This window comes from Oncorhynchus tshawytscha, linkage group LG14 (genome assembly GCF_018296145.1).
Source record: "Oncorhynchus tshawytscha isolate Ot180627B linkage group LG14, Otsh_v2.0, whole genome shotgun sequence".
NCBI classification, from domain to species: Eukaryota; Metazoa; Chordata; class Actinopteri; order Salmoniformes; family Salmonidae; genus Oncorhynchus; species Oncorhynchus tshawytscha.
The window spans coordinates 15125031-15197119 of NC_056442.1; the positions used below are offsets into that span (position 1 = coordinate 15125031).

At 42.3% G+C, this 72089-nt stretch overlaps 1 pseudogene; it reads right to left on the minus strand.

The window, feature by feature from the left end:
• Positions 1-4734: 4734 nt before the first annotated feature.
• LOC112255169 lies at positions 4735-36652 on the minus strand (annotated as a pseudogene).
• Positions 36653-72089: the final 35437 nt, after the last annotated feature.

The following is a 72089-nucleotide window of genomic DNA, read 5'->3' on the forward strand; positions in this document are numbered from 1 at the left end:
GTGTTATCAACGTCCTGAAAATAAGTATTTACAAAATCCGTAAAATGTTCATTGGCTGTAAAATAGATATTTGACCTTTCATTCAGCACCTAAAAAGCACCTGACGTCAATGTCTGGAAACATGGTGCTTACTGGAATAGGCCCATTTCATTCATATAAAAAGGAGAATGCTTGAAAATAGTTGCTTTACACAATTTGCTGGTTCACTGAAGTATGCAGTAGCCTAGGGTTGTGTCCCAAGCATCACCCTATTCCCTTTAGTGCACTACTTTTGAGCAGGGCCTACTGTATGAGTAGAATAGGGTGTCATGTGGTATGCAGCAGGACACAGTGTTAACAAGGATGATCCCACCACCTGCCTGGTGCCTTTATGTTATGCCTTCATGTTCTGGTTATGGTGTGTAAGCCCAACACTGGATGCAATAACATTACCAGTCTTTTTGGTTGTTAACCAACCCACATAAAACATAATGGCTATATGACACGCAGACTTGAGGCATTTGCTGATGTCGATTGATGTGTCAATCAACATCAGTACCGTCAGTTGACTCATTTCCCTTTAACTTTTAACCCACTCTTTAATTTGAATCTCACACTTCACTTATTTTTTTTTATCTCCTATCAACCCAGTCTCTCATTATGTACTATATGTACAAATTAGCAATTTTTTTTGTACTAATAGCACAAACTCTTTGCGCATCGAACTCCATCAATGCCACGCCCCTTCTAAATCTCCCATCATTATTGTGGCAGTCTGCTACCCAGACCTACAATTCCCACAATGCACGGCAACAGGAACCAGGAAAAACATCTAGTTAGCTACACGTGTGCCTCTTCATCAGATTCAAACAAACATATCATACCATAAGCTTCAGGTAAATGTAACTTGCAGCTATGTAATCTAACATTGTCAGTCAGTGTAGTTGAATTTGGCATGTAAATGCATTACATCGTGAAATTCATTCTCGTAAGCCTAGCTAACTAACGAGTCATTCAGCTCATCTTCAAATCAGTCTACACCGACAAATACCGCGTTTAAAATAAGTGTGAAATCTAAGAATGGGCCAAGCTGGGATAGGCTCCTATTGGTGAAATATCTGTCAATAATCAAATGTATTTATAAAGCACTTCTTACATCAGCTGATGTCACAAAGTGCTGTACAGTAACCCAGCTTAAAACTGCAAACAGCAAGCAATGCAAGATTAGAAGCACGGTGGCTAGGGAAAAAAAACTCTAGAAAGGCTGGAACCTAGTAAGAAACCTAGAGAGGAACCAGGCTATGAGGGTTGGCCAGTCCTCTTCTGGCTGTGCCGGGTGGAGATTATAACAGAACATGGCCAAGATGTTCAAATGTTCATAGATGACCAGCAGGGTCAAATAGTAATCATCAAAATGGTTGCAGAGGGTGCAAAAGGTCAGCAACTCAGGAGTAAATGTCAGTCAGCTTTTCATAGCCGATCATTCAGAGTATCTCCACAGCTCCTGCTCTGTCTCGAGAGTTGAAAACAGCAGGTCTGGGACTGGTAGCACGTCCGGTTAACAGGTCAGGGTTCCATAGCCGCAGGCAGAACAGTTGAAACTGGAGCAGCAGCACGACCAGATGGACTGGGGAAAGCAAGGAGTCATCAGGCCAGGTAGTCCTGAGGCATGGTCCTAGGTCTCAGGTCCTTCGAGAGAGAGCGAGAAAAGGAGAGAGAATACTTAAATTCACACAGGATACCGGATAGGACAGGAGAAATACTCCAGATATGACAGACTGACCCTAGCCCCCCGACACAAACTATTGCAGCATAAATACTGGAGGCTGAGACAGGAGGATTTGGGAGACACTGTGGCCCTGTCCGACAATACCCCAGACAGGGCCAAACAGGCAGAATATAACCCCACTCACTTTGCAAAGCACAGGCCACACCACTAGAGGGATATCTTCAACCACCAATTTACTATCCTGAGTATAGCCCACAAAGATCTCCCCCACGGCACAACCCAAGGGGGGGGCGCCAACCCAGACAGGATGACCACATCAGTGAATCAACCCACTCAGGGGTGTTAACCTGGACAGGAAGATCCCTTCAGTGACTCAACACACAAGTGACGCACCCCTCCTAGGGACAGCATGGAAGAGAACCAGTAAGCCAGTGACTCAGGGTTTGAGGCAGAGAATCCCAGGGGAGAGCGTGGAACCGGCCAGGCAGAGACAGCAAGGGCAGTTCTTTGCTCCAGTGCCTTTCCGTTCACCTTCATGCTCCTGGGCCAGACTACACTCAATCATAGGACCTACTGAAGAGATGAGTCTTCAATAAAGACTTAAAAGGTTGAGACCGAGTCTGCGTCTCTCACATGGATAGGCAGATCATTCCATAAAAATTTAGCTCTATAGGAGAAAGCCCTAACTCCAGCTGTTTGCTTAGAAATTCTAGGAACAGTAAGGAGGTCTGCGTCTTGTGACCATAGCGTACGTGTAGGTATGTACGGCAGGACCAAATCAGAAAGATAGGTAGGAGCAAGCCCATGTAATGCTTTGTAGGTTAGTAGTAAAACCTTGAAATCAGCCCTTGCCTTAACAGGAAGCCAGTGTAGAGAGGCTAGCACTGGAGTAATATTATCAAATTATGATCATGATTTTGATCAAGATTCTAGCAGCCGTGTTTAGCAATAACTGAAGTTTATTTAGTGCTTTATCCGGGTAGCCGGAATGTAGACCATTGCAGTACTCTAACCTAGAAGTGACAAAAGCATGGATTAATTTTTCTGCATAGTTTTTGGACAGAAAGTTGAAATTTGCTATCGTAAATGTTAGCAACACCTCCGCCTTTGTGGGATGCGCGGGGGATATGGTCACTAGTGTAACCAGGAGGTGAGGCCTCATTTAACACAGTAAATTCATCAGGCTTAAGCCATGTTTCAGTCAGGCCAATCACATCAATAATATGATCAGTGACTAGTTAATTGACTATAACTGCCTTGGAAGTGAGGGATCTAACATTAAGTAGCCCTATTTTGAGATGTGACAGATCACAATCTCTTGCAATAATGACAAGAATGGAGGAGGTCTTTATTCCAGTGAGATTGCTAAAGCGAACATTGCCATGTTTAGTTTTGCCCAATCTAGATCGAGGCACAGACACGGTCTCAATGGGGAGAGCTAAGCTGACTACACTGACTGTGCTAGTAGACTCCACTAAACTGGCAGGCCTGACCTGCACCCTCTCTCATTGTGGAGCTAGGGGAGTAAGAGCCCTATCTATGTTCGTAGATAAGATGAGAGAACCCATCCAGCTAGGATGTAGTCCGTCACTCCTCAGCAGGCCATGCTTGGTCCGGTTTGTGGGCGAGTCCCAGAAAGAGGGACAATTATCTACAAATTCTATATTTTGGGAGGGGCAGAAAACAGTTTTCAACCAGCTATTGAGTTGTGAGACTCTGGCTGTAGAGCTCATCACTCCCCCTAACTGGGAGCGGGCCAGAGACAAATACTCGATGCCAACACATCTTTCTAGATGATTTACACGCTGAAGCTGTGTTGCACTTGGTGACCTCTGACTGTTTCATCCTAACATTGTTGGTGCCAACGTGAATAACAATATCCCTATACTCGCCAGTTTTAGCTTTAGCCAGCACCATCTTCAGATTAGCCTTAACGTCAGTAGCTCTGCCCCCTGGTAAACAGTGTATGATCGCTGGATGATTTGTTTTAAGTCTACATGTTGCCAATGACTAGGGTTTTCAATTTGACCGAGCTAATGGTGGGAGGCTTCGGCGTCTCAGACCCCGTAACGGGGGGAGTAGAGATCAGAGAAGGCTCGGCCTCTGACCCGTTGCTTAATGGGGAGGACCGGTTGAAAGTTTGTCGGCTGAATGAGCGACACCGGTTGAGCATTCCTACGGCATTTCCTTCCAGAAGCCATGAGAAAATTGTCTGGCTGCGGGGACTGTGCGGGGGGGATTCATACTACTATCTGTACTTATTGGTGGCACAGACGCTGTTTCATCCTTTCCTACACTTAATTTACCCTTGCCTAACGATTGCGTCTGAAGCTGAGCTTGCAGCACAGCTATCCTCCCCTTAAGGTGATCGTACTCCTGTATGAGTACAGCAACTGCAATTAGAAGGCATAATGTTACTAATGTTACTTAGCTTCGGCTGATGGAGGTCCTGGCGAACAACGTCCAGATAAAGCGTCCGGAGTGGAAAAAGTTGAATGAAAAAAGTTGAGCGAAGGGAGAAAAATAAAACGATAACGTTAATTAAAAAGTAAAAACCGTCAAGTTGGCAGGTAGCAAAGTAAGGTTAGCAACAAACCGCACAGCAGCACGTAAGCAAGTCTACAAGTTGTCTGATTGTTCTAATTTTGGAATAGAGCTTGCCAGCTTGTAGTTCTAATTACTTCTGGTCTCTTCACCCCTAAGCGAAAAGATTTATTACATTGTTGCATGTTTATATTTTTGTTCAGTGTAGCTACTTAAATAGGTTTATGCATCACAACATCGTGCCTAGCAGTTTATTAAAGTGAAAGTTGTTTATGAGTATATAATGGTCATCATAAATGGCACCCAGAAAATAGACTCTTAGCCTAATCCTTTTGTTTTTCCACACTTTTACATGGCTGCAGGCATTTCGTGCAGTTAAAACACTGCTTGTTAAAATTGTGAAAATACTGTCATGAATGTTTAACAGCTTCATGAAATTTTACACACTTCTGTTGAACCCAGTCATTGGTTGTGTTCCCTAAAAAACATTTTTGCCTATGGCCAGTCGTCTCAGAATTATGGCCACCCAAGGTGCTGTTTGGGTTCATTTAGTGCAGTTGTTATTTATTCCTATGACCATCAAATAACCCCTTGACCTCAACCAGTTGTCTGAAATCTCAGAGTTCCAGCAGTTATCAACCTTTGGATGACAGACATTTACCTAATAGTGCTGTGTGTGTCCATCTCTGTACAGCTTCTAGTCAGGCAAAATGAATGGACCATCGAAGATGGCTTCATGACGTGGAGCACGTCACTGTCCCTTGCCTGACATCCTGTGTGTGTCAGTGGGCCAGATGTCCTTTCCCACCCCGTTGTACTCCCATGCGGGACTTTCACTGATGTGTATGAGCCAGCCCAGGATTCCTTCCCTTTGATAGATGCCATTGACCAGGATGCTGACAAGACTTAAGATAATTAGGTGAGCAGCTTGTTACAATACCTGGGTTGTATTCATTAGTGCTTACATAGCAAAATGTTTTGAAACAAAACTAGTGTTTCTTATTGGACAAGTTCAGGTAGTCCCTCCCCATTTTGTATCTAGCGAAAATGACCCTTGGTTGTGTTCATTAGGCACCAAATGGAAGAAAACAGATTGAAAGGGAAGGTACTGCCTGGACTGGTCCAATAAGAAGTTTTGCTTTCTGTTGCATGCCCTAATGAACACCACCCTGATACCTGTTACTAGTCAACAATAGTTACTGACCTTTGACAGTCTTCTCCAGCCCCTCTGTGTGTCAAGAGCTGGGCAGTGGCTCTGGGGTGGTGTCTGCCTTTCTGGCATCCATGATGGGAGCTGTAGCTCTATACCTGTGAGTAGGAGGGTGTGTGAGAGACTGCCTGTCTGTATTTGTTTGTTTCGGATGTGCTTTAGAAACATGCCTATATCTGTGTTTAGGATATTTGGTAAAAATAATTTTGTCTAGAGGGCTTGTATGTGTGTTTTAAGTGATGTGTTTGACTTGTGTGTGCACTAATGCACTTTGGAGACCTCTCGCTATAACGGCGTTAGTCTGCAGCCCATCATCACTGACTTGAAACACACACTAGGGTGCATCTTTCTCTTTCAAGATGATTTGATACGTAGCTAGATACATCGGATACAATACAGGAATGATACATTTGTTTGACACAATTCGGTTCGATGCTATTCGCCCTAACAATGGGAGTCTTTGTCCACAAAGTGGCACGACGGGCTGTCAAGCTCCCGCCTATCCTTTCTTTGGATTGGTGGATACATCTCATTATTGTAATCCGTTTTTGAATATTCGATGAGGGTTGCTTAAGTCAAGCACCTGTATTCAGTGGAGAGCGATGCTATGAATTCATGTCATGAATAACCATTTTGAGACAACTCCGATATAAAGTGTTTTTTGCAAAACTTCTATTCGATCAAATAAGCCATACATTTTTGGTTGACCAAATTCGACACTTATTGACCTCCATACAAAAACTCCTTGCATAGTGGGGAAAACAATGAAAAAACACCATGGAGTTGGACCTCTCTCATGTCGGTGCCTGAGCTGAGCTATAAGGGAAACTGGACATCTTCCACCATCTTCAACTGCTAGAGAATGCAAGAGAATGCAGCTACTAGTCAGACTCAATCTCACAGGCACAAACATGACTCTAGTCACGTAACCACGGTAACCTCAGTCCTTAAAGGGGCAGGTGTAAATTTGACTCATCTGTGAGATTTTGGTTTAAAGACTCAGGTCACAAAACTGCAATGAAATTAAACAATATACCACATTACTTCTTACAAGTAAAACATTTGTTTTAGATACAAAGCATGCTCATCAGTTTTGGGGGGGAAAAACGATTATTTTGGCTGGTAACAAAATCTGAGTGGCTGAGTGGCGCCTCTGCAGGCTGACTTCGTTGTTGGTTGAACGGTGTTTCCTCTGAAACATTGGTGCGGCTGACTTCCGGCTTAAGCAGGCGAGTGTTAAGAAGCGCGGTTTGGCGAGGTCATGTTTCGGGGAACGCATTACTCGATCTTCGCCTCCCAAGCCAGTTGGGGAGTTTGAAGAGATGAGATCGAAAAAGGGGGTACATTTTTTATATACATTTATACAGTACCAGTCAAAAGTTGACACCTGCTCATTCAACGTTTTTTTGTCTCTTTTCTACATTGTAGAATAGTGAAGACAACTATGAAATTACATGATTCCATATGTGTTATCAAAATAGGGATTCTTCAAAGTAAGCCACCCTTTGACTTGACAGCTTTGCACTCTTGGCATTCTCTCAACCAGCTTCATGAGTTAGTCACCTGGAATGCATTAAAATGAACAGGTATGCTTTGTTAAAAGTTAAATGTGTGGAATTTCTTTCCTTCATGCATTTGAGCCAAATGTGTTGTGACAAGGTAGGGGTGCTATGCAGAAGATGGCCCTATATGGCAAAGACAGTCCATCATTACTTTAAAACAAACGTCAGTTAATCCGGAAAATATCAAGAACTTTGAAAGTTTCTTCAAGTGCAGTCACAAAAAACATCAAGCGTTACGATGAAACTGGCTCTCATGAGGGCCGCCACAAAAAAAGAAGACCCAGAGTTACCTCTGCTGCAGGTGACATGTTCATTAGTGCAAACTGCACCACAAATTGCAGTCCAAATAAATGCTTCACAGAGTCCAACTAACAGACATCTCTACAACTGTTCAGAGGAGACTGTGTGAATCAGAGCTTCATGGTCAAATTGCTGCAAAGAAACCACTACTAAAGGACACCAATAAGAATAAGAGACTTGCTTGGGCCAAGAAACACAAGCAATGGATATTAGACCGGTGGAAATCTGTCCTTTGGACTGATGAGTCAAAATTTTAGATTTTTGGTTCCAACCGCTGTTTTTGTGAGACGTAGCGTAGGTGAACAAATCTCTGCATGTGTGGTTCCCACCGTGAAGCATGGAGGTGGTGTGATGGTGTCCGGGTGATTTTACTGGTGACAGTCAGTTATTTATTTAGAGGCACACTTAACTATCATGGCTACCATAGCGTTCTGCAGCGTTTCACCTTTCTTGAATTGACATTTCTTTGTTGTTTTCTAGGGCTTTGTCAGTTATTTCTTGATGTGCATCACTTCTAGCATGTTTGGTTTTTATACAGCAGGTAGGGTCTAAACTTGAATGCTGATTGGTTCAAAAAGTATCAATCCGGTGTCTATTCCACCGGCTAAATCTGATGTTAAAATGCCTATTTACTCTGTTCCATTTGACTGTGCAATCCACTGTCTCATCAGCCCAGCCAGGCAACTCATAAACTTGATCTCCACTATAAAAAGCATCTAGACATGATCTCACATTTCTTTGACTAACATTTAGTTTAACAGCGGAGATTTGTATAAAACTTGCTGTCTGTCTCTGACCTTTGCAACATTATTTCAATATTCAAATTCGATCTCCTGCTGTCCCATAGTAATGAACGTGTTGGGAGTCGTGACGAGACTGGCAAAAAACCCGGTCTGTCTAAATCATTTAATCACCTGGCATCGTTTTTATGGATATTTGCAACTAAAAAATGTAAATTGAAAAGAGGTCAAAAGAAACAAAGCTAATTTGCAGTCTCTCCAGCTTCAGTTTGAAGTGATTGTTACATTAGCTGTGTTGTTGGCTAGCTCCTCTGAACAATAGTGTCCTGACGAGTGAGCACATTTTCTATCCCAAGCGAAATTGCGGCTCATTAGCTCATTGTTATGGATGTATCCAACTAAAATGTCACTAGAAAACAGCTTAAACAAATGTAAATGCAGCTACTTTGCTGTTATTCTGGCTGCACTTTTTGTTGTGACTAAGTTAGCCGTAGTTGGATAGCTAGCAAGCGAGGGATAAGAACATTGCCAGCCAGTATGGCAATGGAACATTTAGAACAAACGACTGGGATACAGAACAACTGGGTCGCGTCCATAGATACAGAACAAAAAGAAAATCCCGACACAGTCGTTCAATATCTTGTGGAAGGATGAAATAGTATGAATAAATTATTCATAAAAACATTTAATGAAAATGTCAATCATTATTTGAATATGTTGGTAACCCGTTGTATAAGAGTGACAAAGTCTCGGGCCTAACAACACCAATATATTCTAACACCGGTTTCGAGGGCATTATCACATAACTAGAAACCGGGTGGTATATCAGACCATATACCACGGGTATGAACACTATATTTTTTTTACTGTTCTAATTACATTGGTAACCAGTTTATAATAGCAATTAAGGCACCCCGGGAGTTTGTGGTATATGTCTAATATACCACGGCTAGCGGCTGTATCCAGGCACTAGCATTGCATCATGCTTACGGACAGCCCTTAGCCGTCGTATATTGGCAATATACCATACCCCCATAATCATTGCAGACAAACAAGTTAAATCGACATCCACAGATTTAAAAAGATCTGGTGAATTTAATTATTTTCTTTTGTGACATTCAAATGTTTTTATTATGTCATGTCATAGTTTGGAAGAATTATTCTTTTGATGAATGTTATTTCTAAATGTCCTTACAAGTTACAACGCTATGCCTTTCTTAATTGGATTGATGACATGTGGCAATGTGGCAACTCCTCTCTTACTGTGAAAACAATTTTGACTAGTTTTCAGGCCTTTTGGTCTGGTTAACTTCTTTGGGATAGGGGGCAGCATTTTCACTTTTGGATAAATTGCGTGCCCAGAGTAACTGCCTCCTACTCAGTCCCAGATGCTAATATATGCATTTTATGAGTAGTATTGGATAGAAAACACTCTGAAGTTTCTACAACTGTTTGAATGAGGTCTTTGAGTATAACAGAACTCATATGGCAGGCAAAAACCTGAGAAAAAATCCATACAGGAAGTGGGAAATCTGAGGTTTGTAGTCTTTGAACTCAGCCCTATCGAATACACAGCGGGATATGGGTCAAGATGCGCTTCCTAAGGCTTCCACTAGATGTCAACCGTCTGTAGAAACTTGAATGAGGCTTTTACTGTGAAGTGGGACCAGATGAGAGCTCTTTGAGTCAGTGGTCTGGCAGAGTGTCACAGCCTCATGACCCGCGGTCATGAGAGAGTTAGCTCTCGTTCCATGGCCGTTCTACATACAATGGAATTCTCCGGTTGGTACATTATTGAACTTTTATGATAAAACATCCTAAAGATTGATTCTATACTTAGTTTGACAAGTTTCTTCGACCTGTAATATATTCATTTTTGAACGTTTTGTCCGACTGGGCCAGATCGCGCTTTTTTTAACCAAACGCCCTAACAAAGAAGCTATTGGACATAAATGGACATTATCGAACAAAACAAGCATTTATAGTGGAACTGCGATTCCTGGGAGTGCATTCTGATGAAGATCAAAAGTAAGTGAATATTTATAATGCATTTTATGAATAATGTTGACTACCCAAAATGGCAGATTTCTCTGGCTGGTTTGGGCTCTAAGCGCCGTTCTCAGATTATGCTTTTTCCGTAGTTATTATTATTAAGTTATTATTAAGTTATTTTTGAAATCTGACCCAGCGGTTGCATTAAGGAGAAGTGTATCTAAAGTTCCATGCATAACACTAGAAATTTCATCAACATTTATAATGAGTATTTCTGTGAATTCATGTGGCTCTCTGCACAACCACTGCATGTTTTAGAACTACTGAACGTAACGCGCCAATGTAAAATGAGATTTTTGTTGATATAAATATGCACTTTATCGAACAAAACATTCATGTATTGTGTAACATGAGTGTCATCTGATGAAGATTATCAAGGGTTAGTGATTCATTTTCTCTCCATTTGTGCTTTTGTGACTCCTCTTTGGCTGGGTTTTTCTGTGAGTTGGTGGTGACCTAACAATCATTTGTGGAGCTTTCGCTGTAAAGCATTTTTTAAATCAGACACTGTGGCTGTATTAACGAGAATTCTATCTTTAAAATGGTGCCTAATACTTGTATGTTTGAGATTTCTGTTGATTTGTATTTGGCGCCCTGCAATTTCATTGGCTGTTGGCGAGGGGTTCCGCTGGCGGAACTGGGTGCAGTGCGGGTAGAAAACTATTTACCCTCCTTATACAGGGTAAACTTGAAAATGTCATATCTCAAAATGACCATATACAGTGCATTCAGACCCATTTTCTTTCGTTACAGCCTTATTCCATGACAGTTCTAAATTGATCATTTGTTTTCCCCCTCAATCTACACACAATACACCGTAATGACAAAGCAAAAACTGAACTTCAATTTTTTGTACATTTACAAAAATAAATAGTGCAAGGCTGTCAAGGCAAAAAGGTGGCTCCTTAAACAAAATTAAAAGAATCTCAAATATGAAATATTTACACTTGATCATTCGTAAAAAAAACAGAATAACTTCACAGATCTTCATTGTAATTGGTATAAACACTGTTTCACATGCTTGTTCAATGAACCATAAACAATTAATGTTCATGCACCTGTGGAACGGTCATTAAGGCACTAGCAGCTTACAGACTGTAAACAACTAAGGTCACAGTTATGAAAACTTAAGACACTAAAGAGGCCTTTCTACTAACTCTGCAAAAACACCAAAAGAAAGATACCCATGGTCCCTGCTCATCTGCGTGAACGTGCCTTAGGAATGCTGCAAGGAGGCATGAGGACTGCAGATGTGGCCAGGGCAATAAATTGCAATGTCCGTACTGTGAAACGCCAAAGACAGCGCTACAGGGAGACAGGGCGGACAGCTGATCATCCTCGCATTGGCAGACCACGTATAACACCTGCACAGGATCAGTACATCCTAACATCACACCTGCGGGACAGGTACAGGATGGCAACAACTGCCTGAGTTACACCAGAAACGCACAATCCCTCCATCAGTGCTCAGACTGTCCGCAATAGGCCAAGAGAGGCAGGACTGAGGACTTGTAGGCATGTTGTAAGGTAGGTCCTCACCAGACATCACCGGCAACAACGTCGCCTTAGGGCACAAACCCACCGTCGCTGGACCAGACATGACTGGCAAAAAGTGCACTTCACTGACGAGTCGCGGTTTTGTCTTATCTGGGGTGATGGTCAGATTTGCATTTATCGTTGAAGGAATGAGCATTACACCGAGGCCTGCACTCTGGAGCGGGATCGATTTGGATGTGGAGGGTCCGTCATGGTCTGGGGCGGTGTGTCACAGCATCATCGGACTGAGCTTGTTGTCATTGAAGGCAATCTCAACGCTGTGCATTACAGGGAAGACATCCTCCTCCCTCATGTGGTACCCTTCCTGCGGGCTCATCCTGACATGACCCTCCAGCATGACAATGCCACCAGCCATACTGCTCGTTCTGTGCATGATTTCCTGCAAGACAGGAATGTCAAGTGTTCTGCCATAGCCAATGAAGAGCCCGGATCTCAATCCCATTGAGCACGTCTGGGAACTGTTGGATCGGAGGATGAGGGCTAGAGCCATTCCCCCCAGAAATGTCCGGGCACTTGCAGGTGCCTTGGTGGAAGAGTGGGGTAACATCTCACAGCAAGAACTGGCAAATCTGGTGCAGTCCATGAGGAGATGCACTGCAGTACTTAATGCAGCTGGTGGCCACACCAGATACTGTTACTCCCCCCCCCCCCTTTGTTCAGGGACACATTCCATTTCTGTTTGTCACACCTATGGAACTTGTTGAATCTTATGTTCTTACAAATATTTACACATGTTTAGTTTGCTGAAAATAAACACAGTTGTCAGTGAGAGTGTAGAGTATAGGAAAACTGCTTAACTTCTTGCGTCGAGCAATCCCGAATCCGGGAGCGTAATCATAGCCTCAAGCTCATTACCATAACGCAACGTTAACTATTCATGAAAATTGCAAATTAAATGAAAGAAATATATTCACTCACAAGCTTAGCCTTTTGTTAACAACACTGTCATCTCAGATTTTCAAAATATGCTTTTCAACCATAGCTACACAAGCATTTGTGTAAGAATATTGATAGCCAGCATAGCATTAAGCCTAGCATTCAGCAGGCAACATTTTCACAAAAACAAGAAAAGCATTCAAATAAAATAATTTACCTTTGAAGAACTTCAGATGTTTTCAATGAGGAGACTCAGTTAGATAGCAAATGTTCAGTTTTTCCAAAAATATTATTTGTGTAGGAGAAATCGCTCCGTTTTGTTCATCACGTTTGCCTAAGAAAAAAATCTGAAAATTCAGTCATTACAACGCCGAACTTGTTTCCAAATTAACTCCATAATATCGACAGAAACATGGCAAACGTTGTTTAGAATCAATCCTCAAGGTGTTTTTCACATATCTATTCGATGATAAGTCATTCGTGGCAGTTTGGTTTCTCCTCTGAAGCAAATGGTAAAATGCACGCAGCTGGAGATTGCGCAATAATTGCAACGGAGGACACCAAGAGGGGCACCTGGTAAATGTAGTCTCTTATGGTCAATCTTCCAATGATATGCCTACAAATACGCCACAATGCTGCAGACAACTTGGGGAAACGACAGAAAGGGCAGGCTCATTCCTGGCGCACTCACAGCCAATATAAGGAGACAATGGAAAACAGAGCCTCAAAAATTCTGCTCATTTCCTGTTTGAAGTTTCATCTTGGTTTCGCCTGTAGCATGAGTTCTGTGGCACTCACAGATAATATCTTTGCAGTTTTGGAAATGTCAGAGTGTTTTCTTTCCAAAGCTGTCAATTATATGCATAGTCGAGCATCTTTTCGTGACAAAATATTGCGCTTAAAACGGGCACGTTTTTTTATCCATAAATTAAAAGAGCGCCCCCTATATCCAAGAAGTTAACAATGGACTACAGCAGGGGTCCCCAACAGGTCAATCGAGAGCCACCAGTAGCTCGCAGCCCAGGAGTAGGTCGCCAAACAATTCTTAAAGTAGATGCAATTTTCACGTTCCACCGCAAACAACTCAGACACAGCAAGCTCACAGCTACTATCTAATGAACGCAACATTGACATTATCCCACCCCTGGTTTGCCACTATTGGCTTAAAAAGCCAAACACAGCATATGCAAATTATTTGCATCGGTCTGTGTGGATTCGTGCATTTGTTTATCGCTCCATGTGCTCCAAGTTTACGTGATAACTGTCTTGTGGGTTGACAGAAATACTTTCCCCAAAACCTTCTCAATTAACTGCAAAGTAGGCCTACCTGGCAGAAGTATATCATGAGTAAATATATAATTTGTATCTTATTTGCAAACTGTCATGACATGAACAGCACAGAACCGTCGCTAAACTGGCACATTCCTCACTTGCTAAATGTGTAATAAAAAGAGGCCAGATGCGCAATTTAAAAAGGGGAAATAGGTTTTTGTATTTTTTTATTTAAGCATCGACATGGACTCAGAATATCGAACTGCGTTTTTCTCCATGAACAATTGTAATTTTAAGAGTGATTAATGAAGTGAGAAAATAATTTGGGAAAATAGAATAAAAAAAATTGTGGGTGGGGGGGGTCTGGGATTTTATAGGGCCCCCCTTAGAGTTGTTTATTAACCATTATTTTACCAGGTATATTGACAGAAAACATTGCATTACTTTCTCTTGTACACCAAGGACCCAGGGAAGAGTTGCAGGGGGGAGGAGAGAAAGTGCCCATTTAAACCACACCTCCCAAAAACGTAGCTTAGGACAGATTTAAAAGTAGCCGTCATGCTCTAAAAAAGTTGGAAACCCTTTGGTAAGCAAGCCAGTGTAGATTTGGCCTTGTGTTTTAGGTTATTGTTCTGCTGAAAGGTGATTTTATCTTTCAGTGTCTGGTGGAAAGCAGACCACCAGGTTTTCCTCTAGGATTTTGCCTGTGCTTAGATCCATTCCATTTCTTTTTATCCTGAAAAACTCCCCAGTCCTTAACAATTACAAGCATACCCATAACATGGGTACCAATATGCTTGAAAATATGGGAGAGTGGTACTCCGTGTGTTGTATTGATTGTCCAAACATAGCAATTTGTATTCAGGAGAAACATTTTTTGCAGTACTTTAGTGCCTTTGGAATATTTTTATTCCGTACATGCTTCCTTATTTGCACTTTGTCAATTAGGTTAGTATTGTGGAGTAACTACAATGTTGATCCCTCCTCAGTTCTCCCATCACAGCCATTCAATTCTAACCATTTTTAAGTCACCATTGGCCTCTTGCTGAAATCCCTGAGCAGTTTTCGTTCCTCTCCGTCAACTGAGTTTGGAAGGACGCCACTATCTTTATAGTGAATTGGCGTATTGATACACAATCCAAAGTGAAATTAATAACTTCACCATGCTCAAAAGGTATATTTCAATGTCTGCTTTTTTTTCATCTTTGCGAGGAAAACCTCACTGGTCTGTGTGGTTAAATCGGTGTTTGAAATTCACTGCTCGACTGAGGGACCTTACAGATGTATGTACAGTGCATTTCGGGAGAGTATTCAGGGATCCTCCGGCCTGATGAAACCGAGATTGAACTCAGTTTCATTGTCACATCTGGAGGAAACCTGGCACCATCCCTACGGTGAAGCATGGTGGTGGCAGAATCATGCTGTGGGAATGTTTTTCAGTGGCAGGGACTGGGAGACCAGTCAGGATTGAGGCAAAGATGAACGGCGCAAAGTAGAGAGAGATCCTTGATGAAAACCGACTCCAGAGCGCTGAGCACCTCAGACTGGGGTGAAGGTTCACCTTCCAACAGGACAACGACCCTAAGCACACAGCCAAGACAACGCAGGAGTGGCTTCGGGACAAGTCTCCAAATGTCCTTGGGTGGCCCAGCTAGAGCCTACGACTTGAACCCGATCGAACATCTCTGGAGAAACCTGAAAATAGCTGTGCAGCAATGCTCCCCATCCAATCTGACTTAGCTTGTGAGGATCTGCAGAGAGAAATGTCCCCAAATACAGGTGTACCAAGCTTGTAATGTCAAACCCAAGAAGACTCGAGGCTGTAATCGCTGACCTGAGTAAAGGGTCTGAATAGTTATGTAAATGTGATTTCAGTTTTTTTTAGTAGCAAGCATATCTAAAAACTAGTTTTTGCTTTGTCATTATGGGGTAGTGTGTGTAGATTGAGGGGGAAAACGATTTAATCCATATTAGAATAAGGCTGTAACGTAACAAAATGTGGAAAAAGTCAAGGGGCCTGAATACTTTGAATGCGCTGTGTGTGGGTTATTGAGAAGTTGTTCATTTTAAAAAATCATGTTAAACACTATTGCTTATTCAGGCTTTCCATTAGAAAAGGGGTTGATCACTTGACTCGAAACATTTCAGCTTTTCATTTTTTATTAATTTGAGATAGATATATCCATCTCAAATTACACTGACATGAGGTATTATTGTGTGTAGCCAATGACAAAATATAAACTTAATCCATTTTAAAAATTCAGGCGGTAACAACAAAATGTGGAAAATGTCAAGGAGCGTGAATACTTTCTGAAGGCACTGTACTTGAGCATAGCTCTAGCCATCAGTCTTGTGTTTTTATGTTCATCACTCACAGCGAAGTTTGTCAAGATCACAAGCACGGTTGCCATTAGACTACTTTGTGAAAATGTATTGGACACGGGTTGCGAGTTTTTGGGCTACTTCTAAACTGTCCCGCGGTCACCATGGTATTTCCTGTCATGACGGGTGGATTAACAAAAGGCTAAACTGTGTTTTCCTATATTGCACTTGTGATTTCATGAATATAAATATTTGTAGTATAATATTTATTGAATGTAGCGCTAGGCTATTCAGCGGTTGTTGATGACACTTATCCCGATAGGGGGATTGCAGCCATAACAAGAAAACAGAACTCATATGGCAGGCAAAAACCTGAGAAGAAATCCAAACAGGAAGTGAGAAATCTGAGGTTGGTCGATTTTCAACCCAGCCCCTATTGAATACACAGTGGGATATTGGTTATGTTGCACTTCCTAAGGCTTCCACTATATGTCAACCGTCTTTAGAAACTTGTTTGAGGATTCTACTGTGAAGTGGGACCGAATGAGAGAGGAATGAGTCAGGTCTGCCATGAGCTGACCATGCGCGTTCACATGAGAGGGAGCTCTGTTCCATCGCACTTCTGAAGACCACGGAATTCTCTGGTTGGAACATTGACGTTTTATGTTAAAAACATCCTAAAGATTGATTCCATACATGTTTCTACAGACAGGAACGGAACTTGTTGACATTTCGTCTGCAACTAGGGAACGCGCTTCATGAATTTGGATTTGTTTGCCAAACGTGCTAACAAAAGTAGCTCTTTGGAATTAAATGATGGACGTTATCGAACTAAATCAAACATTTAATGTGGAACTGGGATTCCTGGAAGTGCATTCTGATGAAGATCAAAGGTAAGGGAATATCTATAATGTTATTTCTGTTGACACCAACATGGCGGATAATTTGTTTTTTTTCTGATCGCCGTCTCAGATTATTGCATGGTCTGCTTTTTCCGTAAAGTTTTTTTTAAATCTGACACAGCGGTTGCATCAAGGAGAGGTATATCTATATTTCCATGTCTAACAATTGTATTTTCATCAACATTTATAATGAGTATTTCTGTAAAATGATGTGGCTCTCTGCAATATCACCGGATGTTTTTGGAATGAGTGAACAATGTATACTGAGATTTTTTTTTACATAAATATGAACTTTATCAAACAAAACATACATGTATTAAGTAACATGAAGTCGTATGAGTGTCATCTGATGAAGATCAAAGGTTAGTGATTAATTTGATCTCTTTCTGCTTTTTGTGACTCATCTCTTTGGCTGGAAAAATGGCTGAATTTTTCAGTGAGTTGGTGGTGACCTAACAATCGTTTGTGGTGCTTTCGCTGTAAAGCCTATTTGAAATTGGACACTGTGGTGGGATTAACAACAAGATTACCTTTAAAACGGTATAAAATTCATGTATGTTTGAGGAATTTTGAATTTTGGATGAGTCCAAATTTGAGATTTGGCTCCAACAGCTGTGTCTTTGTGACACAGTAGGTGAAGGGATGATCTCTGCATGTGTGGTTCCCACCGTGAAGCATGGAGGAGGTGTGATGGTACTTTGCTGGTGACACGGTCTGTGATTTATTTAGAATTCAAAGCACACTTCACCAGCATGGCTACCACAGCATTCTGCAGCGCTACACCATCCCATCTGGTTTGCGCTTTGTGGGATTATAATTTGTTTTTCAACAGGACAATGACCCAACACACCTCCAGGCTGTGTAAGGGTTTATTAGACCACGAAGGAGAGTGATGGAGCATATGTGGGAACTCCTTCAAGACGGTTGGAAAAGCATTCCAGGCGAAGCTGGTTGAGAGAATGCCAAGAGTGTAGTGTGCAAAGTTGTCAAGGCAAAGGGTGGCTTCTTTGAAGAATCTCAAAATATATTTTCATTTGTTTACTACATGATTCCATTTGTAATTTCGTAGTTTTGATGTCTTCACTATTATTCTACAATTTAGAAAATAGTAAAAGTGAAAAACCCTTGAATTAGTAGGTGTGTCTAAACTTTTGACTGGTACTGTATCTATCAGGCAGTGAGCAGGCTATTACTGAGTGAGTGGTGGGGAGGGCCGGTGGTTGTGTGTGTGCGTGTGTGTGTGTAGAGCAGCACATGCGCATGTCGTGACAACTTTTTACCAGTTGTAGGTTGGCTATTTATACTGAACAAAAATATTAAAACGCAACATGTAAAGAGTTAGTCCAATTTTTCATGAGCTGAAATGAAAATATTCTAGAAATGTTCCATACGCACAAAAAGCTTATTTCTCTCAAATTTTGTGCACAAATGTGTTTACATCCAAGTTTGTGAGCATTTCTCTTCTGCCAAGATAATCCATCCACCTGACAGGTGTGGCATATCAAGAAGATGATTAAACAGCACAATCATTACACAGGTGCACCTTGTGCTAGGAACAATAAAAAGGTCACTACTAAAAAAAATGCAACAATGCAACAAATGTCTCAAGTTGAGGGAACGTGCAGTTGGACATTCCTTCAGTCAGCATGCCAACTGAGCGTTTGCCAGATAATTTAATGTTCTATTCTCTACCATAAGCCGCAATAGATCCAACCAGCCTCACAACTGCAGACCACGTTGTATGGCGTCATGTGGGCAAGCGGTTTGTTGATGTCAACATTGTGAATAGAGTTCCCCATGGTGGTGGTGAGGTATGGGCAGGTATAAGCAATGGACAATGATCACAATTGCATTTTATCAATGGCAATTTGAATGGACAGAGATACCATGATGAGATCCTGTGGTACATTGTTGTGCCATTCCTCCGCCACAATCACCTCATGTTTCAGCATGATAATGCACAGCCCCATGTTCAAGGAAATATGCACAATTCCTGGAAGCTGAAAATGTTCCATTATAAGTGTTTCACTACCCATGCTTTAGCTGGTCTCTCACCAGGCTGCTTGTGGGCCAACGAGCCCACGATCCACGCATCCTCATGGGCTTGGAGCTGCCTCAGAACCCTCTGGGCGTCCGGAAAGGCCACCACCAGCACAGCCCCAAGGCCATAGTTGAAGGAGCGCCCCATCTCCTCCTCGCACAAGCCCCCCTCCACCTGGAGCCACGAGAACACAGGGGGGGATGATCCAACGGGATGCGTCTGGGTGGGACATACAGTGCAGCTCACACACACATTTATATGAAGTAAATACCAACAACAGTTTAGGGCTGACTCGACTGGTTGATTGTTTGGTCGTTAGGCTGTTGGTTGACCAAGAAGAAGAAGGCCCGCATCCCGGAGTCACCTCTTTACTGTTGACGTTGAGACTGGTGTTTTGTGGGTACTGTTTAATGAAGCTGCTAGTTGAGGACTTGTGAGGTGTCTGTTTCTGGGGCCTCCCACTCTTTCTATTCTGGTTAGAGCCAATTTGCTCAGTTCTGTGAAGGGAGTAGTACACAGCACAACTTCAGTTTCTTGGCAATTTCTCGACATGGAATAGCCTTAATTTCTCAGAACAAGAAAAGACTGACGAGTTTCAGAAGAAAGTCCTTTGCTTCTGGCCATTTTGAGCCTGTAATCAAACCCACAAATACTGATGCTCCAGATACTCAACTAGTCTAAAGGCCAGTTTTATTGCTTCTTTAAATCAGAATAGTTTTGTTTACAGCTGTGCTAACATAATTGCAAAACAGTTTTCAAATGATCAATTAGCCTTTTAAAATTATAAACTTGGATTAGCTAACACAACGTGCCATTGGAACACAGGAGTGATGGTTGCTGCTAATGGGCCTATGTATGCTCATGTAGATATTCAGAAAAAAATCTGCCGTTTCCAGTTACAATAGTAAATTTACAACAAGAACAATGTCTACACTGTATTTCTGATCAATTTGATGTTATTTTAATGGACAAACCAGGACATTTCAAAGTGACCCCAAACTGTTGAACGGTAGCGTCTGTGTGTGTTCATACAGTTGAAGTCGGACGTTTACATACACCTTAGCCAAATACATTTAAACTCAGTGTTCACAATTCCGGACATTTAACCCTGGTAAAAATTCAGTCTTAGGATCACCACTTTATTTTAAGAATGTGAAATGTCAGAATAATAGAAGAGAATGATTTATGTCGGCTTTTATTTCTTCCATCACATCCCCAGTGGGTCAGAAGTTTACATACACTCAATTAGTATTTGGTAGCAATTGCCTTTAAATTGTTTAACTTGGGTCAAACGTTTAGAGTAGCCTCCCACAATAAGTTGGGTGAATTCTGGCCCATTCCTCCTGACAGAGCTGGTGTAACTGAGTCAGGTTTGTATAGACCTCCTTTCTCGCACACGCTTTTTCAGTACTGACCACAAATTTTCTGTAGATATGAGGTCAGGGCTTTGTGATGGCCACTCCAATACCTTGACTCTGTTGTCCTTAAGCCATTTTGCCACAACTTCGGAAGTATGCTTGGGGTCATTGTCCATTTGGAAGACCCATTTGCGACCAAGCTTTAACTTCCTGACTGATGTCTTGAGATGTTGCTTCAATATATCCACAAAATGTTCCTACCTCATGATGCCATCTATTTTGCAAAGTACATCCGTTCCTCCTGTAGCAAAGCACCCCCACAACATGATGCTGCCACCCCTGTTCTTCACGGTTGGGATGGTGTTCTTTGGCTTGCAAGCCTCCCCATTTTTTCTCCAAACATAACAATAGTCATTATGGCCAAACAGTTTTATTTTTGTTTCATCAGACCAGAGGACATTTCTCCAAAAAGTACAATCTTGGTCCCCATGTGCAGTTGCAAACCGTAGTCTGGCTTTTTTAATGGCGGTTTTGGAGCAGTGGCTTCTTCCTTGCTGAGCGGCCTTTCAGGTTATGTTGATATGGGACTCGTTTTACTGTGGATATAGATATTTCTGTACCCGTTTCATCCAGGATCTTCACAAGGTCATTTGCTGCTGTTCTGGGATTGATTTGCACTTTTCGCACAAAAGTATGATAATCGTCTCCTTCCTGAGCGGTATGACGGCTGCGCGCTCCCATGTTTATAGTTGCGGACTATCGTTTGTACAGAAGAACGTGGTACCTTCAGGAATTTGGAAATTGCTCCCAAGGATGAACCAGACTTGTGGAGGTCTACATTTTTTCTTCTGAGGTCTTGGCTGATTTCTTTTGATTTTTCCATGATGTCAAGCAAAGAGGGACTGAGCTTGAACGTAGGCCTTGAAATACATCCACAGGTACACTTCAAATTGACTCAAATGATGTCAAATTAGCCTATCTAAAGCCATGGACATAATTTTCTGGAATTTTCCAAGCTGTTTAAAGGCACAGTCAACTTAGTGTATGTAAACATTTGACCCACTGGAATTGTGATACAGTGAAATAATCTGTCTCTAAACAATTGTTGGAAAAATGACTTGTGTCATGCACAAAGTAGATGTCCTAACCGACTTGCCAAAACTATAGTTTGCTAACAAGACATTTGTGGAGTGGTTGAAAAACGAATTTAATGACTCCAACCTATGTGTACGTAAGCTTACGACTTCAACTGTACGTAAGCTATCAACCCCCACCCCCCCGACCCATCCCGTGTCACCAAGATATGGTTATTATATGGAAATTTTCAAATAAAAGCATTTCCACCACCATTTCTCACGTAATACATTTTACCGACACAAGATTATCCCACCTTGCGTAGCGCATTTAGTTTGCCGACATTTGGAAAGTTCACTGACAAATGTGCCATTTCCATCAGGCCCGTTGTGACATTTTTTATCCAACATGTACTTTACTCGCATTAAATGTTGGATGGAAACCTGGTTGAAGTTATTTAATTAGTTGATAGCTCTGTTGTTCAGTATCAGTTTCGACTAACAGCAGATCTGTTCCAAACGGGAATATCGAAAGGGAACCATACCAAAGAAAACAGAGGCAAACGGAGTGAAACGTGGAGGGACCTACCTGAACTTGTCCAATGGAAATGCTTTGCAACGGTGTTACTAATGAATACATGCCAGTTGAGTAGAGATTGACAGAAGCGTACCTACCTGTGATTACAACACCTTTCTTATAGGAGCCAGGGTAGCCAGGGCTGGCCATGACCACAGTAACTGCAGAGCTGTCCTGGTGCCACACAGGGGCGCTGGATGCCAACTTCCCCTGCAGAGTGCTCTGGAGCACCTCGTACAGGTCACTCAGGTCACTCTGATGCAAGGGCATCAGCACCTGGAACAGGGTCACATTCAGTAGGAAGAAAATATTTTGATTCAGTGTGAAACAGGGATGTAATACTGGAATTTCCGTTTTCCCACTGCAAAATGTTTAGGTACAGTTTGCCCAATTGAACATGATTCAGGCAAGATCAGAGTTGTCCTAATAGGCACAGATTAAGGACCAGTTCATAATCCATTAATCTTAAATTTACCCATTGTGGAGTGCAGTGGAGTGGAGTGCAGTGCAGTGGAGTGCAAGTGCAGAACTTGACTTATCAGAGAGCTGATAACATAGAGCAGTGGCATATACCAATAACACATGCTCACAAACACAGTTGACCAACCTGACACTCTGGATCGCCGAAGCGACAGTTTAACTCCAGGACCTTTGGCCCCTGCTTGGTCAACATCAGCCCAGCGTACAGCAGACCTAAGAGAGGATAACACATAAACGAGCGAGTGAGACAAATAAAAGAGAGAAAGGACAAGATTTCGCACACCTTTCATTTTCACTCAATAACCAGTGCTGCCTGCAGTTCATTACTCACCCACATAGGGGGCACCCTCCTCCTTCATGCCATCTCACAGCAATGTGAGACAATGGTCAGTGGTTGTCAAATGTGTGTGTACCTGAGGGGTGGGGCAGTAGGCCCCCATGCCGCCGGTGTTGGGGCCCAGGTCCCCATCCTGCAGGCTTTTGTGGTCCTGGGCCGGGGGCATGGGGGACAGTGCAGCCATGACTGAAACACAGACACTACACAGGGAAGGAGAGAGAGAGACAGTGCTGCCCACTGTGCATGTACACGTTGGTATTTCACAAGAAAAAGAAAGAGGGCCGGACACTCACAGACACTTCTTTTACGTCCAGCAGTTCCTCCACCACCACAGTCTCCCCGGCAGAGCCGAACATTTTGTCCTGCAACACACACCTTATCTTTAAAATGGGAAATGGATTTGTCGAGTCGCGCCGAATACAACAGGTGTAGAAATGCTTGCTTACCAGCCCTTCCCAATGATGCAGTTTAAAAATACTATTTTATTTTTTATAACGCAAAACGAATCAAAAAGTACACAAGAATGGAGCTTTTTAAAAAAAGAGAGTACCAGATCAATGTGCAGAGGTACAAGGTATTTGAGGTAGATATGTACATGAAGGCAGGGTAAAGTGACTAGGTATCATCAGGATAGGTAAGAGTAAAATACATTTTAAAAACTGTGTGCGCGTGTTTGTGTTGTGTCGGTATGTGCACATATATAGTCTGGGAGATTATATATACACATACACACAGTCTAGTGAGTGTGCATAAGTGACACCTCATCTCCCCCAAAATAACAAAATTCAAGGCCGAGCAACATTCTTATGAAAACTGCTGAACTGAGGTAAACCCACAGATACCATTTTGGTGACAATCAAAAGAGGATAGACTGTGTTATTCTGTCAGTACATGAACACAGAAGAGGATAAATAAGCCAACCAGAAAGGGGAAAGAGACTGGCAGTAAGCTAGGGATGGGCAATTGAAATTTCACTATTCTAAATGTCACATTTTTGTCAGATATCCAAATAGTCCCCCAAAAATATACATTTCAAAATACTCTTTTGATCAATCGTGACGCAAAATGCCACAATAGCAGACAAAGCGCAGTTTTTTTTCCTGGGGGTAGCTTTTGGCTAAAAGTACCTTAGGCAAACGGCAACAGTGAACGAAGACTGATGAGGGAGAAAGTTTTATTTTCAAGCAAATTATCACTTTGTGCATCCTCAGAATTGTAGGCTACATTTACAGTGTGCAACTGAAAACAATATGCTGTCAAAGCTACGTGATGTCTGAAGCAGCAGTAGCTCAGTAAGCTAAATAAACACTACATTCTAAAGTTTGAAATGCATAATTTTTACAAAACAAATGTCATGGTATATCCTTGTGTGGAACAATGTAACAGACAATCTGCACTGAATAAAAATATGACAGCAAAGTGCTGGTCCCATGTTCCATGAGCTGAATTTTTTTTTGTTTAATCCCAGAACTTTTCCAGACGCACAAAAAGAGGATTTCTCTAAAATGTTTGCTTACATCCCTGTTTGTGAGCATTTCTCCTTTGCCAAGACCTCACTCTACCTGACAGGTGTGCATATCAAGAAGATGATTAAACAGCATGATCATTACACAGGTGCACCTTGGGCTGGGAAAATAAAAGGCCACCTTAAAAATGTGCAGTTTTGTCACAATACAATGCCACAGACATCTCAAGTTGAGGGAGCATGCAATTGGCATGATGACTGCAGGAATGTCCAGAAGAGCTGTTGTTAATTTCTCTACCATAAGCTGACTCCAACGTCGTTTTAGAGAATTTAGCAGTACGTCCAACCGGCCTCACAAGCGCAGACCACATGTAACCACGCCAGCCCAGGACCTCCACATCCAGCTACAACACCTGTGGGATCATCTGAGGGGAAGTGGGGGCTCTTGAGGAGTATTAATAAAGCCTTTTGTGGGGGAAACATTCTGATTGGCTCGGCCTGGCTCCAAGGCCAACCCATGGCTGCACTCCTGCCCCGTCATGTGATGCATAGAATAAGGCCTAATGAATTTATAATTTCCTTATAATGAACTGTAACTCAGTAAAATCTTTTGCAAAATTGAAATTGTTGAAAGATTGTTGAAGATTGAAATTGTTGCATTTATATTTTTGTTCAGTATAATTTAGGACAGGCTACAAACAGTTTTCACCCCCACCGCCCTGGAAACTTATTTCTGAAATCATGTTCTGCACATGTTATTTTACACATTCACATTTCCTCTTTACTCACCCTCTTTTGAACACACAACCAATTTGATGATGTAGCCTCTCCTCCTAATTTCTGAACAACTGCGATTTGAACAAACATTACAAAAAATACTGTGTGTGTGTGTGCGTGTATGTATATATATATATATATATATATATATGCACTAACTGCTGTCTGTCGTAATGGATTTGCAATAGCATAAGCAAGACACATTGCATCAGGGCATAACAATTACCATTTGTGTGATATAATCTTTATATTTATGCTGCCATATATGCAACAGTCTGCCTCTTGTTTAGCCAATGTTTGCAATGAATAAAAAAACATTAAATTGCTATTGACTGCCTGTGTCTTGCTTTTTTGATATGCTGTGTAGTCTACATTTTGCTTTCCTAAATAACTCCCCTCCTGACAAAAACATGAAATGGCTAGACAACCTGTCTGTCTTACTTAGATTTGCAATAGCCTAGGCTACTGTGACAACTGACAAACTATTTTGTGTACAAGCGGCATCACAGGGTGACTGAACCGCAGCTGTAAGGAGGTAGGCTAGGGCATGTGTTCCCAAACTGGATTACACTAAATATAAAATGTGACTCACATTTTCAAACAGTCCATACATGATAGATGCACACAGCAATTATAAAAATGTAAAAAAGTAATCTCACTTATTTTCAGCAAATTTAACATGTGTAAATATTTATATGAACATAACATCACACACAGAACGAGCAGTATGGCTGGTGGCATTGTCATGCTGGAGTGTCATGTCAGGATGAGCCTGCAGGAAGGGTACCACATGAGGGAGGAGGATGTCTTCCCTGAAATGCACAGCGTTGAGATTGCCTGCAATGACAACAAGATCAGTCTGATGATGCTGTGACACACCGCCTCAGACCATGACGGACCCTCCATCTCCAAAAATCGATCCCACTCCAGAGTACAGGCCTCGGTGTAATGCTCATTCCTTCGACGATAAACGCGAATCCGAGCATCACCCCTGGTGAGATAAAACCGCAACTCGTCAGTGAAGAGCACTTTTTGCCAGTCATGTCTGGTCCAGCGACGGTGGGTTTGTGCCCTAAGGCGACGTTGTTGCCGGTGATCTCTGGTGAGGACCTGCCTTACAACAGGCCAACAAGCCCTCAGTCCAGCCTATCTCAGCCTTTTGCAGACAGTCTGAGCACTGATGGAGGGAGGGATTATGCTTTCCTGGTGTAACTTGGGCAGTTGTTGTTGCCATCCTGTACCTGTCCCGCAGGTGTGATGTTCGCATGTACCGATCCTGTGCAGGTGTTGTTACATGTGGTCTGCCACTGCGAGGATGATCAGCTGTCCGTCCTCTCTCGCTGTAGCGCCGTCTTAGATGTCTCACAGTACGGACATTGCAATTTTTGCAGTCCTCATGCCTCATGGCAGCATGCTTAAGGCACATTCACGCAGATGAGCAGGGACCCTGGGCATCTTTCTTTTGGTGTTTTTCAGAGTCAGTAGAAAGGCCTCTTTAGTGTCCTATGTTTTCATAACAGTGACCTTAATTAACCTCTCTGGGATATGTGGGATGCTAGCGTCCCACCTGGACAAAAGCCAGGGAAAATGCAGAGCGCCAAATTCAAATAAATTACTATAAAATTTTAACTTTCATTAAATCACATGATGATAGCATATTAAAGCTACACTTGTTGTGAATCCAGCCAACATGTCAGATTTCAAAAAGGCTTTTCGGCGAAAGCAAACTATGCTATTATCTAAGGATAGCACCTCCGTAAACAAAAGAGAAAAAGCATATTTCAACCCTGCAGGTGCGACACAAAACGCAGAAATAAAAATATAATTCATGCCTTACCTTTGACGAGCTTCTTTTGTTGGCACTCCAATATGTCCCATAAACATCACAAATGGTCCTTTTGTTCGATTAATTCCGTCAATATATATCCAAAATGTCCAATTATTTGGCACGTTTGATCCAAAAAACCACCGGTTCCAACTTGGGCAACGTGGCTACAAAATATCTCAATAGTTACGTGTAAACATTGCCAAAACATTTCAAACTACTTTTGTAATACAACTTTAGGTATTTGTTTACGTAAATAATCAATAAAATTGAAGACGGGATGATCGGTGTTCAATACAGGAAGAAAACAAGCTGAAGCATGCTTTCTGGCCACGCGCCTCTAACAGTACACTTCAAGTGAACCTCGTTCAAGATGACCGTACTTCTTCATTACACAAAGGAATAACCTCAACCAATTTCTAAAGACTGTTGACATCCAGTGGAAGTGATAAGAACTGCAAGAAGGTCCCTTAGAAATCTGGATTCCCAATGAAACCCCATTGAAAAGAGTGACCTAAAAAAATTCAAATCTGAATGGTTTGTCCTCGGGGTTTCGCCTGCTAAATAAGTTCTGTCATACTCACAGACATGATTCAAACAGTTTTAGAAACTTCAGAGTGTTTTCTAACCAGATCTACTAATAATATGCATATCTTATCTTCTCGGGATGAGTAGCAGGCAGTTGAATTTGGGCATGCATTTCATCCGGATGTGAAAATACTGCCCTCTGTCACCAAGAAGTTAACAGCGCGATTTGCCAAGGCAGGACACTCTGAGTGCAGCCCAATCCAGAAATCAGGTAGTGACTTCTGATTTAAATTCAATTTTCACTGAACTGCTTGTTGCTATTTCAATGAGGCTCTTGTTCAGATATCGGTAAGTGGACTGGAGGTAGGGCATGAAAGGGATAACGAATCCAGTTGTTTGTGTCATCCGTTTCAGGAAAGTACCTGCGTAATTGCGCACCCAACACACTTGGGTGCTTCGCTATGTCATGTTTGACATTGTCTGTAAGCTTGAGTTCATTTGCACACACAAATGATACAATGATGGAAAGACCTGTGTGTGTGGTCCTTGTTAATGCAGACAGAGAAGTGCTCCAACTTTTTAATCATAGCCTCCCCGTCTTTCAAAGATAATTCGTAAAAATCCAAATAGCTTCACAGATCTTCAGTGTAAAGGGTTTAAACACTGTTTCCCATGCTTGAACCATAAACCATTAATGAACATGCACCTGTGGAATGGTCGTTAAGACACTAACAGTTTACAGCCGGTAGGCAATTAAGTGATTGCCTATCCAATATCCTGTGTCTGTGGGGTCAGATTGCACTTCCTAAGGCTTCCAGTAGATGTCAACAGGCGTTAGAAGTTGCTTCAGGCTTCTATTGTGAAAGAGGAGAGAATAAGAGCACTCAGAGTAAGTGGCTCAGCTGAAAGCCATGAGTTGTTTATCGCGCGTGACCATGAGCGCGAGCTCCGTTCCCTTTCTAATGAAAACAGTACTGTCCGGTTGAAACATTATTGAATATTTATGAAAAAAACACCCTAAAGATTGATTATATACATCGTTTGACATGTTGCTACGAACTTTAAATTGAAAATGTTTTACTTTTCGTCTGGACTTTGTGCACACTCTTTGGATTACTGGACTAAACGCGCGAACAAAACGGAGGTATTTGGACATAAAGATTAACTTTATCAAACAAAACAAACATTTGTCTAACATGGAAACCTGGGAGTGCCATCCGGTGAAGATCAAAGGTTAGTAATTCATTTTAACGCCATTTCTGACTTTTGTGACACCTCTGTGTCACCTCCCACCTCCTTCTTTGGAAAATGGCTGTATGGTTTTCTGTGGCTAGGCGCTGACCTAGCATGGTGTGCTTTCACCGTAAAGCCTTTTTTTAAATCGGACACTGTGGTTGGATTAACAAGAAGTTTATCTTTAAAATGGTGTATAATACTTTAGGAATGTTTTAGGAATTTTGATTATGAGATTTCTGTTGTTTGAATTTGGAGCCCTGCAATTTCACTGGCTGTTGGCGAGGTGGGACGCTAGCGTCCCGAACGATCCCAGAGAGGTTAACCTGTGGCAAGTTATTTGTTCATTCGAAAATTGTGAATAAGGTTTTAAATGTAAGATGGTTAAATAAAGAGCCAAATTATTGATTATTATTTGTGCCCTGTTCCTATAAGAATTCTTTGTCACTTCTCATGAGCCGGGTTATGACAAAAACATACTAATTCTCATGTTTAATAAATGTATCGTATGGGTGGAAGGCTTACAAAGATGTCCAAGAACAACATTTGAGAGTGCGCTGACCCTGGTGCTAGAGGGGGTACGTAGCTGGAAGTTGAATGTTTGAAGGGGTAGAGGACTACAAAAAGTTTGGGAACCCCTGGGCTCGTGGATCACACATGCGCAGAAACCTCTTTTTACCAACATCAAGTCTGGTTTAAGAAAATCTGTAACTGCAGCCACTCCATTAATTCAAATTTAGACAAGGCTTGTTCATTGTTTAATAGGCTTAAAAACAAATACTAACGTTCATTCGGATATCCAGATATTTGATTAATTGTGCCCATCCCTATTAGTAGCTGGGACATAGCAGAGCCAAAGAAAGAGGTCAAGTGCAGGGGGAGGGGGAAATTTGGTCGCCTTGTCTAGAAACAACCCCCATCCCCTATGTCAGTGGTTTCCAACCAGGGGAATTTGCACCCCCAGGAGTACTTGGCCAATCCACGGGGTATACCTGAGAAGACTCATGCGATAATAGGACTACTAGTAAAATGCACACGAGGGGGAACTTGCGGGGTACTCCAGGCAGAGCAAATTTTTTACGAAAATGGAACCACTGCCCTAGGTACCCTTTGAAAGACTATAGGTAGGTGTGTGTCATATTGCTTATTCTTACGCAAACTAGAGGTCGACCGATTTCAAGTTTTCATAACAAATCAGTAATAAGCCATTGCAATCCACTAGGAGACTGCGTGGCAGGTTGACCACCTGTTGCACAAGTACAGCATCAAAAGGACCTTGTTGTGGCTGCAAGGAGGCAAGGTAAGTTGCTAGCTAGCATTAAACTTATCTTATAAAAAACAGTGAAACTACACATGGTTGATGATATTACTAGGTTACCAAGCTTGTCCTGCGTTGCATATAATCAATGCAGTGCCTGTTAATTTCTTATCGAATCACAGCCTACTTCAACATTGCCAAACGGGTGATGATTTAACAAAAGCACATTTGTGAGAAAAAAAGCAGAAATGTTGCACAAATTTATCTAACCATAAACATCAATGCCTTTCTTAAAATCATAACAAAAGTATATATTTTAAAGAGATTCATGTTAACAGGCTATATTAACTTGGCAAATGGTGTCACTTCTCTTGGGTTCAGTGCAAGCAGAGTCAGGGGATACAGTCGTGGCCAAAACTTTTGAGAATGACAAATATTAATTTTCAAAGTCTGTTGCCTCAGTTTGTATGATGGCAATTTGCTCCAGAATGTTATGACGATTGATCAGATGAATTGCAATTAATTGCAAAGTACCTCTTTGCCATGCAAATGGACTGAATCCCCCAAAAAACATTTCCACTGCATTTCAGCCCTGCCACAAAAGGACCAGCTGACATCATGTCAGTGATTCTCTCGTTAACACAGGTGTGAGTGTTGATGAGGACAAGACTGAAGATCACTCTGTCATGCTGATTGAGTTCGAATAACAGGCTGGAAGCTTCAAAGGGAGGGTGGTGCTTGGAAACATTGTTCTTCCTCGGTCAATCATGGTTACCTGCAAGGAAACACGAGCCGTCATCATTGCTTTGCACAAAAGGGCTTCACAGGCAAGGATATTGCTGCCAGTAAGATTGCACCTAAATCAACCATTTATCGGACCATCAAGAACTTCAAGGAGAGCGGTTCAATTGTTGTGAAGGCTTCAGGGCGCCCAAGAACGTCCAGCAAGCGCCAGGACAGTCTCCTAAAGTTGATTCAGCTGCGGGACAGTGGCACCACCAGTACAGAGCTTGCTCAGGAATGGCAGCAGGCAGGTGTGAGTGCATCTGTACTAGAGGTGGGCCGATTAATTAGGGCCGATTTCAAGTTTTCATAACAATCGGAAATCGGTATTTTTGGGCGACGATTTCCGTTTCTTTTTAAAATTTAAATGTTTTTTTTTAAAATTATACCTTTTATTTAACAGTTAACTTGTAGTGACGCCCAGCCCGTGAACGGGCCCGTTATCATCATCTGACACTAATTAGCATAACGCAATGGGCATAAATCTTCCTAGAAAATATTCCTATTCATGTAAATCACAAGTGAAGTATATTGGAACACAGCTTAGCCTTTTGTTAATCACCCTGTCATCTCAGATTTTCAAAATATGCTTTACAGCCAATGCTAGACAAGCATTTGTGTACATTTATCATAGCCTAGCATAGCATTATGCATTGCTAGCAGCAGGCAAACTTGTCACGAAAATCAGAAAAGCAATCAAATGAAATCGTTTACCTTTGATGAGCTTCGGATGTTTTCACTCACGAGACTCCCAGGTAGATAGCCAAAGTTCATTTTTTCCCAAAAGATTATTTTTGTAGGTTGAAACAGCTTCCTTTGTTCTTCACGTTTGGCTGAGAAATCACCCGGAAATTGCGGTCACCACAACGCCGAAAAATATTCCAAATTAGCTCCATAATAACGACAGAAACATGGCAAACGTTGTTTAGAATCCATCCCCAAGGTGTTTTTCTAATATCTATTCGATAATATATCCGTCGGGACAATTCCTTTTTCTCTAGGACCGATTGGAGTAATGGCTACCTCTGCACTTTACGTGAGAATCTCTCTCGGAGCCACCATGTGACCACTTACGCAATGTGCCCCCCCCCATACGGCTATTCTTCAACAGAAATGCGTAAAACTACGTCACAATGCTGTAGACACCTTGGGGAATACGTAGAAAGCGTAAGCTCGTTGATGGTACATTCACAGCCATATAGGGTGTCATTGGAACGCAGCGCTTTCAAAACCTGGGGCACTTTCGGATTGGATTTTTCTCAGGCTTTCGCCTGCAACATCTGTTCTGTTATGCTCACAGACAATATCTTTACAGTTTTGGAAACGTTAGAGTGTTTTCTATGCAAAGCTGTCAATTATATGCATATTCTAGCATCTTTTCCTGACAAAATATCCCGTTTAAAATATCCCGTTTTTTTTTCAAAAATGAAAATACTGCCCCTTAACACCAAGAGGAACTGTGGGTTAACTGCCTTGTTCAGGGGCAGAACGACAGATTTTCACCTTGTCAGCTCAGGGGTTCCAATCTTGCAACCGCACAGTTAACTAGTCCAATGCTCTAACCATTGCACTCCACGAGTAATCTGCCTGTTACGCGAATGCAGTAGAAGCCAAGGTAAATTGCTAGCTAGCATTAAACTTATCTTATAAAAAACAATCAATCATAATCACTAGTTATAAATACTAATCCAGTTTAGCAGGCAATATTAACCAGGTGAAATTGTGTCATTTCTCTTGCGTTCAATGCACGCAGAGTCAGGGTATATGCAAGTTTGGGCTGCCTGGCTCATTATGAACTAATTTGCCAGAATTTTACATAATTAAGACATAGATTGAAGGTTGTGCAATGTAATAAGAATATTTAGACTTAGGGATGCCACCCATTAGATAAAATACCGAACGGTTCCGTATTTCACTGAAATAATAAACGTTTTGTTTTCGAAATGATAGTTTCCGGATTCGATCATATTAATGACCAAAGGCTCATTTCTGTGTGTTATTATGTTATAATTAAGTCTGATTTGATAGAGCAGTCTGACTAAGCAGCAGCAGGCCCGTAATCATTAATTCAAACAGCACTTTCGTGCGTTTTGCCAGCAGCTCTTCGCAAGCACAGCGCTGTTTATGACTTCAAGCCTATCAGCCTAATGGCTGGTGTAACCAATGTGAAACGGCTAGCTAGTTAGCTGGGTGTGCGCTAATACTGTTTCAAACGTCACTCGCATTTAGATTTGGAGTAGTTATTCCCTTTGCGCTGCAAGGGCTTCAGCCGCGGCTTTTGTGGAGCGATGGGTAACGATGCTTCGAGTGTGGCTGTTGTCGATGTGTTCCTGGTTCAAGCCCAGGGAGGGGCAAGGAGGGGGACGGAAGCTATACTGTTACACTGGCAATACTATAGTGCCTATAAGAACATCCAATAGTCAAAGGTATATGAAATACAAATGGTATAGAGAGAAATAGTCCTATAAATACTATATTAACTACAACCTAAAACCTCTTACCTTGGAATATTGAAGTCTCATGTTAAAAGGAACCACCAACTTTCATATGTTCTCATGTTCTGAGCAAGGAACTTAAACGTTAGCTTTTTTACATGGCACATATTTTACATGGCACATATTTTCTTCTCCAACAATTTGTTTTTGCATTATTTAAACCAAATTGAACATGTTTCATTATTTATTTGAGGCTAAATTGATTTTAGTGATGTTTTATATTAAGTTAAAATAAGAGTTAATTCAGTATTGTTGTAATTGTCATTATTACAAATAAAAAATTTAATTGGCCGATTAATCGGTATTGGCTTTTTTGGTCCTCCAATAAATCGGTATCCCGTTGAAAAATCATAATCGGTCGACCTCTAATCTGTACGCACAGTGAGGCAAAGACTTTGAGGATGGCCTGGTGTCTAGAAGGGCAGCAAAGAAGCCACTTCTCTCCAGGAAAAACATCAGGAACAGACTGATATTCTGCAAAAGATACAGGGATTGGACTGCTGAGGACTGGGGTAAAGTCATTTTCTCTGATGAATCCCCTTTCCGATTGTTTGGGGCATCCGGGAAAAATCTTGTCCAGAGAAGACAAGGTAATCGCTACCATCAGTCTTGTGTCATGCCAACAGTAAAGCATCCTGAGACCATTCATGTGTGGGGTTGCTTCTCAGCCAAGGGAGTGGCCCACTCACAATTCTTCCTAAGAACACAGCCATGAATAAAGAATGGTACCAACATATTCTCAGAGAGCAACTTCTCCCAACCATCCAGGAACAGTTTGGTGACGAACAATGCCTTTTCCAGCATGATGGAGCACCTTGCCATGAGGCAAAAGTGATACCTAAGTGGCTCAGGGAACAAAACAATATTTTGGGTCCATGGCCAGGAAACTCCCCAGACCTTAATCGCATTGAGAACTTGTGGTCCATCCTCAAGAGGCAGGTGGACAAACAAAAAAAACACAAATTCTGACAAACTCCAAGCATTGATTATGCAAGAATGGGCTAACATCAGTCAGGATGTGGCCCAGAAGTTAATTGACAGCATGCCAGGGTGGATTGCAGAGGTCTTAAAAAGAATGGTCAACACAGCAAATATTGAAATGCTTGTAATTAATACTTCAGTATTCCATAGCAACATCTGACAAACATTTCTAAAGACATTTGTGTCATTCTCAAAACTTTTGGCCATGACTGTATGTTGCAGTTTGGGCCGCCTGGCTCGTTGCGAACTGTGTGAAGACCATTTCTTCCTAATAAAGACCATCATTAATTTCCCAGAATTTTACATAATTATGACATAACATTGAAGATTGTGCAATGTAACAGCAATATTTAGACTTCGGGTTGCCACCTGCTCAATAAAATACAGAACGGTTCTGTATTTCACTGAAAGAATAAGCGTTTTGTTTTCGAAATGATAGTTTCCCGGATTTGACCATATTAATGACCCAAGGTTCGTATTTCTGTATGTTTATTATATTATAATTACGTCTATGATCTGATAGAGCAGTCTGACTGAGCGGTGGTAGGCGGCAGCAGGCTCGTAAGCATTCATTCAAACAGCACTTTCCTTCGTTCGCCAGCAGCTCTTAGCAATGCTTGAAGCACAGCGCTGTTTATGACTTCAAGCCTATCAACTCCCAATATTAGCCTGGCAATACTAAAGTGCCTATAAGAACATCCAATAGTCAAAGGTATATTAAATACAAATGGTATATGAGAGAAATAATCGAAGCGTCATAATTCCTATAATAACTACAGCCTAAAATGTCTTAACTGTTAATTTTGAAGACTCATGTTAAAAGGAACCACCAGCTTTCATATGTTCTGAGCAAGGCTCTTAAACGTTAGCTTTTTTACATGGCACATATTGCACTTTTGCTTTCTTCTCCAACACTGTGTTTTTGCATTATTTAAACCAAATTGAATGTTTTATTATTTATTTGAGACTAAATTGATTTTATGTATTATATTAAGTTAAAAAAAGAAAAAAAAGTGTTAATTCAGTATTGTTGCAACTGTCATTATTACACATATATATATATACACATAAAAAAATAAAAGGCATCGTTTTTTTGGGGTCCTCCAATAAATCGGTATAGGCGTTGAAAAATCCTAATCGGTCAACCTCTAATGCAAACCTTTCTACTCCACCTACTGTGAGTGCCCACAGATACAGCATACCCTCTCGGAATCATAGCCTTAACTATTAGGGTGGGAAATGCTAAACTGACCTTGGGTCACTTTGAAACTATACCTTCATTATGTCCAGCACAGCCTGGCAGGCCTCCTCCTGGCCCTTGGCCACAATGACACCCTTCCCTGCAGCTAGGCCACTGGCCTTCACCACCAGAGCAGGAAAACTGGCCCTGGGGTCAGGGGTTAATTATATTTCAGTTCAGGAGATGGGTAGAAATTCAATGCCACAGTGCTAAGATGACACACAGCGAGCAGACTCAAACTGGGACAGACTACCTGGACTAGTCCAATTAGAAACACTTTTCCGTTGCAAATAATTTTCCTATGGTGTGCCCTAATGAACATGACCTCTCTCCCTCCAACACTCCCCTCTAGCACTGCCCAGTACTAACGTGCGGATGTAGCTGCAGGCCTCCTGGGGGTCAGTGAAGGAGCACCAGCGGGCTGTGGGGAGGCCGTGGCGGTCCATAAAGGCCGTGGAGAAACTCTTACTTGCCTCCTACTGGGCAGCCTTTCACGAAGGGCCGAAACACTGGACCCCCGCCGCTTGCAGGTCATCTACCATGCTGGGGGGGGTGCAGATGAGATTAGAACGAGGGAGAAAGGGACCAGAGAATGGGAGAAAAGGAAAATAATTATATGTATAGTGCATTGATAATAATTATATATTTAAAGGCAATTAATAACAAATTCTTATTTAAGATGACTGGAAACTTGGCAATTCCTTTGTACCTGTACTGTTTCAGATGGCTGAATATGAAATGGGGAAGATAAGGATGTGTGCCATTCACCTGCTGCCAGAGGCACCTCGGGCCCTACCACCACCAGCCCCACGCTATGCTCCTTACAGAACTGAGCCAGGATGGTGTGGTTACTCACAGACACCTCTATGCAGAAGGGGGGGGACACAAATTTCAGATGCAACGGAGTGGCTAAGAGTTTTACTAGATCATATGATTCCTGGTCATGTCAGGTGATCATAAAAGACCCCAGACAGATCATGATATGCAAAACAGTTATGCATGTCCTTCTCACCAGAGTTGGAGATCTTTCCACAGTTGGCGGTGCCAGCATTCCCCGTGCAACCAGGACCCCCTGGATGTGTGGTGACTGTGCCAGCTTCCATGCCAGGGTGTGTTCCCGCCCACCATTGCCAATCACCAGCACCCACTCTGCCATGGCAACTGAATGACAGGTAGATGGAAGAACCAATCACAAAACATGCACATGTGATCAAATCACATCATCGAACCAGGAAGGTGCTCATTAAGACATCATGGAACTTTGATATAAAAATAAATTCTGTATTACAGACATACTTCTCTGTCATGTAGAATAAAGAAACTTGTCAGCTCTATTCAATACATTTCTATCTGCAACCTTCAGAACATTGCACCCTTCTGAATTCAACCCAGGGGCACTAACAGCAACAGTAAGTCAAACAGCTTCTCAAATCACTTTTAATTTATAATCCATAAAGGAAGCTATTTAATTGCATGTGAAAATTGACCTACGGTGCAAGACCTTACCCAAGGCCTCATCACCAGGCTGCCGTGAAGGATTGGTGACCTTTTGCTGGGGCCTAGCACTTAAATCACCCATTCATGTGTCACATTGGTAGGGACACGGCCACCCATAAAAATCTGTCTCCAATTAGTTGTCATTGTGCAAGAGCCCATTCTGTGTAGGGACCCATTAAAAACTGCAATTTGTATTATTATTTTTTAATGTGGGTGACACATGTATCAGCGTGCTAATGACAGTAGAAACAAGTTGGGGGGGGGAGACTAACATGTACAACCCCTTGAATACTGTATGCGTTTCATTTGCCTGAAAGACATTGTAGCTCAGGGATGGGCATCCCAAGGTATGCAAACCCTTGAGCTACTGTGCCCATCAAAATTACTTAAAATGTTTTGTTGGTCCCCACCCGCATCAAAGTTTGCTATCACTGTTGTAGATGGACAATATTGGGGTTGAAGAAGTGGAGGGCATGCCTTTGCCCCAATCAATAACCAGTTCTATCTCTCATCTTACTGGAACTATGTTCAGTTATCTAACGTTGCAGATAGAAATGTGTGAATAGAGCCAATGTGCTTTCTTATTCTACATAGCATATTTCTATATGAATGTTCGATCCTGCTGAACGTGCCCCTGGAAGGTCATAGCTAGAAGGGATAAATTATCAAATTAACGTCAGATTTTACTTTTTTACTACAGGTTAGGAGAACTTGAACAGCAGGCTAGGATAATTAGGTTAAGGTTTGCTTAAATGAAGAAAAGAAAAAACATGTTTACGTTAATTTGACAAAAAGCAGGATCCCTTCTTCCAGCCATGACCCCCCCAGGAATGGCCTATAAGCCTCTGTACAAAATTTAGGTTACATCAGCAGACTATCAAATAGGAGCTTTTACATAGATAATGTGAGTCGCAAGATGCGCGTGGTTCCCAATTAGTCGACTCGCTCCCTTTGATTGGAAACACGCACTCGTGACTCGAGGCAATGGAACTATTAATTTACTGACGTTTGAGAACTTTGAGAGATAATTTTGCTAAAAATGTACAAATGATTGTCCGCAGCCCATCGCTTTTTTTAATCAGCACAATTGATGCAAGCAGTACTAAAACTACACGGTGGAAAAAGAGCAACTTTTTTTTACTAAGTTTGATGACCAGTGATGGCAGAACGATCCCACTGGCTACAATATAACAAATGTGGGTGGAATGCCTCCACAAGCAAAGTTAAACTACATAACTTAGATAACTACAGCATCTAGCAACAACTGTAGGCAGTTAACTACAGCGTTTGAGTTTAGCCACACTAACGTTTGCTAACAAGTTCATTGACGTATCTATATATTTGCAGCCACATGAAAAAATACTGCGACAACAATAACCCTCTTTGGAAATTAGCCGTGTTCTTGTATTTTTATCTAGGTATTTTAATTGCCAACTTCCCAGTTGATTCCAAGGTGTAGTTAGCATCGCGATGGTAAACTGACTCAGTGACCACACGCGCAACACTGCAAGTTCTCATAAAATAAAAACTTAGTTGAAGTTTTAAAAGCCATACTCACATGTATCTTGTATCGTGGCAAGTTCGTATTTTTGATAACCGCGCCCACATCCAGATGTATTTTCCTTGCCCACAGCTGGGAGGAGACGTGTGCGCACTCAGGCAGTAAGGACTCAGAGTATTGCAGCGTTAAAGTGCTAGTTGAAACTAGCAAACTCGTACATTTTCGACTTTATAACTGGTTGTCGTTCAGCCCAGCCCCATCAGCTATACATGTGCCGCGTCCAACCATTTAACAAGTTTGACTTTTTTAGTTCCAACTATGACATGAACTAAGCATATCAACTCTCAAACCACGTGGACCCTAAATTATATATGCAACTGTGTTTGTTTAGCTTTTAAACGCGGGCCAAATAATGGATATGTAACTTCTATAGGCCATTTATTTAGGTAGTGTCTAGTAAAAGTCTTAAGATGAAGTCTATCATGTACATATCAAGTTTTGTTTCTGTAAAACATGTTTTAACTTCCCTAGCCTGTAGTCGAGTTTTTTCATTCAGAGAATCATGGGAGTTGTAGTTTTTAGGCCAACCCTATATTTTTTGCCTGTAGAGCATGGGTATTCAACTGTTAAAGGCCCTGCGTGGTCAATCTGGGGGTCTGCATTGGCCGTGCTGCATTTTCGATGATATGGCCTCTGCAGAAGTAAGGGCATTAATACTTATTGTTCTTTGTGGAGCAGCACAGAGCTGTTGAGAAGGAAGTTGTTTAGATACAATCTGTTGTTTTTGTCACACTGCTTTTCTTTATCTTGGCCAGGTTGCAGTTGTAAATGAGAACCTGTTCTCAACTGGCCTACCTGGTTAAATAAAGGTGAAATAAAAATAAAAAAATAAAAATTTAAATACAGGACCTCCCATCCTCACCTATTGTCAGCCAATCATGCCAATGCATAGCTATATGGACCCTTCAGTATTGTAAAAGCCAATTTATGCTTGATCCAAAAATGAGGCGCCATATGGATGGTGCGATGCAATTGGTGAGCGTCTGGAGGAATGCAGAGGCCACGGTGAGTTAAGTACCACATGTCAGTGTGCTTCTTAAATGTGTTAATAATGTGGATGGCTCCATATAGCTCTGCATTGACATGATTGATTGACGCAGGGGGGGAGGTACTGTATAAACACAAACTCACTTCTTTCACAACAGCTCTGAACTGCTCCGCAAAGCAAGTATGAATGTCCTGACTTCTGCAGAGGCCACATTCTTCCTGACTTCTCCAGAGGCCATATTACCGTAAATGATTCAGCACGGCCAATGCAGATGTCAGATTGACCATACAGCGCCTATGAATCCTTTTACAATATTTTAGATGTTCATGGCGATGCGGTACTGAGCTCACTTTGGCCTCTGCGCCAACGGAGGTTCCGTATTTGCATCACCATCTATACGGCGCCTCAGACCACATTTCCGGGTCAAGCATTTCCGTGTTACCCTATGAGGTCTGAAGTCTGCTGGTTTTCTGTTCTATTTGATAATTAATTGCAACCACCTGGTGTCCCAAGTCTAAATCAGTCCCTGATTAGAGGGTAACAATGAAAAAACACAGTGAAACGGTCTTCGAGTTCCATATTTGAGTTTGAGACCTCTAGAGTATGTACTTTATTGAAGCAAGTTTGTTAAATGTTGTTTATTTGTTATTATTTTGTGTAGAGGTGTTGACTAACGGCAAATAAACTGTAAGCTCTGAGAGAACAACATTTTGAGCAAAAAGTTCATTCGTACCTCCCCCCAAACCTTCGGCAGGATTGTTGAAAATGAAAGTGACCTACTGAAAGACAAACAAAAACACAAATCCTGTGATAACCTGAGTAGAGATGAGAGATCAGATCCTTTGATTATCATGAGAAAATGTGACAGAGGAATTTGCATACAAAACAAATGTGACTATGCGAATGAATGTCACCGACAAAGGTGACTTCTATCACAAACTGAATTATGACCCTAACCCTAGAATTCCAGCATAATATCACATCCACAGTGGAAAACCATTTGGAATCAGGACAAATCACCAATAAAGAATGAGAATATCTGTGAAATTTCATTAGATCAACTTTTTATACAGTCGCTAAATTAATCAAAAAAGTGTCTCCTCACCCAGGTAGACCCATTTTAGCTGCATTTGACTTTGTGATTCCAACATTTCTAAGTTTGTGGAACACCACACTAAACCGATGGTTGAGAATCTCCCATCTTACGTCAAATACAAGACATTAGTCACATGATCTCATTAATAGAGGGCTTAAGGATACCAGAGGGCACCCTGCTAGGCACTTTTGATGTGGAGAGCTTGTACACTAACATTCCACACACTGGAGACTTGCAGGCACTGCAACACTTCGTTCAGCAGAGAGACCCTACCCTTGCTTCATCCAATGATTGCATCTTGTAACTCACTGAACTGGTATTATCCAAAAACTACTTTGTCTTTGTGTCAGACTTTTTCCTTCAAATTCAGGGTGTAACCATGGGCTTCCACTATGTAAACCAGTATGTGGGACAATTTGAGGAAGCACTCATTTACAAAACAGAGACACACCCCCTACTTTCTAAAACCTTCCTATGGAAGAGATACATAGATGATGTCTTTGTGCTCTTGGAAGAACATCAGCAGGAACTAAATGAATTCCAAACTCAGCTAAACGAGAGCTCTGAATATCTCCCATTTACCATGCAGACTGATGAGAGAGAAATAAACTACCTGGACTTATGGATCATCAAAGAGAATGATCCATTACACACAGACTTATACACAAAGCCCACAGACCACAAAACCTGCTGCGTGCGGATAGTATGCATCCCCTTCCCCTCAAGAATGGTCTACCATATAGCCAGTGGCGCAGGGTTAAACTAATCTGTGGCCATGAGTCAGATTTTGACAGCAATGGAAGAAAATGACAGATAAATTCAAAATGAGAGGCTACAAGGACAAAACCCTTGATGCTGCAATGATGAAACTATCTCAAAAACCAAGACAGTAATTGCTAAAAACTAAACCGAAGAAGAAAAACAATTCAACAGTGTGTTCAGAGAAAATGAAAGCAATCCTGAAAAAGCACTGGCATGTTTTGCAATCAGACAAAACAACTGCACATCTCTTCAAGGAACCTCCACTGGTGATCTATAAGCATGGTCACAGTATTGGGGATAGCTTAGTGAGATCTGACATGCCCCCTGAGGCCACTCAGACACTCTTGACACCCTTCCCGAATGGGAACTATAAATGGGGCTCATGCACACAGTGCAATAGCACTACAAAAATATACCTCTTCAGACACCCACATCTCCGTTAGTGGTATCACCTCATGCAAGACAAAGAAAGTAATCTCTCTCATCACCTGTTCATTGAGAACGCCTACGTAGGACAAACAAAAGAGAAGTAAAATAACGCATAGCTGAATGAAGTGCAGCTCAATCAAGTGTAAGAAGACTGACTATCCAGTAGCAGCGCACTTTGTTGAAGCTAACCATCCTATCTCTTCCATCAAATACACAGGCATTGAGCATGTTCATCTACCAAGGAGAGGAGGTAACATTGAGATCCTACTACTACTACTACAGAGGGAGGCCTACCGGATATCCTGTCTAAAAACATTGACCCCTAGTGGTCTGAAAATTGACTTGGATCTCAGGCGCATCATATGAACAATAACTTTCTATGAACAAGTCTTATAAATTCATACATTCTTTCTACGGTTTATCAGCGTACACCCAACATCTTCCCCCGGTTGATGATGTGTATTATGCATTGAACCAAAAGATTACATGTAACAAAAATGTAATTAATTTGGAAGCAATTAAATATATGCAGTGCATTCGGAAAGTATTCAGACTGTTTGCCTTTTTCCACATTTTATTACGTTACAGCCTTATTCTAAAATGTATTAAATTGTTTTTTGCCTCATCAATCTACACACAATACCCAATAATGACAAAGAAAAAAAGGTTTAGAAATTTTAGCAAATGTATTAAAGATAAATAACGGTCTTTCCAGACATGTTTGATCGGGTTCAAGTCCGGTCTCTGGCTGGGCCACTCAAGGACATTGAGACTTGTCCCGAAGCCACTCCTGCATTGTCTTTGCTGTGTGCTTAGGGTCGTTGTCCTGTTGGAAGGTGACCCTTCACCCCAGTCTGAGGTCCTGAGGGGTCTGGAGCATGTTTTCATCAAGGATCTCTCTGTACTTCGCGCTGTTCATCCTTGCCTCTATCTGACCAGTCTCCCAGTCCCTGCTGCTGAAAAACATCCTCATAGCATGATACTGCCACCACCATGCTTAACCGTAGGGATGGTGCCAGGTTTCCTCCAGACGTGACACTTGGCATTCATCAGACCAGAGAATCTTGTTTCTCATGGTCTGAGAGTCCTTTAAGTGCCTTTTGGCAAACTCCAAGTGGGCTGTCATGTGTCTTTTACTGAGGAGTGTCTTCCGTCTGGCCACTCTACAATAAAGTCCTGATTGGTGGAGTGCTGCAGAGATGGTTGTCCTTCTGGAAGGTTGTCCCATCTCCACAGAGGAACTCTGGAGCTCTGTCAAAGTGACCATTGGGTTCTTGGTCACCTCCCTGACCAAGGCTCTTCTCCCCCAATTGCTCAGTCTGGCCGGGCGGCCAGCTCTAGGAAGTATTGCTGGTTCTAAACTTTTTCTTCAGGACCATCAATGCTGCAGAAATGTTTTTGGTACCCTTCTCCAGATCTATGCCACGACACAATCCTCTCTTGGATCTCTGCAGACAATTTCTTCGACCTCATGGCTTGGTTTTTGCTCTGACATGCACTGTCAACTGTGGGACCTTATATAGACAGGTGTGTGCCTTTCCACATCATGTCCAATCAATTGAATTTACCACAGGTGGACTCCAATCAAGTTGTAGAAACAGCTCAAGGATGATCAATGGAAACAGGATGCACCCGAGCTCAATTTCGAGTCACGTAGCAAAGGGTCTGAATTTATGTAAATAAGTGATTTCTGTTTAAAAATGATAATACATTTGCAAACAATACTAAAAACCTGTTTTCACTTTGTTATTATGGGGTACTTTGAGTAGATTGATGACGATTTTTATTATTTAATCCATTTTATAATAAGGCTGTAATGTAACATGGTCATGTTCATCTACCAAGGAGCATCAAGCATTCATGACATTACCCTGAAGAAGGCACAGTGATGCCGAAACATTGGTGTTTTACCCAATAAATTACTGGAAGTTTATATATACAGATTTTCCGACTCTCTTTATGTATTTTGATAGCTTACAAATAAAAGGGAGTTAACACAACAAACATCACAACCTGGAACAACAACAGATACACATTGATTGATTTAAACATTGTTTCATATTTGGTTGGTTTCCTGGACACAGATCAAGCCTAGTCCTGGATTCAACTGCTATTGTTAATGGAGAATCTCCATTGAACATCATTCTTAATCGAGGACCAGGCTTAATCTGTGTCTGGGAAACTGGCCAAATAAGTGGTAGCCAAAAATTTTGAGCACAGAACTGCAAATCATGAGCACACCCAGACATATTCCTAATCTGTATCTGAGTAAATGAGCACATCACATTTACATTCCAGTGCCATATGATTTAGCTCATCTGGCATTGCACAGAGTGGTGCATTATGGTTGATTGTCCTGCTGCAGTAGACAGGGTTTCAAACCGTGCACCATTTCAATGTGCAGGGCACAGGAGGCTGGTGGCACCTTAATTGGGGAGGACGGGCTCATAGTAATGTGAAATGGTTTCTATGTGTTTGATGCCATTCCATTCGCTCCGTTCCAGCCATTATTATGGTCCGTTCTCCACTCAGCAGCCTCCACTGGTGCAGGGGCATACATCAAGTAGGCGTCACACACATAAGATCAGGGTCTTATTCATTAGTGCATACTGTAGCAAAACATTTTGCAATGGAAAAGGAAAATCAGTGTTTCTTATTGGCTAAGTTCAGGGAGTCACTCCCTGTTTCGGTTCATTTTCTTCTGTTTGATGTCAGTGAATACAACCAAGAAAAGTGTTCAAACAAGGTATTACTGTCAGGGATGGATATCCTACTGTACAGCAGCAGGGACTTGTTCCGGTTTGTGTAACATTACTGAACGTTCAGATAAAAATCTATTGTGTACAACATGACTGTCCAATATTATAGATAGACATATCAGAATCACTGTTGAGTTGTGTCTGAATAGGAAATTGAGTCAGAAACTATGGAATTGATAGAGCTATCTGTTTTTGAGCGTTTCACCTCACTGAATACGCCTGGGCCACGTTCAGAAGGGTGCCATGCTATGGGATGTTCTGATATAAATACATTATGTGGAACAGACAAGCTTCTCTTACCTGTAGAATAAGGAACCATGTCAGCTCTATTAATGACATTTCTATCACCAGTTTCCCCTCACCGAATATATGCAACAATAGTGGGAAGGTCAAAGATGTATTGTCCAATCACAGCAAGATTTTTGGTAATGATGTGTCCACTGTCCAGCCATATCAAAGCAAAGGGAGTTCAGGGGTGTGGAGAAGCTCCTGCCCTCCTGACCACACACACACAAACGGACAGGTGTGAGCATATACGCAAGCACAGGCGTGCGCACATACGCACGCACACACATACACTCGTCATTGACATCCTGCTTTGGCAGAACTAAATTGTTTGTGTGTTATTCTGAGACAAAGAGTGAGAGAGTGAGAGAGAAACAGACAAACAGACGGTGCCTTCCTCTGCCCAGGCATAACTTACGCATGCCAGATCTTAAAATGCCTAGATAGGTATTTTACGAAACACAGTCGATTAAGTGGCACACAACCATTGGTTGATGCATGCAACATCTGAGCAGGGGAGTATGACCAGTGTAACAGAGAGCAGTGAAATCTCTCTCTCACCCTCCACATCCAGGGCTTTCTAGTGTGGGTCAGACTGGTCGTCTGATAGGCTAGACAGAGGGGCATCAGCTGTCAATCTCAGCAGCACATCCTGATGCACCTCCCGCTCACTCACTGGGACATAGAATGCATAAAGTCACACACAGGCTATCCTCTCTCACAAGACTTACCCACATCCACGGGGTTGGTCATATAGACAGCGTTGGGTCCGATCCCAAAGATGAGTTGGTGGTGCCATGCCAGCTGCATGTTCATGGTGGCCACGGGCACTGCCCCTTTCTGGATCCACCGTGCCAGCCAGGGTACCAGCCTCACCCGCCGGCGTTAGTGGAGGGGGAAGTGGCAACCCAGCACATGCCCACCACTGGCCTGCTCTGCCCCAGCTATCAGCTGCGTGTGTGTGGTGCCTGAGAGAGGGGAAGAGACAGAGAGGAGGATGTATCACAGGTATACAACAGTGGAAAATAAATACAGAAACACGCAAGCACGCACACATACACACAAACACAGTTGACAGAACATTTGGTGGTCATGGTTGAGGGCCTGTGGTCCAGTTAGAGAAATTGTGGTATAATGAGGAAGTTCTAAGGGTGGTTGGTTGTGGTCGGAGTAGACTGCTGGATGAGTGTTGTGGTTGACTGTTGTGTTAAGTCAAATCAGGGTTGGGGCCAAAGATTCTTGTCATAAATTGTGGTAATTAGGTTAGTTTGCGGATGTGGTTAAGTGATTATTATGAAAACAGTGCACGGTTGTTAGCTAAATAGAACATGTACAGGTCAACGGTCAGTGTCGGCCCTCGCTCCGGGAGACAGGTAATCGGGTAGCGGCGCCTCATTCCTCCTCAGACACGTTCGCACACACCGGTCAGCCGTCTCGGGTGCCACGACGATACCGAGGGCCTGTAGGATGTCCACTATGGCCGTTGCCCCATAGGCAGATGCTCCTATCTGCATAGTCTGCCTCGCCACTGCCTCCCGGATGGACCATAACATAGCCCCTTGTCCCTGCCTCTCCTCTCCTTCTTTGGCACATTCTGTCTGCTTCTCCTCATGAGGATGCACTACCTCCATCTTCACAAGCCACACCTGCTGAAAAACAACTTATATGATGATCATATTTATTTTTTAGACCGCAGTGCATATTGATACGCTTGACCAATATAGACTCTAATCAGAATCACTGTTATGAATTGTATAGTTATGTCTGTGAGAATCGCATATGGAGCCTTTTGAAATGAATCTACATTTGTGGAATACTGACAAGTAGCCCAATAATAGACTAAAAAAGCCTCACTTACAGTAAAGGCAAATTTCCTCTGGCAGCCAAAACAGCCAAATACACCATTCTAAGGTAAATCGATTTTCAATTGGCCTATGGTTCTAGAAACATAAATCCCTTCACTTTCATATCACATCAAAATAATTTCACTAATGCGAAATATACACTTACTGTCCACTGTTTTACCCAGTTTTAATATAGATGCAGAATACAGTATTTTTCAGTGACAACACAGGTTTAATCATTAGCCAAACAGTTGCAACTAAAACTAGAGTTTGTATTGAACAAATTCAGGTAGGTCCCCCTCTGATTCGTTCCAGTTTAAGGAACATTTTGCATCCTTCTTCCGTAAACACCAAGGGTTGGAATCCAAATAATTTTCCAATTGTTTCATCCTAAACAGAACCATTTTTTTGGGATCCTTGTATTCTGTCTTCCCCATATGTGGGTGTCAGGTTGGGTGGAGAAAAGGTTGGGGACTGTTGAGTCTGTGAAAGTAACGCAAAGTGGACTCGTGAAGATTTGTGTTTCTTCAGTCCAACGGAAGCATGCTTCCCGGACCATGCAACTACGGACAAGAACTGTGACTTGCTTTGTTCTCCGGAGCAGGGAGCCGTTGAAAGGAGTGATAACGGGGGTGGCATTAAGTGTTGAGAAGGATCAGCTGAAAGTGAAGAGAGTGTGTGTCCCCGGGGGGGGGTGTGTGTCAGTTATCCCATGAGAGATTTTGTTCCGAAAATACTACGGTGTTTTTGGTGCCAAGCTTATGGTCATGTTGCAGCAGTGTGTATGATGGACATTCCTAGATGTGAGAAGTGTGCAGGAGGGCATTAGAGGAAGGAATGGGAAGTATTGGTGGAGAAAGTTGTGTGTGTTACCTGTGGGGGTGACATGGGGCTGGAGATCAGAGGTGACCAGAGAGAGAAAGGCAGGTTGAGGTTCCCAGGGTCAGAGTAGTACAGAAAGTGTTGTATGCTGAAGCAGTGAAGAGAGTGGTAGAGGAAGATGGGTACAGGGTTAGGGATCCTAAGTGGATTCCTGCAAGTAGGCAGAGACCAACAGACAGGAATGGAAAAATATTTGCTTCAGTAAGGTGGGTTTCTTGGCATTCATAGCCATGGTTGTCAACTGCAGAAATGGAACGTAAGTCGCAGAAAATAGCAGTAGTTTTCTGTCTTCCAAGACCGTTGGCCTGTAGTAGAATTAGATTTGTGCTAAATGGTGGAATGGGGTGGTGTTTTTTAATGTTGTAAGGGCTAATAGTTGGCATGGCATGTAGGAACTTTGAATGTCTTTGAACCTCTGAGAGTTGTATTAACATTGGACCAGAGCTACAAGCTTGTGTGTGCCAGTAGTGGTTAGGGTGACCACATGTCCCGGGACAGTTACGCATTTTGACCCTTAGTCCCGCAACAAAACAAGCATGTCCAACATTTTAACAAATTCAAGCAACACTAATTTAGAAAAAAAGGTTAATTTGTCCCATATTTAAAAAATGTACAGTTTGTAAGATGCCAAAGTAACCTGTGGCATCGACATAACTTTTAGCAACATCAGCCACAACCAGGTTCAATGTGTGAGCCCCACATGGCACAAACAGAGCTCTTGGATTCATTTCCAGGAGTTTGGCTTGGACACCTTTGTTTTTGCCTCTCATGTTGGCCCCAGTCCTCAAACTGAGTTTTTAGCTCCTCTAATCTCTTGAGAATCAGGGATGCCAAATGTTGGTCCGTGGATGCCTCTGCCTCCAAAACCCCCATAAAATATCCCTTTAGGTCACGCTGGTATAAAGTATTTGGAGACAGGCGCAGCAATACACAATAGGGGTTTTTAATACCCAAACAAAAGAGCGAGGGTAAACCTTGTTGAACGACACGATACCCGTAATACACAATATATAGAACATGACCGCTGCACCAAAGCACAAGTACTCACATGACCAACGGACATGGGGACAATAACCGACAGAGGGCACATGTATAACATGCTAATCAGTGGAAATGGAAACCAGGTGTGTGTAATCAGACAAGACAGACCGGGGTGGATGATAATGAATTCCGTTCAGTGAAGCCTAGAAAGCCGGTGACGTAGACCTCCGGAACTGGTGAACAGAATGAGCAGCAGTACCTGGGGATCTGTGACACTTTATGTGGGGCTCCTTCTTCAGTGACACAATTCTAATCACAACTGACAACTGTTCAGTGTGGCTGACAACTGAGTGGCAATCTAGAAAGATAGAGAATAATTTTGCCAGCTTGATGTCACCATTATTGAAATGACCTTGCTGTTCAACAAATCAATGAGTTAATTCTGTATTTGGTGGCCAAGGTAGCTGGTGGTGTGACTCGAGGTCCCTTTATGGACATGGTTAAGGTGCTCTTTCATGACTGGATCAAATTGTGCCATCAGTTCAACCTCTTTGAGGAAATTACCATTTGAAGGAGAGCACAGTGTTCCTGTGTGTCTCCCTAGTGCAATATTTCTAATTGCCAGAGACTACACAATTGCAGTCAGACATGTCAACACCTCTCTCCATCTTATCTTCTCAGCCTCCATCTCATGCTCATCAATTGTTTCCCCTTTTTTGATACTTGGTCCTCTGCAAATTAGTTGTGTCCGAATTCTGTCCGTCAGAACTGAAGGCCAGTTGCAGGGTCTGTAGAGAGTGGTTCATCCTCAGCAGCAGGATTTGGTGGGGATGCTGCTACAGGCATTTCTAAAGGAAAGCACATGGGCATTAGTTTACACACGTTATTCACAGCATTTATAGTGGTGGAACATCTCACATACATACCCAGTAATAATAAAATCATCATTGGTACCTACAATATGTCAACTTAAAACTTTGCAAAAGGTAAATTATTTATTTTGTTTATGTTATGGAGGGATGCACACAGAAACACATGTGCGTGTACCCACACACACACACACGAGTGCGTGTGCACAAACACATCTGAAGAATCCTGCTGGGGAGAAGTGGAAGCAAATGGGTCTTCATCCTCATCCTCAGGCTCAGACAACATTTGTGAAGACATCTGTGTGGCTGAGGAGGTGGATGGCTCCTCATCCTGGCCAGTGCCAGAGGGTGCTCCAAAATATTTCAGAAGTGCCCCTGAACATGCATTGAAATACAGTATATGAGTCTGACACCCTAAATACATTTGTTGCACAATTAAATATACATGTCAAATTTACACAATTTATCAAACTTTCAGAATAGGAACCAAATGAACCATACAACCTTGGCTTATTCTAGGCATAAGACACCCCAAACTACTCAATATAATAGAAAAGATACAAAATATCAGCATAATACAGATGTATTTTATGTTACCTACAGCATTGGAAATGTCCCTTACTGAGCTCAGGACCTAGTCAATACAATCACAGAAAACCTTCATGTTGTCACCTCAATGAAAGTTAACCAAATCAATAATGTGCTAGTTAGGTTGTAATCATTTTGCTGCAGGCTACACACATTATCAAGATGAAACCGTGTGAAATTATATCCAATGTTGTATAAGCTAGTTGGGCAGAAAACAGAATTTTGTCGCCCTACGTGTAATAGCATAGCAAGCAACATAGGCTAACAAACACAAGTGTTATACAAGACTATTTCAAAACATGCATAATATTACACTCATAAAGAGATGACATAGCTGCATACCTTTATCTTTTGTGCGTTTCTCCTCTTCTTCTTTCCTCTTTGTCCTAAACTGGGCACCTGATAGCTTAGATCTTTTCTTATCCATTTGTGTTGATTTGGCACTCGAGCATCAATACATTACCCATCCCCCAACACTAACAACCAAGAGCCAAGACTAAACCAATTAACCTTGGTGGTGTGCAGACTGGTTTTATATTATTCTTTTGCACAAACCAGAAAAAAATCCAACAACTCTGTGAAACTATATATTCACAGTATTTTGAATGAATTGTGGTTTATTTGGTAGCATTTCGTAGTGTGACTGATTTTACTAATTGCATTTGTACTGTACAAAGTTAGAGGTGCACTATTTGATAGATTCCCCCGCTCCCCCTACCTCAGGCTTCCAGTGGGGAGACCTGAGGTCAACCTACCCCCGTCCGCCTCCCCATCTCGTACTTCTGAGTTGGGAGACCTTCCCTGCCTAGCTCACAAACTAGAATCAGGGCGCCCACTCTGACAAAGTTAATTGACCCACAGTCCCACACTGTGACATGATATCATTGACAGCGATAGAAAACCGATCGCGCAAATGTAACCATTCAAAATGTTTTGGTGCGGCTGCCCATGTCGCCCGTATCTAAATCCGCCACTACCTACTGGTGATGTTAAACACTTCTCCAATCGTTGTTGAGATTCGATATTCTGCACAAGACGAGAAGTAGGCCAATGTCATACATAGGCCTCAACCAATCATATTTCTTAAATGCTTTCGGCCTAAATTCCAGCTAAACTTGAAGAGTACAGTAGGCCTAAATGCCAAATGTTTTTAATAATGTAGGCTAAACTGTTGTCCCTGTTGTTTGCTCTATAACCTGTTAGTTCATATATGCCTTGACACCGTGATATATATAGGCCTAAAGCCAAGACAATAAGAAGACAGTGGCAGAATAAATTCAACCACACAATTATTTCATTACAAAACTGGAGAGCAACATCTGTCCGGTGAAGTCCACAAAACATATTCCATGTAACAAATAGTTACATGACGTACAGCATGGTCAAGCAAAGTAATGTTTCTGACTACTAAACAACTATTGATTTAGAACCACAGAGAGTTACCGCAAGTCGCAAAGAAAACAAGAGCTGCCTCCACTATTCCAGCATAATTTCATCTTTTCACCTATGCTTAGTCTAATACAGCGACAACTAAAAGATAGCAAAAAACTATTTAGTCCAGTCAATTTAAACTAAATATGGTGTGACTATCCATGGTTCTGATTTCTGAGTGTGTGTGTGTGTGTGTGTGTGTGTGAGTGTGCAAGTAGAAAAAAACATGTTGACTCACCCTACTTGTAGAAGCACCAATGCCATCCTTCTCTTTCATGTTGTCTAAACAGTATATGACTCTGACTCCTCGCTTCATACTCGTCGCCAGACCCACTGGCTCCAGGTCATCTACAAGACCCTGCTAGGTAAAGTCCCCCCTTATCTCACCTCGCTGGTCACCATAGCAGCACCCACCTGTAGCACACGCTCCAGCAGGTACAGTGCCTTGCGAAAGTATTCGGCCCCCTTGAACTTTGCGACCTTTTGCCACATTTCAGGCTTCAAACATAAAGATATAAAACTGTATTTTTTTGTGAAGAATCAACAACAAGTGGGACACAATCATGAAGTGGAACGACATTTATTGGATATTTCAAACTTTTTTAACAAATCAAAAACTGAAAAATTGGGCGTGCAAAATTATTCAGCCCCTTTACTTTCAATGCAGCAAACTCTCTCCAGAAGTTCAGTGAACAGACAGCATCAAATATATAACTCTTTAGTTCGCTCGGATGCTTTCTCCAGTGAGATACATTCAGCTTCTTGCAAATTGAAGAACATTTATGAAACACAGACAGACGATAGATAAATTATTTATTTTTAATTTTTTTACAAATGTTTTTTTTGTTGTACAATTTTAGGGAAGTCTGGCTTCCCTTGGCATTCATGAATACACACCACTGGTGTGTGCATTGTGCCACCAGAATTAAAATAAAAACACTTCTTAGCTTTTTTTTAATGAATAAATCCAATGTACAATGTGATAACTATAGTATACTTAACTAGCATTGAAAAAGTGAATTCATTCTTCTCTAATTAAAAATCTCTTTTTAAAAATCTCTAATTAAAAATCTTGTAACGTCAGTAGGCTATAGTTGTCTATTAATGACATGCAGTTTGTGCACAAATGGGTTTACATCCCTGTTGGTGAGCATTTCTCCATTGCTAAAACAATCCATTTACCTCACAAGTGTAGCATACCAAAAAGTTGATGAAACAGCATGATCATTACACGTGCACCTTGTGCTGGCGACAGTAAAAGGCCACTCTAAAATGTGCAGTTTTGTCACACAACACAATGCCACAGACGTATCAGGTTTTGAGTGTACAATCAGCATGCTGACTGCAGGAAAGTCCACCAGAGCTGTTGCCAGAGAATATAATGTTAATTTCTCTACCAAAAGCTGCCTCCAACGTCATTGCTGAGAATTTGGCAGTACGTCCAACTGGCCTTACAACCGAAGACCACGCCAACCCAGGACCTCCACATCCGGCTTCTTCATCGGCGGTGAAAGCTCTCCCTCACTCTCCATTTGGAAAATCTGACAATATTTATATCCTCCTGATTCTTGCTTACAAGCTAAACATAAAGGAGGAAGTACCAGTGACTCGCTCAATACAGAAGTGGTCAGATGATGCAGATGCTACGCTAAAGGATTGTTTTGCTAGCACAGACAGGAATATGTTCCAGGATTCATCCAATGCCATTGAGGAGTATACCACCTCAGTCACCTGTGCATCGACGACATCATCCCAACAATGACCAAATGTAGATATACCAACCAGAAGCCATGGATTACAGGCAACATCTGCACCAAGCGAAAGGCTAGAGCTGCTGCTTTCAAGGAGCAGGACACTAATCCGGATGCTTATATGAAATCCCGCTATGCCCTCAGACGAACCGTCAAACAGGCAAAACGTCAATACAGGACTAAGATTGAATTGTACTGCACCGGCTCTGATGCCTGACGGATGTAGCAGGGTTTGATAACTGCAAACCGTAATTTCAATGACAAGAAAAAGCAACTGTTCTGCGTGCTATTTTTTTAAACTATGATTCCAGTTGTTTTGGTACACCCCCCTTCCTGGATTGGATGAGAACATTTCTAAGATGTATTGGTAGACAAATATGTCAATCACTCATAGAACGCAATGAATACATATCTTAGAGAGTAGTTGTCTGTATTTATGGCAGCGAATTAAAGGGGTGAACGCTATGACCACACGAGGGCAGTGATGTCCATTATTTTCCTGGTAAGGCATTTCAAATCACTGGTGACTGTCTGCATAAAAGTTGAGGGATACTTTTAATACCTTCACTTTCATCCTCATCAGACTGACTGTTACAAGAACTGCATTTTTTTCGGGGCAAAACATGTTAATTAACAGGTATGTTTCTGCATTTACTCATTTACTTCTGTTCAATGTCAGTGGAGGTAAATTATTCTTGATTTACTTAAATCAAGAATGACAGCATTTATGTAGTCAGTCTTTAACAATGTCTCAATTCAATTAATATTGTCAACACAAATGTTTGTGTTTCATTTTAAAACAGATGTTTATGTATGACATAGAGTTGTAAAACAGGTTCAATATAGCCAGTTACAGCATTATACTGGCAGATTGCAGGCTAAAAGTGCATTAACAATGTCATTATCCAAAAACTTGTACGTATGTATACCGGTATTATGTTTGTTTGAATCATTGTCTTTATTATCTCCATTATTTTGCTGTAGGTTTAATTAACAAAAGCATGTGGACAGCATGTTGGTGTCTGTGTGCCCCACTGGTAAGTCTGTTACTATATTCTGCCGTACAGACATTTAAAAAATTCAGAAAATAGTGATTGAGATGGATCATAGGATGAGAATTCCAGATTTGTGTTTTCCAACATGGCACCAGTACAATTGCAGGCTAAGCACCGAAACAGAACAGATTGCTCCTTGGTATTTTGACCCTTTCTTTCAATAAACCCCAGAAGCTATCCTAGATGTGGTCTCAAATTCAGAATAGCATAATACAATTAATCATACTGTAGTGATCTTTGCTATATGGGCCACATTACAATTCCCACCAAGTGTTCACGACCCGGGTTTGCTTCCCTTCTCCTTGCTCATGGTGGTTGTGAGGCCATCAGAACGCGAGGCCCGGATGTATGAGGGGGCTGAGTAGTCGAATCATGGGTATGTGCCTTCCCATTCGGAGGGGTAGTGTAATGAGCCTCGCTATATGAGGCACGTTGCAATTCCCACAAAGTGAGTTAACCCTATTTGTAAGATGAGTTGGATGTTTGCCTTTCATGCCAGTGACCCAGGTTTGCTTCCCTGCCCCACCATTCCCTACAATACTATTGGTAATACAAAGTAGGCATACAGTCTATCAAACGTTGAAGGTTCGGCCTAGGTAGAATTTCATTAACTAGACACAGACTCTGGAAAAGAAGAAGGGAAACCTGACACAGCCACGAGACTTCGAGTGTGAAATTCAATCCCAAATACATGCCAGTAGTTAAACCACATATGTACCTAGTAAACATGTGGTTGCAGAAAGCACATTATATGTGGTGCCAAGATATGAAGATGTTATGTAGCAGACACTAGCCACCATCTCCCAATGAGGTTTCGAGGCGGTACTTAAAAAGCTATAGTGTGACCTTACAGATAGGCAAAAAAACGTATCTGAGGAATTGTAGGGGAAAATTGCTATACTATTGTTGCCGAGTGTACCTGAGCTAAAACTTGTTCATCATCTTCTTTTTAAATGGTGAGCGACTGTGTTTCCAGCACTTTTATCTCCAAATCTAGTTTTTGAAAGGCTCTCTCTTGTCCTTTTGCAGCAGTGTTAGAGGAATTCTAAATTCCTATATGTTTTGTAGCCAAAACCAAATTCACACTCTATCTATTTCATAATAAGTTGTAAGTTTATCATTTTTGCATGAAATAGATCAAGACCAGTCTTAAAAACAAGTTCAGCATTTATTCTTGATGAGTACTGACCCAAAATACAAAGAACATTACATTTTAAGGAGAGAACATAAAATGACATCATCAGTTTCTCACACTCTCTCCGATCCACACAATAGCGCAGTGTCTTCAGGTCTGGAGATTGTCTTCTACTCCCCTCATAAAACAAACATTCCAATCTGTCTAAAAGATATACTCTCCCTCTTCCTTAAACCCGCAAGGTACAGACAATTCATTCGTTTTAACTACATTTTCAGTCCTAGTTTAACCAAGAACCCATACATTTCATACCATAACATAATAGTATTAAAATAAATGGTTCTAATTTAAATGTATACATAATTAATCATTTCAACTATAATTTCCTCCAACAAGCAGAAATATAGTGAGCAATATGTTTGGAACATCGAATCGCAATATGTTTGGAACATCGAAACCCAATAAAATCACAGTATCGAATCGTAATACATATAGAATCGTGATACACCATACATACAAAAGTATGTGGACACACCTTCAAATTAGTGGATTCAGCTATTCCAGCAAAACCGGTTGCTGACAGATGTATAAAATGCAATCTCCATAGACAAACATTGGCACTAGAATGGTCTTACTGAAGAGCTCAGTGACATTCAAAGGGGCACCGTCATAGGATGCCACCTTTCCAACAAGTCAGTTTGTCAAATTTCTGCCCTGCTAGAGCTGCCCCGGCCAACTGTAAGTGCTGTTATTATGAAGTGGAAACAACAACGGCTCAGCCGTGAAGTGGTAGGTGACACTAGCTCACAGAACGGGACCGCCAAGTGCTGTAGCGTGTAAAAAATCTTCTGTCCTCAGTTGCAACACTCACTACCGAGTAACAAACTGCCTCTGGAAGCAACTTCACCACAATAACAGTTCGGAGCAATGCAAACACATTCTCTGGAGGGATGAATCATGCTTCACCATATGGCAGGATAAATCTGGGTATGGCGGATGCCAGGAGAACGCTACCTGCACGAATGCATAGTGCCAACTGTAAAGTTTGGTGGAAGAGAAATTATAGTCTCGGGCTGTTTTTCATAGTTTGGGCTAGGCCACTTAGTTCCAGTGAAGGGAAATATTAACTCTACAGCATACAATGACATTCTATATGATTTTGTGCTTCCAACATTTTGGCAACAGTTTTTGGAAGGCCCTTTCCTATTTCAGCATGACAATGCCCACGTGCACAAAGCAAGGTCCATACAGAAATGTTTTGTCGAGATCAGTGTGGAAGACCTTTACTGGCCTGCACAGAGCCCTGACCTCAACCCCATCGAACACCTTTGAGATGAATTGGAACGCTCACGCTTTTTTCCCCATTCACCCACCGGGTCTCGTGTGGCTCAGTTGGTAGAGCATGGTGCTTGCAACGCCAGGGTTGTGCGTTCGATTCCCATAGGGGACCTGTATGAAGTTGTTCTGGAGAATGTAAAATGGTTATTCAATGGATTCTGTGACTCCCCTTATTGGACAAGAGGTCCTACTCCCCTAGTCCTGCACTCCCAGTAAACAACCTACCCTAGTCTGGGAAAAGAGTAACCACACAGTTGTCAACTACTAAATTGATGAAAACACTGTTAACGGCAATGTCAACACTGTGTCAGACCCTCCCTATCGGAGCACATCTCAGCTCTTCCTGAACTTAGAGGTTTGGAACTGCTCCCTGCTCATTGCCAATGTCTCTGTCACAGATGAAGGAACTTACACACATCACTACAAGACTTCCTCCACTCATTTACACTAATGTTATTCTTACCATCGCCGGTGAGGGATGCCGGTGCCGTTCCCTTCTTGTCTGAGTGGTTTTCAATTGCTTTTTTAATGTCATACATGAGAGATTTTGGCTGAATAATAATGAGTCATTTCTCTAGTTAAAATGAGATTCTGCTTCGTTTCATTTGTCATTGTTCATTTGAATGTTCAATCATCAATTCAATCTCATCACTGCATGAAAATAGGGATCTACAGTATGATTATGAAATTTGAGGAAATTTACCATATTTGCAGAGATTATACTTGTGTCCACCAATCTACAACTCAAAACACAAGCTGTAAATAACCTGGAAACATCCCCCCCTGTGTTCATACCAGCAAATTACAGCACACATCTACAGTGTCCCATCAGTGAAGGATGCCCTGCTCATGGAACATACTACTGTGAGGCCAGAGAGGGGTATCCTGAGGGAAGGATCTGATCTGATGAAACCAAGATTGAACTCTTTGGCCTGAATGCCAAGTGTCACATCTGGAGGAACCGTGGCACCATCTCTACTGTGAAGCAAGGTGGTGGCAGCATTATGCTGTGGGGATGTTTTTCAGCGGCAGGGACTATGAGAATTGTCAGGATCGAGGGAAAGATGAACATTAAAAAAGTACCAAGAGATCATTGATGAAAACCTGCTCAGGACCTCAAACTGGGGCGATGGTTCACCTTCCAACAGGAGAAAGACCCTAAGCACACAGCCAAGACAATGCAGGAGTGGCTTCGGGACAGGTCTCTGAATGTCCTTGAGTGGCCCAGCCAGAGCCCGTACTTGAACTCGATCAAACATCTCCGGAGAGGCCTGAAAAATAGCTGTGCAGTGACGCTCCCCATCCATCCTGACAGAGCTTTAAAGGATCTGCAGAGAAGAATGGGAGAAATTCTCCAAATACAGGTGTGCCAAGCTTTTAGCGTCATACCCAAGAAGACTCGAGGCTGTTATTACTGCCAAAGGTGCTTCAACAAAGTACTGAATAAAGGGTCTGAATACTTATGTAAATAAGGTATCTGTTTAAAAAAAAAAAAAAATTTGCAAAACATTCTTCAAAACTGTGTTTACTTTGTCATTATGGGGTGTTGTGTGTAGATTGATGAGGAAAAACAACAATTTAATATATTTTAGAATAAGGATGTAAGGTAACAAAATGTGGAAAAAGTCAAGGGGTCTGAATACTTCCCGAATGCACTGTATATCCCTTTTGCTCAGAAGAGAAAATGCAGATTATCCACCCAGAAGCGGGACCACCATCTCCAGCATCTTCCCGTTCTTGGCTGTGGTTGGAACAATAACGGTGTTAGTAGGACTGACAACATTATTACTATATCAAAGCTCAAGTGTAAATCAAATTGATTGTAAAGAAGATGAGACAATAAATGGTGACAATTTAAAGGCCACCTGGCTCTTGTCTGCCTCTTTGATCCTTATGCCCCATGTAAGTAAAGTAAGCCTTCTCAGTGCCTGTTTCTATAGCGTGAGGCATCTTGGTCTACAAGTACATGTACACCCTATGGACGCAGGTTGACATTTGTCATGAGTCTTGCCCTGGAGGCAGAACTAAGCGGTTTCCGCTAGATGGGAAGGCTGCCAAGTAAAAATTGGCTACATCATGAAAATAAAATTTGCTTCTTGGTCTTAATTTAGGGTTAAGCAGTAGGGTTAGCAGTGTGGGCAAGGTTAGGTTTAAAATCAGATTTTATGACTGGCTGTGCCAGCTAGAGACCACTCTGCAGAGCTGCCTTCATACTGGAGTCATCTCAATAAATGCCAACCTGCCTATGGACAGGACACAGTGCTGAGTGTCAAGCAGAGAGGCATTGCATAACTTGACCGGAGATCAAAACCCTAACCTTCAAATCTTAGGGCAGACACTAACCACTAGGCCACTGAATTGATTGATGAGTTGGTTGGTATGCCACATGTAGCTATTGTATTTTATGTTCGGGTTCGATGATGGTTCTTGTTCCTACAAAAGGTCACACCCATCCCAACTGACTGCTCAATAGTTCATAGCAATACTCTAATGCCTTTCATAGTGATGATTGATGACTATTATTTGGGCAAAGCAACATACTTCCGTATATGTAGTGTATGTGGACACCCCTTCAAATTAGTGGATTCTGCTATTTCAGCCACACCCATTGCTGACGGGTATAAAATCGAGCACACAGGCATGTAATCTCCATAGATGAATATTAGCAATAGAATGGCCTTACTGAAGAGCTTAGTGACTTTCAGGATGCCACCTCTCCAACAAGTCAGTTTGTCAAATTTCTGCCCTGCTAGAGCTTCCCCCGGTCAACTGTAAGTGCTGTTATTGTGAAGTGGAAACATCTGGAAGGAACAATCGCTCAGCCGTGAAGTGGTAGGCCACACAAGTTCACAGAACTGGACCCCCAAGTGCTGAAGCGCGTAGTGCGTAAAAATCACAAGTCCTAGGTTGCAACATGGTTGAGTTCCAAACTGCCTCTGGAAGCAATGTCAGCACAATAACTGTTTGTCAGGAGCTTCATGAAATGGGTTTCCATGGCCGAGCAGCCGCACACAAGCCTCGGGCTAGACCCCTTAGTTCGAGTGAAGGGAAACATTAACGATACAGCATACAATGACATTCTAGATGATTCTGTGCTTCCAACTTTGTCGCCCTTTCCTATTTCAGCATGACAATGCTCCGTGCACAAAGCGAGGTCCTTACAGAAATGGTTTGTCGAGATCTTGACTGGTTTATACAGAGCCCTAACCTCAACCCCATCAAACACCTTTGGGATGAATTGGAGCACCGACTGAGAGCCACACCTAATCGCCCAACATCAGTGCACGACCTCACTAAGGCTATTGTGGCTGAATGGAAGCAACATCTAGTGGAAGGCCTTCCTAGAAGAGTGGAGGCTGTTATAGCAGCAAAGGGCAGCAAAAAGCAGCAAACTCCATATTAATGCCCATGATTTTGGAATGTGATATTCGACGAGCAGGTGTATGCACAAGTTTAAATTGATAGATAAGCAGTCACAGTATGCACTTATCTCTGTTGATATGTTTGTTTGTCTTGGCATCCCTTTGATCGATTTCTGACTTGGCATCTTGGCTCCACAGTGTTTGATTTATTAAGTGATACTGGATCAAGATGACTCAAGCTCTGTCAAAGCATTTGCTCACAATAGCTGACCTCTACACAGATACTCTAAGCATAACATTATGACCATGACTTGTGACAAACAGCCCATGACAACAAGCTACGTATTGGGATGCATCCATGTGTGATCAACGGAAACTGCTAACATGCCTGGGCAATAGGTAATATTGTAGATGGTCCCATATTCATAAAGCTTCTCAGAGTATGAGTGCTGATCTAGGATACGTTTTATTTTTAAATCATAATGAATAAGAGGGAAGACCTGATCCTAGATCAGCGCTCCTACTCTGAGACGCTTTATGAATATGTGCCCTGGACAACAGGCAACATTTAGATTTTGTCCCGTATTCATAAAGTGTCGGGGAGTGGGAGTGCTGATCTCAGGTCAGTTTTGCCTTAATCATAATGAATAAGACGGAAAACCTGATCCTAGATCAGCACTCCAACTCTGAGAAGCTTTGTGCAATGGTATTTTTACATATCTGTCCATCTTCTACACAGGAATAAAGAGAATGTAGTTCTTTATGATAAATATTCCCCAACACCTCTAGGTGTCAGTCTTGCTTCACACAGTCTCTTACTGCACACTATGGGTATCATTAAGGTCCCATCAATAGGCATAATACAGTAACTCCGTTGTTGATGCTTAGTGGAATCGCCATACAGTCTATGTTAACTCCTTTTTCTATGTTCTGGTTTCCACAAATCGCTTTGATGCATGGGGAAGCCCTATCATGAGCCATACATACCTAGATCATAGAGAATGTATGTCCTCCTTGAGTGCCATGCCTGCTTTGTATGCAGTATCACTGTATGTGTGCTGTATCCTCGGCACATTTCTCTGGTTATATCCCTATCCTTTCTAAAGGGTATAAGGGGGTGTATATCTGACAGGGTCTGTGGCTGGTGGGCTGAAACAGATTTAGATTTAAAACCACAGTCATGTGAAGATTTGCCACCATTTCAATTATATACCCCATCATTTTGAAACATATAACTCATGGATGGGTATACATTACATAGCCAAACGTATGTGGACACACCTTCAAATTACTGGATTCGGCTATTTCAGCCACACCCGTTGCTGACAGGTGTATAAAATCAAGCTCACAGCCATGCAATCTCCATAGACAACCATTGGCAGTAGAATAGCCCACACTGAAGAGCTCAGTGACTTTCAATGTGGCAACGTCATAGGACGCCATCTTTCCAACAAGTCAGTTCATCAAATTTCTGCCCTGCGAGAGCTGCCCCGGGTCAACTGTAAGTGCTGTGAAATGGAAAAAGCAACAACTGCTCAGCTGCAAAGTGGTAGGGCACACAAGCTCACAAAACGGGACCGCCGAATGCTGAAGCGCATAGCTTGCAACACTCACTACCGAGTTCCAAACTGCCTCTGGAAGCAACGTCTGCACAAGAACTGTTCGTGGGGAGCTTCATGAAATGTGTTTCCATGGCTGAGCAGCCGCACACAAGCCTAAAATCACCATGCACAATGCCATGCGTTGGCTGGAGTGGTGTAAAGCTCGACGCCATTGGATTCTGGAGCAGTGGAAACGCGTTCACTGGAGTGTTGACACACAATTAACTATCTGGCAATATAGAAATTACATAAACGTATCCTTATCTTGACCAAAGAGCTGTCATACATGTCATGTACATTCATGACCACTTATGTCAGATGACATACTCTGTCACATACTATGAAAGGTAGCATCTTGCATTATGAACTGACATGGCACCAAATAGCGATTATAATGGTTATGTCTCATATGTTTATTGGTCATTGTGTTTTATGACAATGACGTATTTAAGATCAACTTCAACTAGTTGTCCCTAGTTTTCTGTCATACGACGGTCGTTATATCTATTGACGGGTAGCATCTTGGGTTGTGGCTGAACTGATATGACACCATAGACATATAATGGCAGTTGATATGTATGTGTCGTATATGGTTATTGCCATTGTATTTTATGACACTGATGGATTTAAGATCGACTTTAACCAGTTGTCCCTAGTTTTCTGTCACATGACAGTCGTTCTCTCTATTGACGGGTAGCGTCTTGGTTTATGACTGAACTGATATGACACAATAGACATATAATGACAGTGTGTGTCGTATATGGTTATTGTCATTATATTTTATGACACTGACGGATTTGAGTTGAACGGTTAACTACTTGTCCCTAGCTTTCTATCAACTACAGTCATTCAACTGTATGACATGTCTGCACTGAAGCCTTACTTTAGCTGTGGTGTCATGATGGTGTAGACTAGACTATCAAAACAATAACGTCAACCAGCTGAAATGGAACAGATTTTCAATGACAGTGATGAAAATCATATGAGACACGGGTAACCTTATAATTGTCAAGATTCAGTCCACTGTTGAGAATCCTTTTTTCCTAGACTTGGCACTCCGGTACCGCTTGACATGCGGAAGTAGAAAGAACAGTCTATGACTGGGGTGGCTGGGGTCTTTGACAATTTCCTTCCTCTGACACCTGGTGTAGAGGTTCTGGATGGCAGGCAGCTTAGCCCCAGTGATGTACTGGGCTGTACTCACTGTAGTGCGTTGCCGCACAAAGAGGCCGAGCAATTGCCGTTCCAGGCAGTGATGCAACCATGCTCTCGATGTTGCAGCTGTAGAGAACCTTTTGAGGATCTCAGGACCCATGCCAAATCTTTTTAGTTTCCTGAGGGGAAATAGGCTTTGTCGTGCCCTCTTCACAACTGTCTTGGTGTGTTTGGACCATTCTAGTTTGTTGTTGATGTGGACACCAAGGAACTTGAACCTCTCAACCTGCTCCACTACAGCCCCACCGATGAGAATGGGGGCGTGCTCGGTCCTCCTTTTCCTGTAGTCCACAGTAATCTCCTTAGTCTTGGTTACGTCAAGGGATAGGTTGTTATGCCGGCACCACACGGCCAGGTCTCTGACTTCCTCCCTACAGGCTGTCTCGTCGTTGTCTGTGATCAGGCCTACCACTGTTGTGTTGTCTGCAAACTTAATAATGGTGTTGGAGTTATGCCTGACCATGCAGTCATGGTTGAACTTGGAGTACAGGAGGGGACTGAGCACACACCCCTGGGGAGCTCCAGTGTTGAGGATCAGCGTTGCAGATGTGTTGCTACCTACCCTCACCACCTGGCGGTGGCCCCGTCAGGAAGTCCAGGATCCAGTTGCAGAGTGTTTAGTTCCAGGATCCTTAGCTTAGTGATGAGCTTTGAGGGTACTATGGTGTTGAATGTTGAGCTGTAGTCAATGAATAGCGTTCTCACATAAGTGTTCCTTTTGTCCAGGTGGGAAAGGGCAGTGTGGAGTGCAATAGAGATTGCATCAATATGTGGATCTGTTTGGGTAGTATGCAAATTGGACTGGGTCTAGGGTTTCTGGGATAATGGTGTTGATGTGAGCCATTACCAACCTTTCAAAGCACTTCATGGCTACGGACGTGAGTGCTACGGGTCTGTAGTCATTTAGGCAGGTTGCCTTTGTGTTCTTGGGCACAGGGACTATGGTGGTCTGCTTGAAACATGTTGGTATTACAGACTCAATCAGGGACATGTTGAAAATGTCAGTGAAGACACCTGCCAGTTGGTCAGCACATGCCCGGAGCACACATCCTGGTAATCCGTCTGGCCCCGCAGCCTTGTGTACGTTGATCTGTTTAAAGGTCTTACTCACGTCGGCTACGGAGAGCGTGATCACACAGTCGTCTGGAACAGCTGATGCTCTCATGCATGCCTCCATGCTGCTTGCCTCGAAGCGAGCATAGAAGTGATTTAGCTCGTCTGGTAAGGCTCGTGTCACTAGGCAGCTCGCGGCTGTGCATCCCTTTGTAGTTTGTAATAGTTTGCAAGCCCTGCCACATAAGCCGAGCGTCGGAGCCGGTGTAGTATGATTCAATCTTAGCCCTGTATTGACGCTTTGCCTGTTTGATGGTTCGTCTCAGGGCATAGCAGGATTTCTTGTAAGCTTCCTCGTTATAGTCCCACACCTTGAAAGCAGCAGCTCTACCCTTTAGCTAAGTGTGAATGTTGCCTGTAATCCATGGCTTCTGGTTGGGGTATGTACATAAAGTCACTGTGGGGGCGATGTCCTCGATGCAGTTATTGATAAAGCCAGTGACTGATGTGGTGTACTCCTCAATGCAATCGGAAGAATCCCGGAACATGTTCCAGTCTGTGATAGCAAAACAGTCCTGTAGTTTAGCATCTGCTTCATCTGACCAGCTTTTTATAGACCGAGTCACTGGTGCTTCCTGCTTTAATTTGAGCTTGTAAGCAGGAATCAGGAGGATAGAGTTGTGGTTGGATTTAGCAAATGGAAGGCGAGGGAGAGCATTGTACGTGTCTCTATGTGTGGAGTACAGGTGATTTAGAATTGTTTTCCCTCTGGTTGCACATTTAACATGTTTATGGAAATTTGGTACTTTGGTCATTATGGCCAAATAGTTATATTTTTGTTTCATCAGACCAGAGGACAAAAAAAGTCCTCTCCAAAAAGTACTATCTTTGTCCCCATGTGCAGTTGCAAACTGTAGTCTGTCTTTCTTCCTTGCTGAGTGGCATTTCAGGTTATTTTGATGTAGGACTCGTTTTACTATACGATATAGTTACTGTTGTACCTGTTTCCTCCAGCATCTTCACAATGTACTTCGAGCGCCAACAGAAATGGCCGCCTCGCTTCGCGTTCCTAGGAAACTATGCAGTATTTTGTTTTTCTTACGTGTTATTTCTTACATTGGTACCCCAGGTAATCTTAGGTTTTACATACAGTCGGTAGGAACTACTGGATATAAGAGCAAGGTCAACTCACCATCATTACGACCAGGAATACGACTTTCCCGAAGCGGATCCTCTGTTTTGCCCACCACCCAGGACAATTGATCGGATCCCAGCCGGCGAACCAAAACAACGACGCTGTAAAAGGGGCCGACGACGTGGTCTTCTGGTCAGGCTCCGAAGACGGGCACATCGCGCACCGCTCCCGAGCATACTACTCGCCAATGTCCAGTCTCTTGACAGCAAGGTTGATGAAATACGAGCAAGGGTAGCATTCCAGAGAGACATAAGAGACTGCAACGTTCTTTGCTTCACGGAAACATGGCTCACTCGAGACACGCTATCGGAGTCGGTACAGCCACCTGGTTTCTTCACGCATCACGTCAACAGAAACAAGCATCTTTCTGGTAAGAAGAGGGGCAAGTGGGTATGCCTTATGATTAACGAGACATGGTGTGATCATAACAACATACAGGAACTCAAGTCCTTCTGTTGACCTGACTTAGAATTCCTCACAATCAAATGTCGACCGCATCATCTACCAAGAGAATTCTCTTAGATTATAATCACACCCGCATATATTCCCCCCCAAGCAGACACATCGATGGCCCTGAATGAACTTTATTTGACTCTATGTAAACTGGAAACCACATATCCTGAGGCTGCATTCATTTTAGCCTCTTGGAACCACCCATCCCGGATCCGGGATAATTGTCATCAACTACACTAAATAGCATAGTTCAACGTTTAATAATAACGTCAAATAATCTTATTCGAAAATATTCATATTTTCACAGCTTAGCCTTTTGTTAATCACCCTGTCGCCTCAGATTTTAAAATGATGCTTTACAGCGAAAACAATACAAGCCTTTGTGTAAGTTTATCGATATACTAACAAAACATTATGTACACCTAGCGGCAGGTAACTTGGTCACAAAAATCAGAAAAGCAATCAAATTAATCGTTTACCTTTGATGATCTTCGGATGTTTTCACTCACGAGACTGCCAGTTAGACAGCAAATGTTCCATTTGTTCCATAAAGATATTTTTTATATCCAAATACCTCCGTTAGTTTGATGCCGGAATCCGGTCACAACAACGCAGACAAGAATTCCAAATTATATCCATAATATCGACAGAAACATGGCAAACGTTTTTTATAATAAATCCTCAAGGTGTATAATCGATAATATATCAACCGGGACAGTTGGCTTTTCACTAGGACCGGGAGGAGAAATGGCTACCTCGCTGTTTTGCGCAAAAATCACACCGAGAGCCAACAACTGACCACTTACGCAATGTGGACGTTTACGCTCATTCTTCAAAATAAAGGCCTGAAACTACGTCTAAAGGCTGTAGACACCTTAGGGAAGCCACAGAAAAAGGAATCTGGTTGATATCCCTTTTAATTGGTAATAGTGTTGCATAGAAATACAGGGGTTTCAAAATAAGAGTCACTTCCTGATTGGATTTTTGTCAGGCTTTCGCCTGCAATATCAGTTCTGTTATACTCACAGACAATATTTTTACAGTTTTGGAAACTTTCGAGTGTTTTCCTAAGCTGTCAATTAAATGCATATTCTAGCATCTGGTCCTGAGAAATAGGCCGTTTATTTTGGGAACATTATTTTTCCAAAAATAAAAATTGTGCCCCCCTAGCTTCAAGAGGTTTTAACAAGGCTAATCTGAAAGAAGACTCCCAAAATTCTATCAGCATAACGATTGTGCTACAAGGGCTGGTAAAACCCTGGATCATTGTTATTCTAACTTCCGCGCCGCATATAAGGCCCTCCCCCGCCCTCTTTTCGGAAAAGCTGACCATGTCTCAATTTTGTGGCTCCCTGCCTATAGACAGAGACTTAAACAAGAAGCTGCTATGCTCAGGTCAGTTCAACGCTGGTCCGACCAATCTGATTCCACGCTTCAAGATTTGCTTCGATCACGTGGATTGGGATATGTTCTGCATTGCGTCAAACAACAACATTGACAAATAAGCTGATTAGAAAGTGCATTGGCGATGTCTTACCCACAGCAACTATTAAAACATTCCCAAACCAGAAACCATGGATTGATGGCAGCATTCGCGTGAAACTGAAAGCGTGAACCACTGCTCTTAACCAGGACAAGGTGACCGGAAACACGGCCGAATACAAACAGTGCAGCTATTCCCTCCGCAAGGCAATCAAAGAAGCTAAGCATCAGTATAGAGACAAAGTAGAGTCGCAATTCAAAGGCTTAGACACAAGAGGTATGTGGCAGGGTCTACAGTCAATCACAGATTACAAAAAGAAAACCAGCCCCGTCGCGGACCAGGATGTATTGCTCCCAGACAGACTAAACAACTTATTTGCTCGCATTGAGGATAATACAGTGCCACTGACACGGCCCGCTAACAAAACCTGCAAACTCTCCTTCACTAGTCAAGGACCATATCACCTCCACCCTACCTGACACCCTAGACCCACCCCAAATGGCTTACCGCCCCGAATGGTCTACAGACGACGCAATCGCTACCACACTGCACACTGCCCTAACCCATCTCGACAAGAGGAATACCTATGTGAGAATGCTGTTCATCGACTACAGCTTTTAACAACATAGTACCCTCCAAACTCATCATCAAGCTCGAGACCCTGGGTATCGACCCCGCCCTGTGCAACTGGGTACTGGACTTCCTGACGGGCCGCCCCCAGGTGGTGAGGGTAGGTAACAACATCTCCACCCCGCTGATCCTCAACACTGGAGCCTCACAAGGGTGCGTTCTGAGCCCTCTCCTGTACTCCCTGTTCACCCACGACTGCGTGGTCATGCACGCCTCCAACTCAATCATGAAGTTTGCCTACGACACTACAGGCTTCATTACCAACAACCACGAGACGGCCTACAGGGAGGAGGTGAGGGCCCTCGGAGTGTGGTGTCAGGAAAATAACCTCACACTCAACGTCAACAAAACAAAGGAGATGATCGTAGACTTCAAGAAACAGCAGAGGGAGCACCCCCCTATCCACATTGACGGGACAGTCGTGGAGAGGGTAGTAAGTTTTAAGTTCCTCGGCGTACACAAACTCAACTCCAGCCACTTTAAAAATGGAAAATTGATACAAAAAATGTATCACTATCCACTTTAAACAATGCCACTTAATATAATGTTTACATACCCTACATTACCCGACATTACTCAAAAATTCTCCATCCCTTACTACAACATTATCAGACAAGATCCAAGTCGTTCCTCAACTGTTAGCCAAGAGAGACTGGCATGCATAGTATTGATATTAGCCCTCTGATTTTAATGAAGAGCAAAACGTGCCGTTCTGTTCAGTGCCAAGCTGCAGCTTAACTCGGTCCTTCTTTGCAGGTCTTGACAATATCATAATATATCATTTTTATCATTTTTATTTCACAATGGTCATGCTACTCCACCTATGGAGTTTTTACTCTGGACATACTCTGGACATTTGACATTTGACATTTGAGTTTGAAGGTAGGCCTTGAAATACATCTGCAGGTACAACTCCAATTGACTCAAATTATGTCAATTAGCCTATCAGAAACTTCTAAAGCCATGACATCATTTTCTGGAAATTTCCAAACTGTTTAAAGGCACAGTGAACTTAGTGTATGTAAACTTCTGACCCACTGGATAAGTGAAATAATCTGTCTGTAAACAATTGTTACAAAAATGTCTTGTGTCATGCATAAAGTAGATGTATGTGTATTTCACACTACACTTTATTAAATCCCATCTGACATTATATTAGTCTCCGGCTAAAACATGAGCTAAGTAGGTCCATCGCCATTTTGAGCGAGAGGTGCACTATGGATATTTGTTTAAACAACGTCCATCTCCAACACCTGGGTCAGACAGGTGAGCATTAGCTCAGCACAATGAGTTCCTCGTGGTTTCGACACCAAATGCAATTTTCTTTGCTACATTTCCAGACCGCCTGCCATTCCTGTATGCCGGGGAGCCAATTTAGTCATCCAGTCTGTGACATTTAGAAGATTTTCCAGCACCCTGACTCCTCCGCCCACCTTTAACTACAAGGGCGGAAGGGACGGGAGGGAGGCGGGGATCGATCTTGGTGTTAGAAAAAGAGTACTCCCTGGAAGTGAATAGTGATACATTTGTTCCTAATGGCCACTGTGGATTGTTAACGTGAGCCATGCCGCTAGGGAGAAGATTAGGGCACCCCGGAGATCGGGATGGGGAAAGGTTGGGTCATGGCCCCAATGAGCAGCCCTGTTATGGCTGATTGCTGTTATACCCCTGAAAGGGGGGATATATGATAAATGATTCACACTGACACGTAGCATCAGCGACTGTTCAGTCAGTTGTCATTAAGAATTGCTTAAAATCCTCATTCACATTTGTATTCCTAGGCATTACTAATTAAGCTCCGCACAAACAGACATCAATGTAGCACACAGATTATCGTGTTGTCACATTCACATGAATTGTTAGAATATTATTTACCATTCTGTATTAATATCAGTGATGTAGGGGTAAAAAAAGGTGGGTAATGGTTCAACTTTAAACTCCAGTGGTCGATTGGGATGAGAAGAACAACCACCGATATAAACAAAAACGTATTATGTAGAACTGTATTGTTTGCATTTTGATAGCATTTTAATGTAGGCCTATAGGGAAGATAGGTGATGGGGAGATGTTGATATTGAAACATGTCGTCTTTTTAAAGTTCCTAACTTGTTTTATGAGATTGGTACAGATTTTCTCAGGGGACCCCACATGGCCCCGACCTTAGGTTTGGGAATTACGTTACTAAACTCTCCCTGCTTGCTTCCTTAATATCTCTCTTTCTGCTCTTTTTCCTCCTGCATGAATTTGAGACTTCAACCTCACCACTGAGCACCACATCACTGTCTGTCACAATAGCCTACTCTCTGTAAAGCAAAGTTATTATGAGAACTTAGAAGCCTATTTTTTGCTCATGTTGGTCCGACCAATAGGCTCTGTTTAACTTCAGCTTCACCCTTCTAAGTGATACTAGCCAGAGCCCTTCAACATTATTGCAGTAGAAGTTTCTGCCTGCAGCTAGCCACCTGACTGACTGTATTTATTTACTACTTGTGTGTCATTCTCCGCGAGTCAGTCTTTGTTTGTTTGGGGGGGATGTCTGTAGACACGGCAGGAGTCGTGGGACAGTTTTAAAATTGCCTTTTGTCCAGCATCTCACAAACACAATGTCAGTAGCGTCTCTAGTTGCCTATTGCGCCGATTACGTGCTGGGGTAGTTTGTTTCACGTCTCAGGCCTTGTGCCACGAGAGGGCGGTTAGTGGAGAGAGTGGTGAATGTGCTGCTAAAAAGGCAAATCCAAACTACATGATTCCATTTGTTTGCAAAGAAGCAGACGCGATTAGAACTCAGATCAAGAATATAAGCGTTCTGAGTTTTGATCAACGCCAGGAGAAATATTTAGATGTTGATCCGTAATTGATTTTCTTAATATGAACAATAGATTATATTGAATTTTTCATTTAGAGCAAATTACAGAGGTCCGGACCTTGGTGTCCTAATACAGTGGGGGAAAAAAGTATTTGATCCCCTGCTGATTTTGTACGTTTGCCCACTGACAAAGAAATGATCAATCTATAATTTTAATGGTAGGTTTATAAGTGTAGTGGTGTAGATAGGTGTAGTGAAATACCCTATGTTGTTTTACAGGGTCAGCAATAATACTATGGCACCCCTGGAGTAAATTAGTTAAGGGCCTTACTCAAGGGCACATCGACAGATTTGTCTACCTTGTCCACCTTTGGTAAACATGAAGTGAATCCTCAGATCCATTCCTCATCACGTCTTCCCTCTGACTTCCTTGTTGAGTGTTTATTGTTCCAGAGTGATTGGGCCTCAGAGAGTGGGGGTGGACGAGTTTGCTGTGAGTGAGTGAGTGAGTGAGTGTGTGTGTGTGTGTGTGTGTGTGTGTGCATTTGTGCATCCATCTCTAGATCTAGAACTCATTTCTATGGAAATGATCCAAACTGCTTAAGAGAGACAAAAGGTCGGAATTGTCTGCCATTAGGCAGAGACGGTAGCTTAAGCGGGTGTGGTGTTCAGCATCAGTCCCTGTGTTGAGCAGGGACAGTGACAGACAGACAGACAGACAGACAGACAGACAGACAGACAGACAGACAGACAGACAGACAGACAGACAGACAGACAGACAGACAGACAGACAGACAGACAGACATTTCAAGAGCTTACCACATGCATGCAGTGTGCTCCCATCTGAGACCACTGTGTGCGGTTACATTCTCGGCATGATGCATTTGGCCATAGGACAGTGGGGGAAACACAAGACCAGAGTGAAGGGCGATGCTTGTCGATGACGCAGGTATGACAAACGGCTTTGGGGAAGAGGCGCCGCTCACGGGAGAAGAAGGTGCCAAAGTAATTGAGGGGACTGGAAGAAATGTTCCTCTTGGCTAATGGGGCGAAAAGCCACTTCTCCATTTTTCTCCGTCCTATATTTCGAAAACACAGAAGGATCCTTGAAGAAACAAATATTATGGTGTCTGTTCCTAGCAATGATTCAAACCAGCCACGACTCTAGTGCAACATCTTTAACCAACCCCAATACTAGAGCCATTTCAGAAAAGACTTGTGTACCATGTGTTGATGACTTGGCAATGATGCCTAGCAATTTGCAGTGTTCCTCTGTGCTAATTTGTCAATGGAGAGGCAAAAAAATATAAACTCTAAATTCTCTGTTGTAGCCTGTGGAGAGGCTGGTGTAAACAAGTACTAATCGACTTTCCCTTGTCAGAGAAGAAATGCATGCAAACATTTACATAAATCAGATTTAAAGTAAAGCTGTAGTATAACTTCAGTTTCTTAAGAAGCGTAGTCTTCTGATACATCAGATATTTGCTTTCCTCTTTAGCACTTACTTGCATTCACATGCACCTACAAACGCGCAAACACACACT